We start from the raw sequence: 54,198 nt of genomic DNA, 5'->3' as shown, positions 1-54,198 counted from the left end.
AAAAGGTCACTGATTCCAAACTTTGGTTGCCAGTCTCCAGATGAAGGTCAAAGTTGTGACCGCAAATTTGAGGTACGTCTTAATTTTGTGTTGGGATCATAAGTTTAAACTTCCAATTATGAAGTTTACCAACACATTATGAACTATTATGCTTGTACGAGATGTGTCAACTTTTTAACACGTTTCAGGACAGATTGTAACCTTAAAATCCATGTGATCGTGTATCGCAATAACGTGCTGCAAATTGAATATACATTTAAATGCTTGGTTTCTACTAGGGATATAAAATGTTTGCAATTGTGAAGTTTTTTTCCAAGTTGTATAATGTGATGCATGCATTAATTAGTATGTGTATGTATTAGCATAGTTAAATATCAGTAATCTGGTGATGTAATAGCTGTTAACCATTGTTCTAGTTATATTGGTATTCAAAATATTAATATATTGAAAGACATTGTAATATTGAGGTATTCGGAGGGGTGTAATAAGATGTATACGCCGTTTAACACAAAGTACATTGACAAATACAATTGATATTTGGGTATGTACGCAAGAACCTATTGCATGTTAAATAATTACATAGGTAGTAGATGGCGCTATCGGGTGTCCCAGAATGATTTATACCGTGTTTGAACAAAATATCAAAAATATATTGTCAACAGTGTATCTAATTTTAATAAGTGCAATACAATGTCACACATGTATCCTACTTATTCTGTGACTTTCATGGAAATAGATTGATTCATTTTTGTGTAACATTGCTATTACTGAAAATGGACGAAAACGACATGTGTGTAATTTACAGTGCAAAGGCAACATCCCGGGGGAAACATAACACATGGATCCTTTATTACCATCGTCAAGCCGCACTGTGCAATATATTGGAGAAATCCTACATTCTTTTATAGGAAACACACCAAATTTGGCACTGATGTAGAGTTTACAATGCTAAATAATTCTTGATATGGGATTAAGTGAAACATTTCAATATGACATCAGATATTTAGGTTGAAAAACATACCTTTTATGTGATTTTATCCCAATTTTACCCAAAAATGTTACAGAGGATATAACTTCCTCAAGCATACTCCGCAGTAAATTCTAATCTTCTTCGCCACGTAGCTGTGGGTTTGCCAATATACTGTGGACATAAATGCATGCTGTGACGCTAGGACGAACCTTCTGTATACTTTTATGAAAAATCCATCTCTGCCGGCATTACAAAATGTTGAAACTCACACACCGCAATAATTGGCTTGAAAACTGCAACCAAGGAAAGAATAGTTTAAGGTCACTCAAGCGTAGCAAATCCTTTATTACATACAAGGATTGCTTCGTAACATCATAAATAAACGATAGATATCGACTATTCAGTAGAAGTAAGAACAGGACACAACAAATAAATTTGTGCTGAACGGTTAGTAATTTTACAGATTTTCAAAATAGATTGCTTTGTCAAAACTTGGAATTCACCATTTTTACGCAATCCTCTCTAACTTCTAATAGAAACGTCCGATTGTTAAAATCTAAAAAATCTGAGAAAGCTAAATGTACGTAAAATTTAAAATGCAAAACAATATGACCTATTAAAATGCCGTTTATACCTAAGCAATTTCATCTTTTCCGGTATAAATCATTCTAGGACACCCTGTAAAAATGTATTGTAAAACAGCTTTTCACCTACTTAGTAATGTAAATATATTTCCAATCGCGACGTTATTGGAAGTCGGTGTCTTGTAAACTATGAGTTATTCAGTATTTATTAATTATTAGCAGGATTCAATGTCATTAATGTGGTGTTGAATTGGTAGTTTAATATTGCTTTAATGAATAGATAATATTTGGGTATTTGCATCAAATATCGATGTTGGGTTGTAATATCTTTTTACCATTGTGTTCGTTGGTAGTTATTTGGAAAGAAATCGCAATATTAAGTTTTGAGGGGTATAATGATACGTGAAAATTGGTCAACACAAAATGTATTTAAAAATAACAAAAATGTATCACAAGAACTTGTTGCACACGGAATAATTACAAGGACGCAATATTATAAATGTATTGTAAAACAGCTTTGCAGCCACCTAGTAATATAAAATCATTGCAATTGTTAAGCTCTTTCAAGTTGATCTTTTGTAAATTTTGTAAAAGGTGATCATTCAGATTTAGTATGATTGTATTGGCATTATTTAGTATCAATAACACTGCCTTAGTTGCGAACCAAAATATCTACATTTTGAAAGAAAGCATAATTAAATGTCGTTGAATATATTCGATCAGATTTGTTTAGTAAATAGAACATTTTGCATGTTTGCTTGTCAAAACCAAAGGATTTTTTACTGGCTACAATATTTCGTCCTACTATCAGGTATGACTGATTTGGTCATCTGATCCACTTTTCCCGGTAAACAAGTTTGAGTAGCCAATTTTCATAGCCAATTTCTTCATGGAATTCTTGGAGCAACAGGCCATCGCGACGGCCCATTTAGCGTTTAAGACGACGTTATGTCGACGACGTGCTCGAGATAATTAAAGAGGGTCAAGTCCAAAACCTAACTGCCCATCTGAATTCTGTCGACAAAACAGAGAGCATTAAATTCACTTTTGAAAACGAAAAAATGGTCAAATCCCATTTTTAGATACATTGATTGTCAGAAAACCAGACGGATCTATCAAGCTCTTAGTGTATCGTAAACCAACACACACCGATCAGTATCTTAACTTCAAATCGGAACACCCTATCCACCAAAAAATGGGTGTAATTAGAACACTGTTTGACCGCATGAACTCCGTAGTAAGGGATTGGAAGATAAAATCAAAGAAGAAGAGCGACTGCGTGCATCCTTGAGAAATTGTGGCTACCCGGATTAGGCCATGGACAAAGTAAAAAAATCAATTCATAATAAAATCAAAGATGCTGAAAAAACTGAGATCAAAGAAAAGCATTAAAAAACACAAAGTTGACACATCAATGAAACCCCACCGCACCCTCAGACAACTATACTAGTCCACCCAAACGACAAGCGTAAAAAGAAAAAAAACGACAATTGCATTTATGAAATCGGCTGCAAAAACTGTCATCTCTCCTATGTCGGTGAAACCTCACGGATGTTCGGCACCAGACTTGCTGAACATCAAGCGGCAGTCAAAAAGACCAATGAGAAAAAGTTCACTCGCTCAGAGCGCAGAGCATCGGAAATGGAACAGATCAAATCAGCCATATCAGATCACGTAGCAAGGGCTAACCATGTTATTGATTGGGAGGAATCCAAGAACGTGTTTACCGGGAAAGTGGGTCAAAAGACCAAATCAGTCATACCTGATGAAGTTCTCCGCCGTGTAGGACGAAATATTATAGTGAGTAAAAATTCACTTGGTTTTGACAAACAAAAACATAATATATAAGTCTTGGGAGGGGTATAATGAGACGTGTAATAAGTACATTGAAAATAAGAAAAAAAAATGTAATCACTGATTTCTGTATTGCACATTGAATTACAGCTCACATTCACGTAGTATAATCAAATGTATGCAATTACAAAGTTCTTTGACATTACTTTTTGTATTAATGTGAATTATTGAGCATTTGGTATGTATTTGTCATTATTCAATGTCAATAATCTGGTGTTGTAATAGCAGTTTACCAGTGTTAGTAGTTAAAATATTAATATGAAAGAAATGGTAGCCCTTAAATCTTGGTAAAGGTGGATTGAGATATTTTACCCATTCCCCAAAAAACTCGGAACATGTCAATGTATAATTATTAGCTTTACGTTTGACACGTAATATTTGTTTTGTACCTTAAATTCTATGAAGGTGTTTTTTAGGTGTAAGTGCAATGCAATTCTGAGAATTCAGAGGAAAAAACAGAATTGAATTAGGATTAACATTTAAAATAAACATGCAATAATATTGGGAGCAGCCTATTATTATTAGTCCGAATGGTCATTAGTCCGAACATGGTTAAAATTTGCGTTAGGGTTATGGTACAGGGTTTTGGGCTTTCGGACTAATGACCATTCGGACTGTTAAACCATAATTTTCTTTTTCTGAAAAAAAATCAACTAACGACTCCAAAAGGTAAATTATAGTTTGACTTATATTATTATAATATAATATATATTTTTCAAAGGTACTTATCTCTTATGTCTGCCGGCATGTTGCGGGTTTTGTAGGAATGGGTCACCTCATGTGAACAGAATAGAAAAGACACTACTACTTTAAAAATATGAATTAATCTCTGTGTATGTATTGTCGAATGACTACGGGTGCAACTTAAGCCCATACCATGTTATTAGATTATATACTTGTATTATTGTATCCAAGTGATTTGCGCACATAACAATGTAGTTTAGCACTTTGCTAATGCACCAAGTAGAGCAGGGGTGACCAAACCTTTGTGATCTGTGTGCAATATAGCAAATTTCAAATGTTTTTAATAATGTCTTTATAATCGGCTCATGATTGTAAATTAAGAAAGAATCGCATTGGTTTACGGAACGAGCCAGAACATTGTGAAAATACCCACATGTGACGGACATTGAGAAACGAACAACATTATACATAAAAATAACATTTAGGTGATTATTTTAGGCCTACCGTTTTGTATTTTTTTGGCTGTGTAATAAATGGAAGTTGTCTTGAATTGTGTACGAGGTTCGCATTGGTAGTGACGATGGCCGCGAATCCCGTGTTGGTCACCCTTGAAGTATATTTATTATTTAATATTAAAGGGACACTTCGTGATCAACAGCCTCATCCTCTCAACAACTTACTTTAAAAGTGGAGATTTTATATCATCAGAAACCTAGGACCACATAGTCCTAATACTTGTGTATATACATTTTCTTGCAAATTCGTCCGTTTAACAACGATATTGTGCGATTTTTAAAAGTCTTTCGATTCAACTGAAAATGCGGAAATAAGGTTTTTTGGTGGGTTTTTTTTTTATATCTATTCACTCTTACATAAAGGCTTCAAGTAAATCCAAAAAGGTTGAACCTTAAATAGTTCTACAAAGTACTAAAGAGATTCTGCAAAGGCGATAAAAATCATTTTATATATGAAAACAGTTCTGATAAGACCAGAGAGAACCATTCGGGGGTTCTTTTATTCACTAGAAACCCTTTTCTGTATATAGAACCCCCAGAACATTTTTTTTTCTAAAAGTGTTGAAACATTATTAAAAAAAGAGGTTGGTTAATCACGAAATACCCCTTACACGAAAAATATACCATGCACCAAATGTGTACGCTTAATGATTACCAACAATTTACACTAACTGTAGTATCAATGTACGGAATCTTGTAAAGCAAAAACAAATTTGTTTATTTAAAATGCTTACTTGAGTTTCAAAAATATTTGGAGTCATAATATACGATTTCAAATGTTTATTTTGTTATTCGTTTACAAAAGTGATCAAATAAAATTCGTAATGATGATCAGGAAAGTTTACATTACGTTTGAATCCGAAACACTGAGGTAAAATGGTCAAAAGAAAGAAAAACACACTTATTTACGGGGTTTGTTTATTTTGTTATTGCAATTGCAATAATTAGCCAAAAATGGCTGTTTTCGTACAAAGACGACATTTGACTGGTTCCATTATACGAATATATTTTGATAAAATCATTTTAAAAGAAAACTGTTTAAAGAATATCCTATATTATGAAAATGAGTAGAGTATATTATTAGAGTGTTTCTAAAGTAAGAGGACGCATACAATAAGTTTAAACGCCCGTCAATAAAAAGAAAAAAATGTCCCACAGCTATGTGAAATTGTGTGACAAAAGGTCGACACAAAACAATAGACATATTAAACACGGTGATTATTTATTTTTAGGTATTTAGGACCGGTAATTAGCCGTTGAGACTCACGATAGCGGAAGCGATTTCTAGTGAAGAAAGTTCACCATCGAATCATGATCAACCCGATTATAGTTCTGTGTGGAGTAGTTGGATAAATATATACCGGAAATCTTGAGTTACAATCAAGGAAATATATCGTTATGAATTCGGCAGAGTGACGAATCGAGAATTTTGAGCAAATTGAGTTTTTGTATGCCTGTGATTATGTTTTAGGTTATCTTTTATTTCCACCAAAAATTAAAGGCAGATCTTACTCACCGACGTAGTTATTGAAATTATAGCAAAATATAGGCCAATATTGTTATTTTTGCTTTACAATCCTCGAGTTTTTGCTAAATATTACAGGGATGACTATTTATAACTTATATAGCAAGTTAAGTCTACATAGCCTTAGGACAACCAGTAATTTCTACACAAAAGCCCCAAATCAAGAATGCGTGCTATGGTTTACACGTAGTTGAATGCGTATACGACCTCTCTCTGCGCAGTGGTAGAGACATTGTGGATTGAGCATAAAGCCGAATAGGTGTTAAAACGCGTTTTGAGGAATATATCGATCATTTAAGAACATGCACGTATTGGCAATAATTCGTGTAAATTCATTTCTATAATATAAATTTCAAATGAGTGCTCTTGAATGTTCTAAATTTTTAGAAGGACCAATGGAATGGTACCAATATTTTCAAACGCCGTTTACTCAGAACAGCAGTTTTGCGTATTCGGCACTCTGCGTGTTCATAACGATATAGTTGGCACACTTTGATAATATGTTGGAACTGTACATTCCCGTTAAATTATGTATTTTCCCACTACCACTACCACTTGCCATTCATCAGCTGAAATACCTCATTTTTACGATGTGTACATGTTCATTACCTTCTTTAACGATACCAACTCAAGAAAATTCGATTGTGTGGTTTGTTTGTTTTTTTTTACACCACCGTACGTATAGTCAAGTGGCGGTCACTAGCTAATTCATCTCAATACGCTGGCGAAGTTACGTAATTAATCGGATTAATTACCATAGGAATAGGTGAAAACAATTTTGAATATATCGCGCTGCACTACAAGCAGGTTACACTCATCACATGTGTATGTCTGCAATCATAGATTGAATACAATACTGGTCTTTACAAAGATACTAATCTTACAGGTGCAAGTGATCAGCATGATATCATTCAATGCAGAGGTACCGTGTGAATGTATCAGTGCAGCGCGGTATATTCAAAAAAATGGTTTCATCTATTGCTATGGTAGTTAATCCGATTATTACGTAACTTCGAAAGCGTATACAACCCAGGATCTGTGATGCAAAAAGTGTCCTTGATAGGCCTTTTGTAACTTGAGTTTTCAATTCTATAGAGACATTGAGACACTCGACGTCCAACAATAGAACTTTGCCTGAATGTATTGCAAGGCAACTCATAGCTGAATTAATTGCATCACTGAACTATTAGCGATTGATGTTTAGCTAATGATTGGTTTTAACCTATCGATCGCGGAGCGCTGAGTATAAATCAGCTTATCTTGTGTAGACGATGTACCCCCAATGTTGGGGAGACTGAAGGTCCCAATGAGAAAAGTGCCCTTATCAACATTGGACTGGAGGAGAGGGTGGCGATTTAAATTTAGTATGCCAGAGTGTGCCAACATTGATTTCATTGATTAAAGATGGTTTAATCCTTACCGATTCTGATTTTCACCTGCTCTCTTCATTCGTTGTAATGTCAGTTCGCTCGAGCTCTACTGCGTTTTGTTCTCTTCTTCCTTTAGAGGAATTATGCGTATCTCGTCTCGCCGTGCAAAACATTCATTTTTAAAACTATAATCGACCAAAATGATGCGTCCACTTACTTATGAGATATCATGTTCTCGAATATACATGTACATAGTGTGTTAGAATTGTTTACATTAGGGTTCATTTCTATATTTTCGTAAAGATTCTATTGTGTTACATAAATTGATTTGCATACTCTGTTCTCTAGAAGTCTGTCTTCGGGTTGAAAGTGCTTTTAGACATGTCAATTGAATTACTTAATACAATTGAGGCAAGAAGTAACTTAAATTATAATTAGGCTCAACAAACTATGTAGATAACTTGAAAATGAATGCTGACAAAACTCGTACATGTAATGCTATATAATCAGTTATACAGATTTGAATACGATGAACTAAATTCATTATTGTAACCAATACTAGTGGAATAGATGTTGCATTATTTCCAGATCAAAGTCAAACTTTAAAGACTGTTGTTTACCCTCTATAATTTTAAAAAGATTCTATTCTATGCTACGCAAGGGCAAAGAAGGGTAAGGGATTAGGAGTTTGAAATCCATGCAGATTTATAATAGTACTATTTTATAATGTGATCTTCCAAATTTATTAACGGAAACTCCATAAAATTAAGATATTTCTCAATTTAAAAATAGGTCATGGTTAACAATGATTCAATGGGCTTTGAATTTGTTGCATTGTTATCCAGGTGATGAAACACCTGAGATATGGCTTTGGTTTAAACGTTTTTTGAACAATTTGAGACCACTTTGAGCGAAATCGGAGCATTGTTTGTTTTTCCCCTGTACATAATGATGGAGACCAAAATTTGACATTTGACCTGTTTGCATATTACTCAAGAAATGTACATCGGAGATAGGTCAAACTATACTTTTCTGAATCCTAATAACGAGAGAAATACAATTAGATGTTTTTAATCAATATTCTCCCAATTTTGAAATTTGATGCCTGCAATAGCGGCCATTTTGGAAATATGCAACTTTTTTTGGGACACCCTATAGTTCTCATAATGTAGCGAATTTACCTAAAATGGAGGATTTAGGGAGGCTGAATTTGAGCTTTGTGGGGGACACACTTTTGCACTTTATGCAAAAGTGTTCTGTTATTATCAAATTTATTGGGGTTTGAGGTGATATTTCCGAAACTGCGTCAGCAATTGGCATTCGTCTCAGCTGAAATACACTTTCAATATACCAATTTTAGAAAATGGGAGGGACTTAAATATGTCGCTCTTAAACGTGATACGTACTCAGAAAGTTTGAAGGCCCCCTGTGGTCAAATGTTATAACCTTAAGGTACATTGAACTTACGCTGTTTCTTTGTGTAAGTGTAAAACATTTGGCCCCAAGGGGCCAAGAAAACTTTCTGAGTGCGTACCACCTTTAAGGGGGTACTACACCCCTGGCCAATTTTGTGGCTAATTTTGCATTTTTCTCGAAAATTATAGCGCATTGGTGACAAGTAAAATATGTATATTGTAGGGCAAGGACTACAACTACTGCACTGAAAATTCAGCAACTCAAGGCAAGTAGTTATTGATTTATTGATCAAATAGTGGTTTTCCTCATTTTTGACTGTAACTCCACAACTGTTGTCTGTGCTGAAATAAGATTTTCAGTGCAGTAGTTGTAGTCCTTGCCCCTATAATATACATATCTTACTTGTCATCAATGCGCTATAATTTTTGAGAAAAATGCAAAAATAGGCACAAAATTGTGCAGGGGTGTAGTACCTCCTTAAGAGACATATTTTTAAAGCTCCACCCGCTTTACTGATAGATTACAAGTGCATTTCAGTTCTGACGAAGGCTTATTGGTAAACATTACCTCAACCTCAATACATGTGATAACATAACAATCTTGCCAATTTTGTGAATTTTACCCCCACAAAAGTCAAATTCAGTCTTCTTAAGGGATGGGGTATGAACGGTTGGACAGTGTTAATTGTGGGACATTAGAGCACATCAGACATATCGAATTGCATTCTGAATACGAAGAATGTCCTTCTGATATCAAATAATTTTCATTTTTGAAATTCGCAATGTAATACACATTTTATGGCAAATTAATATTTTTGATATTTAACAGTACTCGAAGTTAACTTTATAAATCTGGTGATTTATACTTAAAATGTATGTAGGTGGGATAAAAAAAAGCCAACGATCAATTATAAATTTGGATATTGAAGATATGGATTTTTTTCCCAAAACACTAGTTGTTAAATCTGACCACCACGGCCACAAAATTCAGCCTTATATGATTTTGGTAATCGGCTCAAAACAAAATAATACTCTTGAATGTTGTTTTTTTTAAGTTATTTAGTTGGAAATATATACTTAAAAGTACAGTGAACACTGGTGATCAGTATTATTTTATTTAACATTTTTAACATTGGCTGAAAATACTCAATAAAATTGAGGCAACAAGGTAATTAATTTCAGCAAATTACTTATGAGTGATAGAACAGAGTATGCAGCTCCATTTGAACACATGAAGAAACTTTACCAAAAACATTGAACCACAACCTAGAGACAAATCCAATGTGCATTCTGTGGTAGTAAAAGTGACGTATTCATTGTGATAACAAAATAGCACATTAAGATAATTTATAAGGATTACAGTCACGTAGCGTCATAGGGACCCGGGGCACGTCCCCCCCCTCCTAGCAAAATTTAGAAAATCCCATAGGAAAATGTCCAAAAAACGGCTTTTGTCTCACCATCATGGTCGGTGCCCCCTATATGCCCCCCATTATGGTCGGTGCCCTACCCCATCCATCACGCTACGCCACTGACAATGAATCTCATTTATTATTAGTGTTATTATTATTATTATTATTATTATTATTATTATTATTATTATTATTATTATTATTATTATTATTATTAAAATTCTAATATTATAGCGAAATCAAACATTTAATAGGATCATTTTGAGATGTACATCTCAACAGGCCAAGGAAAAAAAAATTGCTTACCCTCCAATGGGATTTTTCGAGTGGGTCGGTCGGCTGTATAGGCCTGTAGGCAATGCACATTGGTCATGTGGAAAGATACATCAATATGTGATGCGATCAAGCAAAATCAGTCGGAACTCGGAAATATTGATTTTGAGATATAGCCAAACAAAGGACATATTTCCTTTTGTTTCCTCTTGTTTTGGAAACTCTTTAATTGCTCATATCTTTGGAACTGGATGTTCAATTTCTTGTTATTACCCTATAAGAAACTGAAAATTGAATATTTCCGAGTTCCGACTGATTTTGCTTGATCGCATCACATATATCACTTCAGACCTTCAATACGCAAGATACACCATAAAAATTGATTCAATTATAACGACTGCATACTTACAGTCATAAGACGCCATGTTTATTGGAAACATTGATGCGTGAATGGATAACTATAACTGTTATAGTGAGTTTACAGCAATGATTTTCTTCTCAAGAAAAATTCCAGAGGCCTAGGGAAGTTGAAATAACCTTAATTTTGGACTTTGATTTAACCATGCAAAATATATGGCTTAATCAAGCTTAAAGGTTAGTAACACGATTTACAGCATTATCCCCATTTTACACCATCAAAATTACGATTTTGGCATTGGAAGAATGCACATAAGTTTCTCGAAACCCCAGGCAATATTGAGATGTGAGATGTGTTTAGCTTTAATAGATGATATGCGCCACTGAAATGTCCAGTTGCGCCTTTAATATCCAAACGGCTCTTTGGCAACTAAAAGCTTTTGGGTCATGGTCCCTTCTTGATTGAGTCATAAAATAAATATAAAAATTATTTAATTAATTAATTAACTATTCAGTTAATAAATAAATACATAAATAAATAAATAAATAAATAAATAAATAAATAAATAAATAAATAAATAAATAAATAAATAAATAAATAAATAAATAAATAAATAAATAAATAAATAAATAAATAAATAAATAAATAACAACATTTTACTCATAGTTAGACTATCTTTTGAATAAAGTGCTCAATCCCAAAAGGGAGAGCGTATAAAAATTCAAAGAACAGACCTTCCAGAATAGGTAGTCGTTACTCTGAGTTTCATGCCTAAAAGGCAATCGTCAGACGACACATCTTTTGAATAAAGAGCTAATAAAAGTTGTTATTACGCTCCTGTTTTTGCAGTTGAGCACTTTCTGACTATCTCCGATAGACAGCCTGACTCTGAATAGACTTTGGCTGTGTTGACACCATGGAATATTCTTTCACATTATTAAGAGATGGTAGTCCACCCAAAGCATTTCAAGGTGTCGTCTGACGATTGCCTTTTAGGCATGAAACTCAGAGTAACGACTACCTATTCTGGAATGTCTGTTCTTTGAATTTTTAAATAAATAAATAAATATATATATAATATAAAAATTAGGTATTTATTGCAACCATTGGTTTCACGCACGTTTGCACGGCGATCATCAGGCAAAAATGACCTGTTTATATTGCACGGAAGAGGAATTACTTTGCGCGGTCGCGACGCTCAATATTGCGAGCGTAACTGCGAGAGTCGCGACAACGGCGGAAAAATACGCGCCTACACCAGTTCAGCCGGTGTAGGATCGTGCGGAACTGGTGCTGCACGGAAAAAACTATTTCTTTTTCTTTTTGTGGTCCGTCGATTTTGTTTTGCCTTTGTTATGCCGGCACTTGGAGATAAGTTCGGACCTACGATTGATTATATTGTCCTTGTTCATGTTTATGGCAAATTGTTCTTCTAGGCATAAGTTGCATTGACCACTCTTACGGATACCTGTGTTTGATTTTTTGATCACGTCCTATCTTAATTTATAGTCAATATTAGTTTTCTTCAAGTCCCATATGTATTTAGAAAGTTCAGTTTCCTTTTCATATTTGATGTTCCGGAATGACTTGGTGTGGTTCCGGTATCTGTTTTTGAAGGTTCCACCAGCAAGTCCGATATAAGCTGTCGTTGTGTTGTCGTGGGTCACTGTGGCTTTGTAGACAACTGATTTCATCAGGCAGTTTCCTCGCAGTGGGCATTCTGGTTTGACTCTGCAATTACAGGTCTTATCAGAAATATCCGTTTGATTAGAATTTCTGATAATTTTGTCATTGTGAGCTTTGATTACCGATTTCATGTTTTTCATGCAGCTATAACTGCCTTTAACGGTGTTCTTGTTAAAGATTTTATGCAGTTTGTGCTTTGCCGGAAAGTGTTTAGCGATCAGTGATAAGAATGATCTACCGACATTTGTTTTGACGTTTGAGCTGAATGGTGGGTTAAACCATATTATCTTTCTAGATCGTTTTTTTCTTATTTTGTTCGGTATTGCAGAGTCGTCTTTAGAGAACTTGATCGTCTGGTTGTAACCACAATTATTTAGTGCTTCGTTGTATTTCGGCGCAGCTTTCTTGAAGTGTTCCTCACTTGATGAAAGAGACGATATTCGTTTTTCTACAGTTACTGGTATGTGCTTGATGATTGTTGGGGGGTGGTTTGAATTGGCGTTAACGTACATGGGCTTATCATTCGGCTTTCTGTAAGGTTGGTATGACTTTGTTTCCAGGTTGAATGTTACGTCGAGGTAATCTACGACTTTCAGATTCGTCTCTACTGTGATTTGCAGGCCAAGATCCTTGAAAACTGCGATAAGATTTTTTCTTGCTCTGTCGGCCTGGCTACCTGATGATTTTTTCAGGGTGGCGAGACCAACGTCTCTATACAATCCAATACTGGATGCGTTGATTTTATTCTTTAATTTAGATAATGCATATAGGCCTACAAGTTCGCAAATTTCCGCGCCGTCATAGGCTCCCATAGAAACATCGAATTCTTGTTTGGTTTCTCTTTTTACCCATGTTGCGTTGTTGTTGTTGTCGTACAACAATGTTCTCCTCGCATGCAATATCGTGTCGTATTCGATATCTTTAATTTTAGTGTACTTTTTTCGCCCAGTCGAGACATGTTGATAGTAGGTCTTGGGTGATTGAAGGATAAAAATTCACTATGTCAAATACTAAAAAGGTTAAAGTATCTTTGTCTGGTAGTTTCACGAACCAATCAATCACGTCGGTTGTGTTTGTCCATTGATTGGGTTTTGTCTTTGCTCTGATATCGGCGTTGATGCGGTCGAGCATTTGTTTGCTAACTCTACCAAGTTCAGATTTCGTATGGTTTATAAGTCTTGTTTTGGGATGATTTCTGAAGTTATCTTTGTGGTCTTTAAGAGTCACAAAAGCAGGTTTTCTCACTGTTCTGTCTATTCTATCACTGATGTTGAGTGTGTCGGCTATCCTATCAAATTCCTTGTCTATCTCGTCGTTAACATTTTGTTCGGCAATCTTGTATTTCTGCGTGATACTATTTGTTAGGATTTTCTCGTAATCGTCTGGTTTCATTTGGTAGAGGTTTCTAGTTTTATCTGCGTGGACGATTATTTTGTTTGATTCATTTATCTGCTTTACGTCTTCATTTAGTTTTGTTTGGAATTCATTGTTCACTTGCCTGAATTGCAGCTTATCTACTATGTTCAGCATGTCATTTTCACAGTCCGCCATTTCCGCGATTTGTGGAGGTGTTCGTTTTGATTTAAATCCATAGTTTTCATTCATGTCATCATCGGCTTCGCTTTCACTGTTACTTTCTTCCTCTTCTTTGCTCGCGTTGAGAAAAAAAATGGGCTTTCCATCTCATGCGTCTTATAAGACTCTCGATCTTCTCCAGAAGACATTTCGTATATTCCGTCTTTGAGGGTATAGGGATATTTTTCCCGGAGTAGTTCATCTCAAAAGTTTCCATAGTTCCGTGCAAAATGTTTGGTGCTGATCCTTGATAAATACAGTGCTCAACCATTGGTTTCACGCACGTTTGCACGGCGATCATCAGGCAAAAATGACCTGTTTATATTGCACGGAAGAGGAATTACTTTGCGCGGTTGCAATAAATACCTAATTTTTATATTATTATAAGCTCTGCAATAATGCATCGAGCACTTTTTGCTGCAACTGATATAACTCTTGTGTTATTAAATATATATGTATATATATGAATAAATAAATAAATAAATAAACAAATAAATAAATAAATAAAATAATTAAAATAAAATAAGAGAAAATTATCAATGGCTCGGTTCAAGTCTTTTGTATTGCATAACAATTGAACTTTTTGTAACGGATTTTGTTAATCTAGACTATTTGTAGCAGACTTCATGGACTTGCTTGACAGAGTGCATTGTAGTGCCCGACAACGTGAAACATCACGTGATATATTTGTAATCCCTTCCCACAAAACTCGGTACACATCGATTTTTTTAAAATTAATTTTGATGTCAAATTAAAGCTTAATAGTTTTCTTCAATTTCTGGCGTGCAAGGTCCATCAAGTATATAGTAGCTAGACAGGTAGGTCCCTGCACACATTTGAAATTGCATCAAATGTATTTGTTTTTGTAGCTTGTAAATTGGTTCATGGTTCATTCGATATTTAGTATCAAATACAATTATGCGATCTACGCAGTTGAATTTGTCCAAATTACAGCACTTATTATTTCTTAATACTAAGTAATCCTATATTTCTGGGATAAATTTACCTATTTTTGTAGTTTGCATCATTTAGATGTTTTTATCTTAAAATCAGGTCTGTAGAGATGTTCCAGGTCACAATTTGTAACTACTTTAGATAAGATTCCGAATTTGATTAACATATTTCTATTGTGGACTCAGATATGCATGCCCTTTTTTGTGAAAACAGACTAGTTAGAAATAGCTTTGTTATTTAATTACCAAAGACTTGAACCGGGCCAGTATATATCTTTATTTTCAGAATATATTTGGTGTCAATAAACTAATAAATGCACTGCTGTATTAGATTAGAAATCGGATGTGTGAAGTGTGAAGTCATTGTGTGTATATGATTAATCCCTTTGCTAAATTCATTATTGCAGTTTGGTGCGATTCATTTAAATCCAAATGTCGTTATCTACGTCGGGGAATAATAATTTCCATTAATATTTTGTGGAAATCGAAGATCACCTAAAACAAAGTAAGACGCATGCATTAATTAACTCAATTTGCTCAAAATGCTGCATTAGGCACTCTTTTCGAATTTATAACGAAACGATGTAATTTTCTAACATAATTATAAATTGTTGAGATTTTCCATTTTCAATGGATTGACTCGATCTGTAAGGATGCTGCTTGATTGGTTTTGTATCACCAACACATCATAAAATTTTGTTCTACTTGGGGTATCAAAAAATATATTAGCAAATTTGTTAATCAAATTTGCAATTTGACTTTGTTTACAGCTTATCAACTTAAAGTCATTTTCTATTGAAAGATGAGACAGAACTTTTGATCCAAGTTGGTAAGCACATCAGAATTCGTCGGCTTCGTTCCCTAGTGGCGTAACGTGACTTTTAAAACATAATTGGCAAATATGTTTTTAATTATTTTCTTTTTCATTTTGCTAAGTCTCATCAGCCACAATGTGCTAATTAATATAATCAATAGTTCCTTAAATTTGGCGTATGGTTACAAAGTTAAATTGTGTGTTTCCCATAGCTGCGTATCCATCTTACGCCGCTTTTGATACACATTTAATAATAATAAACAAACTAAGAAAAATAGCAATAAAATGAATTTCCGACCAGTGATCCAAAAAAATTAGCAGTGTGATACCGTGATTACATTTAATTTGATTCGTTTGGTCTTTTCAGACCTGTGGAAAGTTTGGAGAGTACAAAACCATAACTTAGTCAACCTTCCTATCATAGCTGTAACCTAGTCAACTAGCTGTAGTCTAGTCAACTTTCCTATTATAGCTGTAGCCTTTATAGATAATATCGCTAGCCAAAAACGACAAGTCCTTTGGTCCAAGCATGAAGCCTTCATGGTAGGACCAACCACCCTTCATGGTAGGAGCAATCAGTGCTTAGCCAATCACAGCCAATATTTACTTCCGCCAAGCCCTAGCAGCCAATCACATGCTCCCGCGTAGTGCTTGACACTACCATGAAGGATATGCCTTCACACTTGGACCAAGCACTCTTCACACTTGGACCAACATTTTCTTCATGTTTGGATCAAGTATCCTTCATGGTAGGACCAACCGTCCTTCATGGTAGGAGCAAGCTGTGCTTAGCCAATCACAGCCAAGATTTACTTCAGTCAAGCTCTAGCAGCCAATCACACGCTTCAGCGTAGTGCTTGACACTACCATGAAAGATGTGCCTTCACACCTGGACCAAGCATTCTTCACGCTTGGACCAACCATCCTCCATGCTTGGAGCAAGTATATTTGAGAATATGTCGTTTTAGGCTAGCATGGCCAAATACGACAAAACCCTTCGTTTAAGCATGAAGCCTTCGCGCTTGGACCAAGCATCCTTCATGGTTGGAGCATGTATATTGTATAGCACATCAGGCTGACGGTTGAAACTCGCATTTTGCGCCCAAAATTGGTATATTTGTAAAAGGTCAGAGCCTCGCCTATCGGGAGACGCCATCATTAGAGTATGCACGCAAGTATCGTGGAGGTATCAAGCACTACGCTGAAGCGTGTGGTTCGTTGTTATGTTTGGCCTTCAATGAAGTAAACATCAAGCAGTCATTGGCTTGATATTGCTAGCGATTGATCTATTTATTCGCTTGAAGATAGTACGAAGCATCCTTGGCCGAAGCGATTGACTGTGATTGAATATATATGTAAGTATCGCGGCAGTGTCAAGCACTACGCTGAAGCTTGTAATTGGCTGTTAGACCTTCGATGAAGTAAACATACAAAAGTAATTGGCCACATTTGAACAGCAACTTTCATTTATCACTGATTTTGTTACTTATTTTGAAAAAACAAAGAAATTTGAAGCCATTTAGAACTAAAAATTCGAGGTTTCTGTGGCGATGTTTCGGCTCTCACCCAAAGAAAAAAAAAAAAAAAAGGTCATGTTCTCACCCAATGACCCCATATTTTTTACATTTTGCTCTCACCGAATGCCAAAAATCATGCTCTCACCCAATGACCCCATATTTTTACATTTTGCTCTCACCGAATGCCCCTTAGTGCGAAAGTGCCAGCCCTACACCTATATCCATTTCATATTGAAGTGCCCCCCAGGCAGTAGCATGGCGTCGCTCGCCAAAATAGCGATTGACAAAATATAAACTATACACGCTTCATGGTAGGACAAAGGATAAGGTTGCTCCAACCATGAAGGATGCTTGGTTCAAGCGTGAAGGCTCCATGCTTGGGTTTTGTCGTATTTGGCTATGCTAACCAAAAACGACATATCTTCAAGGATGGTTGCTCCAAGCATTAAGGGTGGTTGATCCAAGCGTGAAGACTGCTTGGTTCAAGTTTGTAGACTGCTTGGTCCAAGTGTGAAGGTATATCGTCAGCCTGCTACGCTAAATGCCTAAGTCATTCTTACATGTTTCTCATTTGCAATTTTGATTTTCTATAATATTAATAAACCCATAATTCATCAAATTTCCAGCCGCATTTTTCATTAACTTAAGTTAATGAAAAATGCGGCTGGAAAATTTGACGAATTATGGGTTTATTACTCAGAAAATCAAAATTGCAAATGAGAAACATATAAAAATGACTTAGGTATTTAGCGTAGCAGGCTGACGATATGTGACGTGCCATGTCAAAAGGAGACTTATGGTAAATCGTAAATGGAAAATAGCCAAAAATCTGACCGGTGTGATTTTTTCAAAATTTGGGTTTGTTGCGAATTTGTGATGTTACTAATGTTTAAAAAATTGTCTGATAGTTTCAGACCGGAATATAACTGGCATCTTGTATTTTTTGAGACATTTTTCAAGGTAATTCCTACTCTCAACATTGTCAATAATATTTGTAAAGGCCGATATCTCAATTTCCAATTTTATAATACCATAACTTACGAACTCAATATCTTCGCTTAGGAATGTCCGATTTCATTGGGAAAAACGCCGTTGTGGAGCAAATTATCTCCATATTTAAGATATGTAAAAACATTACAAATTGATAACCTGCCCAAAAGTGTCTCATTTGACATGACACGTCACATATATTTAAATACTATCGTCAAGCTGGTGATTGGTCGATTTAAAATACATACTGGTAAAGTGCCCGCTTCATTTACCTACGTCATCAGCCAAACGGGGGAGAACACGTACGCTTCAAACGGGGGAAGAACACGTACGAGGCTTAACTTTACCCACACAATTTCTTGTTTTGTCAGGAGATATACGCACAAAAAATTGCAACAAGTGTAATAATTATTCTCTTCGAATAGAGATAAACTTGTTTTTGCAATAGACCTGCCCTTTAACATACTTTTCTGAAATGAATGGTGATTAAATGGTTCCTGTTGCAATTAGCCCTGATTTTCCTTTCCTTAATTTGATTGGCCTATAGTTCGTGAGCTAGAACTTTTGAATTTTTACACATATTGCTTACTGTAGCCCATAACATTTGAGCCCGGGGTTACCTTAGTTCTTCAACTAGAAAGCAAAACATTGGTCTTAAGGAAACCTGGCGTAGCCTGGAGGTCATACTTGGTAATATGATGGCACATGACACATACATATAGGGCTAGCATGGTTGGATAAGGGTGACATGGTAGGTCAAAGGGATTTATGATGAATCAAGGGTGTCCTGTTTGATCCCCAGGGTATCATGGGTATCAAATTAAAACTTAAGAGATTCCTGAGGTGTCAGGGTATTGGTGCATGGGTGTTGGGAAGTTAAGGGGTGTCAGGGTTTAGTAAGAGTGTCATGATGGGTTAAGGTATGACAGTGTGGATTAAGGGTAGACTGTGCCATAGTCTCGGTTCGGTTCGGTCTCTGGATAATGGATAAAGATATAAAGAAGTCCTTTACTCCCTCACCAACCCCCCCCTCCCAGTCCACTGAATGGGGGCAACGAGTCTGATTTTATTTATTTATTTATTTATTTACAACATGTTTACAACATGTAGCCCGATTCAGCCGAAGCTGGTCTAACACGGGGCCCTGCAAAATATAATACATAAAAGGAATATAATTATAGAGCATTACAAAGAATATAATTATACAATTTACAACTCATAGCCATTATCAAAAGATACAATCATTCATAAAAATATTATATAACACACTACACATAGCCATATATCATAAGCCAGAAGAATAAAATCTCAAAAAAATACATTTGTACAGTTTGCAATAATTATTAAAACTCACATGCCATTATTAAATGAACATTGATCCATTAAAAACATCATATAAAAGACATAAAAACTCAGTAACATATATATTTCAAGATGTTATTTACATTATACACTATTTAATTAAAACCAGTGAAAATATACATATTTGTAATACCGTTTAAAAGTTTGCACATTTATTGAATTTCTAATATCGTTTTCAATATTGTTCCATAATTTTACACCACTGTAACTGAACGATGATTTAAAACATTCTAAGTCATATCCATTAACTTAAGGTGGCAAAGCCAACTGACCAGCAGCACCCTGTCGTGTGTTAACATTATGAGTTGTACATACATGGTTAAACATTTTTGCAAGATAATGTGGCGCCAGGCCATGAAGAGATTTATAAACCAAGGCATTAGTGCTTTAAAATAATCATTACGAGTGTGAAGTCGTTACCAACCAAGAATTACAAACATGAAATCAGATGAAGTTAAGTTGTTCACGCTCAAAATCACTCTTGCACAGCGTTTTTGAAGAACATTAAGTTTGGAACTGTCATCTTTAAAACGACCATACCATGAGATATTGCAATAGTCAAATATAGGCTGAACAAACGATTTAAAAATAACATTTAATGTAGTAGACTTGTTAAGGGGCGAAAATGGGGCGAACGCTGCATTTTTTAGTACAAAGGTCCCACTTGGCATGAATGTTCCTTGGGGCAAAAGGAAAAGATTCATCCAAAGAGACACTCTGTATCTATGCATAAAACCCCTAATTTGCATAAATTATGCTAATTAGCACCCAAAATATGGTATTTTCTAACTTTTAGCCCATTTCACTTTAAAACATATGTAAACAGTTGAATTTGGATTAATTTAGGATAAAGAATTAATTATAGGGATAATTTTGGGAATATGTGTCCATTCTGACCCCCAAATCCAAGATGGCCGCTGGCCGCCATCTTTAAATATGCGTTTTTACAACTTTTGAACCAATCGAGCTACAGACTTGTGTGGCATATCAATTAATACTAACATGGGGGTGGGAAACTCATTTCTGGCACTGTTTATAAGATAGGAAGTCATTTGAAAAGGGCACAGTGGTTTTTTAAATGTAAATTCCAATGTACCAGTCTTTGACAATATTGTAGATGGTTGAACATCAAACTTATATTTGAATATATAGTTTGGTTCAGTGCGTCACCAACATTTTGGTCGTTGGCAATTGTGGGGATTTTCTATATTTTGCTTTTTTGAAGTCTAGGATTCACTTGTAATGAAAACCAATGTTTACCATTTTTTAAATACCAATATGGCGGCCATTTTGACAATCCAAAATGGCCGGTTAATCTGCACACACGCAGTCATGTTCAGTTCCTAAAAGTGGACCTTTGAACCTGAAATAGTTACTTTTTATTGGACTGTGCAGTCATACTTCTTCTTAGCATGTCCAAGCGCAGGGTCAAATGCGCCCAAGCCAATAGCTGACGCAGTGACGAGCAGAATCGTTGAATTCAGCTAGGTCCTCATGTGTGCAATGTTTCCCCATCTGTGGACAGACCAACAGGTGTTCCATAGTCTGTGAAACCGTTCCACACTCACAGGTAGTGTTTTGTCCTTCTGGTAGGTATCCCCATTTCTGCAAAGCGACCTTGCACCTTCCGACCCCTGATCTTAGTCTGTTGAGACACCGCCACTCAGGCCATGTGGAATCAGCTCCAGGTGGTAGCTGCTCACTGGGTTGTAGTCCCATAGCTGGTGAATTGGGAGATCTCTCTTTCCATAGGGTGAGTCTTTCCGCTTCCTTGGAGACTATCCCAAGAGGATGAACTTTGCTTAGGAAGCTTCCTCTGGATCTAAGGCGTTTGGGTGCAGCAGTCTGGTTGAACATGGGGTGTTCATATCAGTGGTCTGACGCTCACGCTCTTGCATGCTGGTCACTTGTCTGCGTACATCTGGAGGGGCTATAGCAGCTAAGGTGTAGAGACTCTCCGTTGGTGTTGATCGGAGGTATCCAGTGATAAGTCGACAGCATGGGTTGAGTGCTGGGTCCACCTTCTTGGCATGAGTTGATCTTCCCACACTGGGCAGGCATATTCAGCACTAGAGTAGCATAAAGCCAAGGCTGCTGATCTGAGAGTGTCTGACCGGGCTCCTCATCTGGATCCAGTGAGCTTGTTCAAAATTTTGTTTCGTGAACAAACTTTGCTCCTTGTCTTCTCAATGTGGCTCTTGTATGAGAGTGTACGGTCGAGAGTGACTCCCAGATATACGGGTGTTTCACAGTGCTCTAGTGTGGTTCCAGACCAGGTCACCTTCAGTTGACGTTTAGCTTCACGGTTGCGGAGGTGGAAAGCACACACCTGTGTCTTGGATGGGTTGGCACGGAAGTAGTTTTCCTCATAGTGTGGCGTGAGCTCATCCAGGGCTTTGGAGAGTCTCTGTTCCACAACAGTGAAGTCGGTGTGTTGTGCACTGATGCCAAGATCGTCTGCATATATGAAGCGTTGGGTGTCTTCACTTCTCGGTTGATCATTGGTGTATATATAGAACAAGAGAGATGCGAGAACACTGCCTTGGGGTAGTCCGTTCCTGGGTCTTCGCCACCGGCTCTTCTTGTCTCCAAGCTGAACAAAGAACATCCTGTTGTCAAGCATGCATTCGATGAGCTCCGTCAGGTGGATATCTTTGGTTAGAACAAGGATTTTGCTGAGGAGACATTTATGATTGACGGTATCGTAAGCTGCTGAGAGGTCGACGAAAACAACTCCGGTTACCAATCCATCCTCAAATCCATCCTCAATGTGCTGGGTAAGGTTGAAAACTTGGCTTGTTGTTGATTTGTTCTGGGATGAGTTGCTCGTCTACCACGGGTGCCAGTCTGTTGAGCAGGAGGCGTTCGAATAGCTTGTAGGTATGGCTGAGAAGCGATATTGGTCGAAAACTCTTTGGGATGGATGGAGCTTTCCCTGGCTTCAGCAGACCGATGATGTGAGACTTCTTCCAGATCTTAGGGAGTCTGTGGCTGCGACGACAGGTGTTGTAGAGCTGTAAGAGCCATTTCTTTGCCTCTGGACCAAAGTTCTTCAGCTGCTCAGTTGCGATGTTGTCAAGGCCAATTGCTTTCCCTGGTTAGAGTTTGGCGATTCCTGCTTCCAGCTCCTGCATAGTAAAGGGCTTGGTGAAGCCGGGGTCTCCGCTGTATTTCTTGCGGTCTAATTTGGTCTTATGTTTCTTGCCACTTCTTCCATTCAGGAGCAGTTGGTGGGCAACCTGGTTGGGTGTGACTTTGGGCTGCAGTGGGGCTGTTGTAGGGTCACCTTGAATAGCCCAATAATGCATACTCACTGAATAAAGCACAGCTCAAAGGTGGCATATCATATTGTACAACCTAGCCTATGAAAGGACCATTCAATTGTTCAATATTCAGATGTGATGGAATTTTGCATAAGTATCAATATTTCAAGGAAAGGTTTCAGGCGTCTTAAAGCCCAATCTTACAGAAAACCTTTTGAATAATACTATTAACTTGATCATGCCATTTTAAATGATCATCAATAACAACACCTAGGCATTTTGCCTTTCTTACTCTTTCAAGCTGTTTACCATTAACAAATACAGAACAATCTTTCTCATTAACATTCCTTAACTTACTCGCAGTTCCAATCAACATAACATTTGTTTTATCAGTGTGTTCAAAAACAATTTATTAACATTCAACCAATTCATTATTGAATCAAGATCAGAAGACAATTTAGCAGATATATCTTGAGGGTCTTTACCACTGACGGAGAGTAATTGGGGGGCACAAGCCGTTTTAGGCAATTTTTCTATGGTATTTTCTAAAATTTTCAATCGATTGGCGCTACGCCACTGAGAGTGGGTAAAGGGGTGTCAGGGTGGGTAAAAAAATGCCAGGATAGATTATGGGCGCCAGGGTTAGTGAACGGGTATCAGAGTGGGTTAAGAGGTGTCACTGAAGGTTAAGGATGTTATGGTGGGTTACGGGGTTTATCAACTTATCATGCTCGACAAGTGGATATTATGACGTCAATTATGTCGTCATTTATCGTGACAACTGGATATGTGTCGTCAACTATGTCGTCACTTATCGCATCGACTCGAAATTATGTTGTAAATTATCGTGACAAGTGGATATTATGTCGTCATTTATGTCGTCATTTATCGTGACAACTGGATATTATGGTAGCTGTGTACTCTCAGACATGCATGTAGTAAAAATGCAATAACTTTGTAATTATTCGCGCAAGACATATAAAAGTATACATTTTTATAAAGGCAAGACATCAATAAATCTTAATATAAATACAGATTTGGGCTAAAAACAACAATTATTTAAGAAAATCACAAACAAGTGAGTTTTTGGCACTATTTGTTAGGTACATCATAACAAAAAAACACTCTTTCCAAAATATTTTATTTTGTTTTTAGCTCAATCTTGAAACTCCATTCCAAAAACGTTTTTTTTATTTTTTTGATATTGGCCTTATTGTTTGAGATATTGACCATATAAGGCATCAAATTGAACTTTTTAAAATTCACAAACTCCTATTTGCACAAAATGATGCCTAAAATCGGAAATAGACCAAAATATAAAAAAATGAGAAAACCGTTTCTTGAGTCGATCATGCTTTTTACGATGATCATATTTGCTTACCTATAGATGCTATACACTTTCATCGAATCTCACAGGAGAATGCGGCAGTTTTCGTTTTTCTACTTTATATTACGTGAACATCGGGTAATTCCACAGCCCCTTGAGAAGTTTGAGCGAAATTCATTCATAACTTGATATTTAAATCAGGGGAAAGAACTTGAAAAAACCCACATTTTATGAGCTAAAACGGGGCCATTTAACCACTAGGTTTTTGTGAAATCAGTGCTTCCGTGGTGTTTCCATAAGATGCGCCGCGCATGTAGATAGGCGTCGCGTATGCGTAGCGTATCTGTGCGTTAACAAATTACGCGATACGCAACGCGATGTGTAGTTGCGCGCGTGTAGCTTGCTGGTACAACAAAGATTTTCTTTCCTTTTTGATTTCAAACACGAGTGGAATAGTGAAATAAAATCCTTAAAATATTGCAGTTGGAGTTTACAAATCTGGATTTTCATTCCTTGTATTTATAAAAAACATAACAAAGTACAAACATATCAAAAAAATAAATTTCGCGAAAGAAACAATGTCTAGAGTACACAGCCGCGTTATGTCGTCAACTATGTCGTCATTTATCGCATCAAAGTGGAAACGCTTTTCAAAAACATACCACCTTTTTTAGTCAATCGCTGAAACCTAAATGTGACCGTACAGCACGAATGAGCCGTAAATGTCCTCAATTGTATTCTGAGTTACAGTGTAAAATGGGCATGAAGGTCATATCCATAGGTATTTCAATTTGGTGCTACGTGTATCTCATTAAATGAGGTACACGTAGCACCCAATTGAGGTACCTATGAATACGACCTTCATGCCCATTTTACACTGTAACTCAGAATACAATTGAGGACATTTACGGCTCATTCGTGCTGTACGGTCACAAATATGCAATTATTACATACAATAGCTGTAAAAAGAGCGTGAGCATCAATGACTATGAACTTTAGTCACCGAAACAAATGTTTACATTGGTATCAAGTCTTTTCTAATGATAGAATAATTATGCCCTTAATAATGGGTTTCAATTTAACCGTTATTTGTTAAACTGCTATTTTACTTTTTGAGAAATTAATGAATAATTTATCGAAAAACTTTTCGGAAATCACTATTTTTTGGAAGGACCCCTTAAACATACAATGATCACTGTGAAATATTAAAGTTTAAGCAGGTAACAGGCTAATATGTATACCAACACATGTACAAACATATTCTTTTTGTCCAAATAACATAGTTATACATGTTTAAAACCATTACAGCCATTTTGTTTTTTTCATATGGTGTCCATTGTGGTAATAAATTACCAATATTTTTCAAAGAAGGCCCTAATTCTCAGTGTAAAATATATAAATTCATTTGTTGCATGAACAGCATGTAGCAGTAGCATTGTGTCTGTCATTAAGACATTTAGTTGTTTGTCGACATGGTAAGATATATTATCACACCAAATCGACTCAGTAAAAAATGTATGTCAGCATGACAAGATAAATTATCACGCCAAGTCGGCTTAGTAAAAATGGTGATTTCTGCCATAAAGATATTGGGGATATGACGCTGTGTGATAGCGGCAATGTGCGGCATGGCATTGAGACCTCCTCTGCCAAACTAGTTTTCCGTTTTTGACAATTTCATTTTAGGGAAATGGGGCTAGGCGAATTATTGCTTAGGGTGGTGTAACTTCAAACTACTGTAAAGCACGCCATCTCTATATAGACGGCGCTGTCACCCGTTGACCTGTTTACAGGAATAAACCATGTACACATTCAAATTAACTGATGCATGACTCGGATATCGTGAACAACATTGTTACTCGTCTGCTCGATTAACCATGCAAGTACTTTTGTCACTTAGCGTACATAGACACGGCGACAGGTAACGATTACCACCCGAACAAGTAAATACTGGTTTGGTTTTTTACAAATCATGTAACTTTATTGACGTCACTCCACTCCTAGCTCCTTCTTCCACTTTCTCGGAGTTAATATGATATCTTCATTAATTTGTGAATTTGACAAGAACGCTGATATTTGAAACCTGAATATTGAAAATCAAAGTCATTATTAGCAATGTGATTGATTGTGTAAATTGCAAAACACACTGTTTTGGCACTTGACAATTAAGGTTACGGCAATGCGTCGACAGCTTTGATGTCTATGATCAAGAGTCAAGACTGAAAATATGGATAGGTTACCAACACTGCTGCATTGTATTTTGGTGTTTGTTTCTGAAGTTGTAATTTTACCTCACAATGTAAACGCCCGTAAGTATCAAGCTGTATTTGCTTTTTGAAATACAAATGCCTCATCTACCGACTCCGAGTCCAATAATTCATCAACGGTAAGAATCCCATTCGTGCTAGTTTCGTTCGTCTCAAGCAGTGGCGGGTTCATCCATTATGATTCTGTTCTTTGTTTTGAGTAAATATCCTAGATTGCAGCAACATTGTCTTAAATTTAATTCAAGCATCATTTATAGCCGACAGTTTGGGTGCATCACTCAGTCCGACACGCCGCCAGTCCTACATACCAGTAGTCCAACAACACAAAATTCCTATACTTAGGGGTGCGTCACACATCGTCTACACTATGGAAATTATTAGTGTGTATAGGCAGTGAAACGAGCCGGTCTATAATGCACCTGATACACACATATGTACACGTAACACATTGTGTCAATACGGCCCTACTGGCACGGTAGATGCCGTGCTTGGATGGATATTTTGTATTACAGCATACGTATGGTCACGGTGTATCCCGTGGTCAAAATACCACGTTCTTTAGTACAGTAATGGCGCCCTCTGTTGGCGCGGCGCTGTTTTTGTTTGTTTGTTTTTGTTTTTGTTTTTGTTTTTGTTTTTGTTTTTGTTTTTGTTTTTGTTTTTGTTTTTGTTTTTGTTTTTTTTTTTTTGTTTTTTATGTTTTTGTTTTTTTTGGTTTTTTTTGGTTTTTTCAGACCATCCCTGCTTTTTTGATCAAGAAACCAATTTTTTGGATCAATAAATCAGGTTTTTTAATCAAGACACCGGGCTCTTTCCCGAGTAAGTGGCGCACCATTTGAGCTCCAGGGGGAGCAAGGGAGTTTGTTTTATGCAGGAAAACACGGCCTTCAACAGCATAGGCGTAGATCCCGGGGGATGGGAGATAATTCCGCCCCCAATATTTTGCTATTGGGATGGTCCATACAATCATCCCCCAATATTGACGCCTGTATGTGGGTTTCTGACCAATTTAACCTCACATATGGCCAGTTTAGCCACAACGGTGCCAATTTCTGCTAATTTGTTCCAATTTTGTACCATATTTCACCAGTTTAGCTTCAATATGGCAACATTTTCGCGCGATTGGCGCGCATTTTTACAATAAACTTATTCTGTCGCCAAAAGGTGCTGGATTCACTGTACTTAAAGAATTTTTCCAACCCCCATCCCCCTCAATGTAAAAAAAATCTACGCCACTGTTAATCAGCACTTGTTGAGATTAACCACAGAGCAGGGTGGTAAGTCAGTCTTCTCCCCTGCTCAGTCGACAGAATATGTTGTGTCAAAACATACGATTTGCATCTTTCTTTATTGCTTATTTTAGACCCAAAATTAACCCCATTTTGACCCATTTAGTATTAAAATGCCAAATTGCCATATCTCGATAAATCCATTCTGTGAGTAGGTCTGCGGCGAGACGTCCCCTTACTTGGAAATTCCTTTTTTTTCCATCTCGACCTTGAACAACGAGAGTTATAATTTCATCCTTGAATGTAAATCATGAATAATATGAGTGCTCGGGCAGCTACTCTGATGCCTGGAAAAAGCATAAAACTTTTGTACTGGATAAAGATATCGGGACTAAATTACTGGTAACCAAAAGTTGTAAAGGTCTATGCATCATCCTTTACCACGATTTTAGGGCACATATTGTCCTCAATTTGTTTATTTTAGCATTGAATTGATTTTTTTCGCACGCTTCGCGAAAAAATGTGTCCCGGTAATATTTTTAGTAGCAAACCATCTAGCGACGGCCCTGCAATATGAACAAGGACTTTGCTTGCCTAATCATGCAATAAATTAAGGATGACATCATTTAAAGTTGGAAGTAGATGAAAAGTTACAATTGACGACATGTCGTAGGAATCACATAACGATTGTAATAACATCCAAAAACTATGGCGTAAATTGGTTCATATCTCAAAGTAATGATGAATATTGATCATTTTTATTTTAACCGATTTATATGAAACTTCATTTCCTTTGTTACAGAGTGTTTCACTGGACCAGATATCATAAGTCGTGGGGGTGATTTAGGGAGTAGCTTCCCTTATACATTTCTAGTGATCGTTTCTCACCCAGTATTGTGTAATGGTCTGTTAACAACATGGCAGTTTTTTCCAACCGACGGAGATCCTATTACATTTCTAGTTTTACGACCAGACGGAGGCGGCATGTACGAAATCGTCGATTTTACCGTGGTTACTGATGTGGACGTTGGTGTGTCAAATGAATACAATATACCAGAATCGTCTCGCATTGAGGTTGAAGCAGGTGATTTCCTTGGATTATTTGTTTGTGATCCACCTGTACCTGGCATGTGTGGCAGTAAAATATCAACCGGTGGTACTGGTACGCTTGATTTGATAGGATTCGGTGTCTTACCAAATACAGCTGTAGGTGCTACATTTACTCCCGACGATCAAATCCCGGTTACTGTCTCTGTTTCAGCTACAGTAGTGCTAGGTATGGGTATTCTTATAATTTTTAATTACTAAAAGGGTACCAAACTTATAGGGTATCAAAAATAAATACAACTTGAAAAAATTCAAGTTCTGGTGTTTCCCGAATTTAAAAAATATAAATTGTATGTTAAAAATGTCGAATACGTCAATATGTGATACGGCCGACGATATGTAATGTGATCAAGCAAAATCTCTCGGAAGTTGGAAAAGGTGATTTAGAGATATATCCAAACCAAGGAACAATTTCTTTTTTTCTATTGTTTTGGAAACTAGCAGAGATGTTATAGACGGTCGTTTCAAATATTATTTATAAGTTCTTGACTGACGTCATTATCGATTATATTTGTTTGTACCCTTGTTAGAAACTTTAAATTTGTAGAAAGAAGCATTTTCGGTTCTCATTTCAGTTTGTTACATAATCGAAAAACCGAATATCAGGTTTGAAGATACCTTGATCAAATTATACAAAAGAAGTTTTTTACATTTCGCATTGTAATATTCACGAGCAGAGAAGTCGAACAAGTCAACCTACATTTGCAAGCGTGGGTTCGATTTCCAAATTAGCCTGAACTTATTTCAGTGTAAACAAATATAAATCATCGAAATATTTCACTCGGGGTTTTAAAGTATACATTTGAAGCCTAATTGAGTGTCTATTCATATGAATATAGCATACACGGGGACGGGGATCGATTGATGATTGAAACTTTATTACAGTAAAGACTAGTTGACTTTAATATTGCTCGAAGAAATGAGAAGAGAGAGAACTAGATGGCACAGCTGTGTTTGAGCAAACACGAATATCTATGCCCGTGACCCCCTTCCACTGCTCACAACCGCAAACTTGGTGACCATCATGAGGAAGCCCTTGTTAAAAGCTTTAATTGACATAAGTATCATCCTCGTAGTACATAGAATAAAAAAAAAATCCCAATTGGGCGCCATATCCAAAAGTTGGTGACCGCCATGTGGAAGCCCTTACTATAAGCCTTAATTGGTATAAGTATCATCCTCATAGCACCTAAAATAAAAAGGCGTCCAATTGGGCGCCAAATCTAAAGCCATGATGATCGCCATATAACCCCCTTCCAAACCATGACAACCCTTAACCCACCCTTACACCCATTAACACCCATTAACCAACCACACCCCATGTCCCACAATGACAACCTTTTGAGGTGGTGTAATATATCAAAATGCCTTTGTCAAGTGATCAGTTTCCTTGAAACAGGCAGTTATTATTGCAAATACAGGTAGCTGCATATTGCGCTACACTGTGTTAATAGGTCATACCTATTTTGCTTTTACAGCCTTTGAACCTTGACCTCTACCAGAGAATACATCTAGGGTCATGGGCCATCATTGTACCAAGTATGAACCCCGAGGGCGCTATAGTTCTTGAGCTAGAGCTGTTTGAAATTTTACACATACTGATCCCTGTAGCCCACGACCTTTGACCTCTGGGGTCAATGTTACCGCAGGAAATATCCAAGGGTCATGGGCCATCATTGTATCAAGTATGAACCATGAGGGCGATATAGTTCTTGAACTAAAGCTGTTTTAAAAGTTTACACATATTGCTTCATGTAGCCTATGACCTTTAACCACTGGGGTCGTGGCTACCATAGGTAACTTTTAGGGATCATGGGCCATTATTATACTAAGTATGAACCCTGAGGGCGCTATAGTTCTTGAGATAGAGCTGTTTGACATTTTACACATATTGCCCACTGTAGCCCATGACCTTTGACCTCTGAGGTCGGGGTACAACTGGAAACATCAAGGGGTCATGGGCCATCATTGTACCAAGTATGGGCCCAGAGGCTACTTTAGTTCTTGAGCTAGAGGAGTGCAAAGGAAGCTTGAGAAGGAGGAGAACTAGATGGCACAGTTGTGTTTGACCAAACACGAATATCTGATTCACCCTGACCCCCTTAACCCACCATGAAACTCATAATCCATCAAGACACCCCGTAATATGTTTAATTCTTAGGGCTATTAGTATACCGACTAAAAGAATTAAAATAAATAAAATATATTAAAATCAAGGAATGCCCCTTTAATTGCATTTGCTGTGTAAACGTTTGAGGGCGCTCCTCCTTAAATAATGCAATAAACATGTTCCGTGTAAAAAAGGTTTTAAAAGAAAATATCTGATTACCCCTTTAAACCAAAAAGGAGTGTCCCTTTAAGCGGTCAACCCCCTTGCTTTAACATTTGGGGCCCTTCGGCCTATAATATTTGGCTCATGTACATAATTATGTTTGGGTATAATTTTCAAGTGCTATCAGTATTCTCAAGCAGGGCGTTGTAGCTGCTTTATTTACTGAGTAACGTCCGGCCCTATGTTTTAGCGTTTGGGGCCCCGGGCCCATATTATGTGACATATGAGGCTCATATATACATATAACAATAAAATGCTAAAGACCTATTAGTATACCAAATCTGAGCCCTCTTATTTGCTGAGAAACGGCCGGCCCTTTGTTTTAACATTTGGGCCTCTGGGGCCCTTAACCTTGAACATCTTGGGCCGAAATGAAAAATAGGCACATCTATATGTTACGGCCCGTACGTGTGCCACATATGAACCCTAGTCCCCTTGTAGTTTTAGACCATTCCTTGTCAATCTGTTGCCCCATATTTTAACATTTGGGGGCCCTGGGGCCCAAAATATATTACATATGGGGCTCGTGTGTACCTGTACATATAGAATACCCCTGGGGTTATCAGTGTACCAACTCACGGCCCTGTGGCTACTTTATTATATGAGAAATTGCGTGCTTTGTATTTTTACATTTGGGCCCCTGGGGCCCGTGACCTTTGACCTCTGGGGTCAAGCCTACCACAAGAAGTATCTAGGGGCCATGGGCTATCCTTGTACTAAGTTTGGGCCATAGGGCACTTTTAGTTCCTAAGATATATGCTGGAGCAAAGAAAAGTCTTGAGAAGGAGAAGGAGAACTAGATGGCACAGATGTGTTTGAACACGAATATCTATGCCCGTGACCCCCTTCCCCTTGCTCACAAACGAAAATTGGTGACCATCACGTGGAAGCCCTTGTTATAAGCTTTAATTGATTTAAGTAACATCCTCAGAGTACATAGAATAAAAAAGCACCCAATTAGGCGCCAAATCCAAAAGTTGGTGACAACCATATAGAAGCCCTTGTAATAACCTTTAATTGATATAAATATCATCCTCATAGCACCTAAAATAATAAAACGCCCAATTGGGCGGCAAATCCAAAAGTTGGTGACCACCGTGTGGAAGCCCTTGTTATAAGCTTTAATTGATAAAAGTATCATCCTCATAGCACCTTAAATTTTTAAAAGCGCCCAATTGGGCGCCAAATCCAAAAGTTGATGACCGCCATGTGGAAGCCCTTGTTGTAAGGTTTAATTGATATAAGTATCATCCTCATAGCACCTAAAATAAAAAAGCGCCAAAATTGGGCGCCAAATCTAAAAAAATGGTGACGACAATATATCACCCGCTTACAAATCGTGACAACCCTTAACCCACCCTAACACCTTTAACATTAACCAACCACACCCCATGTCCCACAATGACAACCTTTTGAGGTTTTATATGCAATATCAAAATGCCTACACATTCCCTTTTAAGGGAGTTTTTGTCCAGTGATCAGTTTCCTTGATTCAGGCCATTATCATTGCAAATACATGGAGCTAACAAAATGCTACCTATTGCGCTACACTGTGTTAATAGGTCGTACCTATTTTCCTTTTTATTTAAAACCTTTGAAGTTTGACGTGTGGGGTTGCGGCCACAACAGAATACATCTAGGGTCATGGGCCATCATTGTACCAAGTATGAACCTTGAGGACGCTGTAGTTCTTGAGCTAGAGCTGTTTGAAATTTGACACATAATGCCTCATTTAGCCCATGACCTTTGATCTCTGGGTTCGAGGTTACTCCAGGAAATATCAGGGGTCATGGGCCATCATTGTACCAAGTATGAACCCTGAGGGCGCTATAGTTTATGAGCTAGAGGTGTTTCAAATTTTACACATATTGCCCCCTGTAGCCCATGACCTTTGACTTCTGGGGTCGAGATTACCCCAAGAAATGTTTAGGGGTAATGGGCCATCATTATACCAAATATGGGCCCCGATGATACTTCAGTTCTTACGCCAGAGTCATGCAAAGGAACGATGAGGAGGAGGAGAAGAACTATATGGCACAGCTGTGTTTGAGCAAATACGAATATCTATGCCCGTGACTTCCACCCTAACACCCCTTAACCTACCACGACACCCTTAATCCATCCTGACACCCCATAATATGTTTAATGCTAAAATAAAAAGGGATATAAGTATACCGACTAAAATATTAAATTAAAAATCAAGGAATACCCCTTTAATTGCATTTGTTGTGTAAACACTCCTCCTTTAATAATGCAATAAACATGTTCCATGCAAAAAAATGCTAAAAAGAAAATATCTGATTACCTCTTTAATCCCAAAACGGAGTGTCCTTTTAAGCGGTTAACCTCTTATCCCCAGTGTACGTCTTGACGTATATTTGAAGCCTTTATCATTGCAAATACAGGTAGCTACCAAAATACTACCTAATTGCGCTACACTGTGTTAATAGGTCATACCTATTTTGTTTTTTTAAGTATATGAACTTTGACCTCTGGGGTTGCGGCTAGCATAGCATATTTCTTGGGTCATTGACCATCATTGTACCAAGTATGAACCCTGAGGGCGCTATAGTTCTTGGGCTAGAGCTGTTTGAAATTTACACATATTGCCCCCTGTAGCCCATGACCTTTGACCTTTGGGGGTCAAGGGTACCCTAGGATGTTTTTAGGGGTCATGGGCCATTATTGTACCAAGGGCGTTATAGTTCTTGGGCTAGAGCTGCTTGAAATTGTACACATATTGCCCCTGTAGCCCATGACCTTTGACCTTTGGGGGTCAAGGGTACCCTAGGGTGTTTTTAGGGGTCATGGGCCATCATTGTGCCAAGTATGGGCCCGAGGCTATTTTAGTTCGTGAGCTAGAGGAGAGCAAAGAACTGATCTTGAGAAGAAGGAGAAGGCGAAGCAGAAGGAGAAGGAGAAGTCAAAGACTAAACACAACAAATACAATATCTATGCCCCGTTGCACGGGCATAGATAAGGAGAAGACTAAACACAACACATACAATATCTATGCCCCGTTGAACGGGCATAGATAAGGAGAAGAAGGAGAAGGAGAAGACTAAACAGGACAAATACAATATCTATGCCCCTTTGCACGGGCATAGATATAAAAAAAAGAGAGCGGAAAAGGGTGAAAGGGTGTGTGTGGGGGTGGGTGAGGTTTGGGGAGGGAGAGATAGAAACAGATTGGAGAGAGCATTGGAAGTTGAAAGGGAAGGAAGGGGAGAGGCGAGCTCGAGAGTGGAGTGGAATAATGTTTAGGGTAGAGGAGATATCGAAAGTAGGGGAGACGAGGGGGGAGAAGGAGACACTTTGAGAGAGGGGGTTATATAGCTGGGGGAGTGGGGCCTAGGTAAGAGGTATGGGTTGTGATTACCAGGGACAATAAACTAATTCATAATCATATCATCTCCATAATCATGCACCGTTTATGTTTCATACAAACAAACAAAGCCCCTCCCCCTCAATATACGTGCATGATATCTAGGCCTCGGGCCGTAGAACTCGGGGTGTAATTATACGGTGACATGAAGGTAGTCCACCTACAACAGACTTCGTTAAAAGCGTCTCTGAAGTAATATTAAATCAGATTTGATAGAGCATCAACTACTGCACGCGGTGATAGATATCCGATAATAATTATAATTACCCTACAGTGTCCTCCCAGACCAGTTCTGCTCCACTTTTCAATACCCTGATTTTTGGTTTTTGAACAATAGAGAAACTAAAACTCAATATTTGAAACGACCGAGAAACTTAAGTGGCAACTGCTGCCTGTACGTCCATCGTAACCCGGGGGGTTCACGCATTTAAGGTATACGGGGATGTGCCTCGCTAACGGGTCGCCTTTTTGCAAGAAATCCCTAAACAGTTGGTTTCCACGGGATAAGCAGTGGACCATATCACTTTGGGAAAGTCATCATCCGAGATGGCAAAAGGTTTTAAAAGTCTTGAATATAAATGCTGGTTTTGTTTATCTAAAATAAAGGATTTAAAAATAACTTTTCATATAAAATGACAAAACATTTTCTTCGCATAACGTGACATTATATTTTGTTGATTTGAAAACTTTAAAGACCTGTGAATAGTGGAATCTTTTTGCAACCCTTCCCTTCCTAATACCATTTTACTTTGGTCCAACATAATCACGTGTTCCAAACATGATGCTTTCAGAAAAAATTGCACTTTTCAAAATCCTATAATGTAATGTACAAAAACGTTCCCGATATCAACGTGGTCAATTTTTGAATGATATAATTATTGTTTGCTTGTTTTCTTTAATTTTATGTGCCCGATAACTCAGTCACCAATGTAATCATCTCTCAGTATAAAACAATGATACATTGACATGAATTATTTGGACATGACTGGGATTTTCATTGTAGTTTTTATGCAGAAAGGGTTTCAAAAATGAGGAGAAAAAAAGGGTTGTAGTGTGATGTTTGGTTCTTTCGTTGACAAAGAGCGATGAAATTTACTTGTACGTAAACGGTAGACTGAAACAGTGCGCCCTAAAGCGACGACTCTCTTTGATTAAGGCGTACAAGTCAAAGAAGAAGATTGAATTGAATTGGATGCATTAAGGGGGTAATACACCCATTGCATTTTTTTTGCATTTTTTTGCATTTTGTGAAGAAATGAGAAAAAGAAATTGGACAAAGTGGTATGCAAAATGAAGGGGCAAATCTTCTCGTTCAATTGGTGGCATCAGTATCAATGACGCGTACATACTTCTAATGGTATAAGCCAAAAAGTGGTACATCACTGATGTTTTAAATTCACTTCATTTGGAAAGCTTACTATCAACGGATTTCGTTAAAATTTTGGATATGTGTTGCTAACACATTAGGGAAATAATGTTGATGTGTAAAATGGGAATAAGTGGTCCCTGATTTCTTTTATGACTTCATGAACTTGGTGCTCCACAACTATCAAAAAACGAGCCGGTTAAAATGCTTCTATTTTCAATGTTGAGCTATATTTTGTATTTTGAACTTGCGACACTATTTCACTGAAAGCCATAGGTAACAGGTTACCACAACCACACTACAGCAATGTTGAAAAAGATTGTATTTTTTGTCACCTATTCTACCATATTAGGTAGTTTTCCGTAAGCTTCATTTTTGTGATTTTGGTAACTATTTTATATTTATTTGCCCAATCCATCTCAACCCATATATCCAGTAACAGACAACATATCAAAATTGATGCCTCATTATGACATGTATGATATCACAGACTATCACATGTATTCAAAATTGATGCCTGAATTTGACCTGAAGCAATTGACCTATAACCTCACCTTTGATGACCTTATAGCCTTTTTTAATCTCTTTTCCTAACAACACATTATAGAAGATACATACATGGTGTAGTATTAAATTGTCTATGTGGAAGAGATTAGGCGTATTTAATTTATTCAGTGTTATAATCAGTGAGTACATTTCTATAGATAGTATAACAAAGGATTTAATGTATTCTATTCATGTATTCTACTTGGACATGTTCAATAGAATAAATTATGGTTTGTTATGAAACACACATCTCAGTTACTAGGATACAGTAAACAAAAAAATATATAGGGCTAAAATGACTTACTAAAATGGTTTAAAAACACTTTGTATGTAGATATATTTTATAAGTTCATGACATGAGGTGATGAACATATTTATGTACTTTATAAATTTGCAAGAAAAAAAAGAAAAGGGGTACTGATGAAAATCAGGGTATTATTCCCCCTTAAGAGGTGGGATTGTCAGCATCCAGCCTCTTAACTGCAAGCAATCGTTGTTTTGTGCTGAATGATGGTTGCATGGGTAACTGAGGGATCAGAGACAGAAAGGTAACTAGATCTAGCTACAGATCTAAACATAGCCATAGCCGTTAAGCAGAAATGACCCTCAAATGACCTTTGACGAAATGACCCCTAAACTTTGACCTTTAGGGTCATAAATATTTTAACATATTTAGAATGTTGTAAGGATCATTCCCGTTGAATTTGAGCTCGATCAGACTAATTTTAACATTTGACTTTTGACCCCTAAACTGTGACCTTTGGGGTCATAAATATTTTTAACATGTTAAGATTGTCGTAAGAATCATACCTGTTGAATTTGAGCTCGATTGGACCAATTTTCAAATTTGACCTTTGACCCATAAACTTTGACATTTGGGGTTAGAAATATTTTTTCGGGGGGTATTAAGGATCATTTCTGTGCAAGCGGCAGCAACATACTATATATGTTACATGTAGCAGATACGATTTTTTGAAGATTTTTAATTTTAACCGGAAATGACCACTTAATGACCTTTGACCCCAATTATGTGAACACACTATAGACACTGGATATATACAATGTATATGTGCAAGTGACGTTATTGTAGCATGTAACATGTATGAGAAGGAACATTTTGATCATTTCTGTGCAAGCGGCATCAACATACTATGTTACATGTAGCAGATATGAATTTTTGAAGATTTTTAATTTTAACCGGAAATGACCACTTAATGACCTTTGACCCCAATTCTGTGAACACCCTATAGACACTGGATATAGCCGATGCATATGTACAAGTGGCGTCACCGTGGTATGTAATTTGAGGCAAAAGAAGCATTTTGAAGATATTTGGTTATATACCGGAAATGACCCCTCGATGACCTTTGATCCCAAATTTTTGAATACCCTATAGACACTGGATATAGACATTGCATATGTGCAAGTGACGTCATTGTAGCATGTAACATGTATGAGAAGAAGCATTTTGAAATTTGTTGCCAGAAAGAAGAAAGAACGGATAGTATCCCAAGACCTGGGACATCCCAAATAGCTTGTGTAATTTTAGGATGGTATTTCTTTTGAACCCTGTATATGCTATGCGTTTGGTTTGCTTTGTGTATTTTTGCAGCTTGCGAACCAGGTAGCCAGTCATCAGGTTCAGCGTGCACACCGTGTGATCCTGGATCATACCAACCCGAATCAGGAATAGATTTATCGTGCAGTGATTGTGAACCGGGAACATACCAAGCCAATGCTGGTGCCGACTCTTGTGATATTTGTCAACCAGGTACTTACCAGGCCAGTTCTGGCGCTTCTTCATGCGTTTTATGTAAGCCGGGTTATTCGCAACCTTTCGAAGGAATGCGTGAATGTTCACCGTGCGCATCTGGTACATATGCACCTAATTCTGGTTCCCCAGTTTGCTTTCCTTGTGAAGCCGGGACCTTTCAGGAAAACACAGCGTCTACCGAGTGCAAGCCATGCAATGTTGGCTACTATCAAGATTCGAAATTTAGCACTGGATGTATTATATGTGGAGCAGATATGTCAACGCTTACAACAGGATCCAATTCTGATGAGTTGTGTCTGGGTGAGTACTCATATTTTTTAAATTTGAAATGAAGCTGCGGATGGATAATATCAAGCAATGGGCAGACGTCAAGTCAAATGGGATGGCATGAGATTGTGATTAAAGGATTCTGCGTGTCTCCATTGCTATCAAATTACCCTAACAATGGAACAGAGTGGGTATGAGATCACGTGACCCTACTGAATGAGGACAACAGCGTGAAAAGTAATCATATCATGATGATAAAGTACTTTCTGATGTAAGCGCCACGTCATAAGAAATTCAAGCTTGTGTATAATTATGTAAACATAAAGGATTTGAATGGTAAATGGGCTCAAAAATAAAAACAACTGGCAATAATGTCCTCATTTTGCTTGATTGGCTCACATATAACATTAAGATTTACAGATAGTTTTGAACATAGTACTTAGTAGTTGAGAAATTATACTGCCCAAACGCTCATACCAGAGCCCTTAAACTATCGAAACTGAACATATGCTACAGTCTGACCGCTGCCACTGGGCCCTCTCTCCAGAACAAATACTACTATATTATGTGTCTTTGTGATCAAGATCCAGACCGTGACAAGATCAGGTGGTAACAGCATCAGGGCGCTGCTTGCTTATACTGTACTAATAATGACATTCACCCTGCACACTAACGAAGTCAAAATTACAGATATAGATGAGTTGTGATCCTTTCCCACAGAGCCAGGAACATGGCAAATTGTATATACCAAAAATAATTATGACATAAGCTTGAGAATTTGTCTTGTGTTATATTATGTAGACTTTTTAAGCTATTACTGTCAATACACGGCGCTAAGGGGTTACTTAAAGTCATATGGTAATTATTGATTTAATATTCCTGCTTTTTAAATATTCTTGTGCTTTCATGTGTAATATAGATATGACATCCTAAAAAAAATTGAAATTTCACATTTGTTATGGTATGCATCTTTTTGAGGCCTTCATATCTGCCACCATGTTGCGGATATGAAGAATGGGTCATACATTGTGTGCAATTTATTTTTCTCCACAGCGTATTGTCAGTCAGGTGAGAGTTCGTCAACAGGGCTTGCTCCTTGTACTCCATGTGAACCAGGATCGGCTCAGTCTACTCCACGTTCACTTAACTGTGATCCGTGTCAGGCAGGTACATACCAACCGAGTTCTAATCAGGCATCGTGTCTTGAATGTGATCCAGGATCGTACCAACCAAACGTAGGAAGTACTGAGTGCATTCCCTGTCGAAAGGGTTTCTATCAAAGTGCAGGTGCTCAAGTTGGCTGTGATCGCTGTCCATCAGGGACGTCTACGGCAGCAACAGGCTCAGTTTTCTCTGATTGCACAGGTAAACACGTAGTGTGTATATTTATAAAGTATTACGTCTATACAGTTTGTGAATTGTGAAAAATTAATGTGTTTATGTATTAACCCTTCAGTACTACTTTACAGTACTGGTTATAACTGATATACCAATGAACCCCTAATTTGTACACCAACTGGAGTGATACCTTGGGCACTTAAAGTCACAATGTGTGATTTGCTCTACAGCGATGCCCTCATTTTTTTTGTATGACTACTTTTTGCATGATTGTAATGCCCAGTGGTGTACTAAAATACTACGTGAAAAACTAAGCCTGGAGTGCTTTAATTACAGTAAAAGTTAAGTTTTTATATTAAATCCGGAGATTATTCATCTTGTGCATATTGCTATTCGTCTTAGGTCTTGTTTGTACATCCCAGCTGCATGAAGCTCCGCCAATAATCATGATACTAATATGACCGGCGAGCTAATACATGCACGCATTTTAGGCGCTGGAATGAAATGAAACTTTTCTTCAATTTACCTCATTTGTTTGGCTAGAAATTAAAAGGGGACAATATGATCAATAAAAACTAGCATTTAAATAGGAAGCTATTCTTTATGCAAATCATACATGACTGCTTTGATTTATTAGCTTATTAGATTGATTAATCTGACACAAATCAATCAGACTGTCAATATATTAGTGTTAATTTTCTTTACAGTGTGTCAATATACTGATGACAGTAATCAATTAGACAATGACCAAGACGGCCAAGGAGATGCTTGTGATGACGACGACGATAATGATGGTAAATTATATGATTTATGTCTTTAGACGTAAATTGACCAGGTTTAACTTTAACCGACCTACGTAGACTAGGTTTAACTTTAAACCAGACTTAATTACGGAGGTTTCACTTTGTGGAGAGATCACTTTAATTTTGTTTTCTTACCCTTTATTATTCCTAACATACCCATTTAATATTAAGCGCATGTATTTGCCCTTAATCATATTAACAGGATCTACAATAATATGTAATAAGGTATTTAAGTACCAAAAGGTTGAGTCTCTGCATGGCTATTCTTGATAGTTAGTCCAGATTACTGATTCTACACCAGGTTATTGATACTCACTTCTTTAGTGGACACTCAGGTCCGTATGCACACAATAGTTAGACTTGGTCTATACTCTTAATTGCAAATATTTAAAACAAATCCTATGGAGCTATGGAGTGCTGTCCTATGGAGAACGAACTTTTTGATATATTATACAAACCTTATTTTATATTATTATATTATTATAAACCCTGTTGAGGGCAAATACATGTAGCTTGATATTAGATGGATGTTGTTTAAAAGAACCATGTTTATAAGTCAGACAATTTGGCTTCTGACCAATAACAAATTTATAATAGTTCATGTTTGTGTGCAATGTAAGCTTAGTGATCTACATACCTTTGCCTTGATATTTGTTGTTGTTGTACTTTAGGTATTAGTGACGAACCTGACGTGTGCCCGTTTACCCCCGATGCCAACCAAGAAGACCGTGATAGGGATCGAGTCGGTGATGCGTGCGATAATTGCCCAATTGACATAAATACTGACCAAGCCGACGCCGACAATGACAACGTCGGTGATGCATGTGATAATTGTGTAAATGATGGAAATCCAGATCAATCTGATTCAGATGGGGATGGATATGGGGATGCGTGTGATCGTTGTCCCGGCATACGAGGTGAGTAAAGCAATTGTCAGGATTAGATGTAAGACGATTTTGTATGCGAACACGGTATGTAAACAGATGACGTCAGTTAGATGTGATTCCAGAGTGCTGATTGGTTTCAGCAGTCAAATAAACGTTACACGTTCTACTGAATGTAAAATAATGATTTTCTATGGATTTTGTCTATTCTATAACTTGGAAAACATTTATTTCATTTTGTCATGTTCTATTTCTCAGATCATACTCTCATGAATTGCCTTAATAATATTTCATTTACATGTAAAAGGTCAAATGAACATTTCTTGGATGTACAACACTTATGATACAATATATGATATTATATGAGCTAGTTTAGTTGAATTGCATGTACTTCAAAATAAAGGCAGCATGTATATTGACCGTTCCCTTACACTAGTGACACCAGAACAATTAAGACAGTTACTTTGTTACTCCTGATGTAAAATTTCATGTAAATCGGACGAAGAATTAAAAAAAAACTATAGCCATAAAACATGTGTCATTGTGTAATTCCGGGTAGCCTTAGAAACAACCCTGGATAAATGAGCCCCCCCATTCCCCGATCAATGTTGGATTCTGATATGATATTTTTTTCATGTGCACTCAGTAGTATCCAACATTGATTGGTGGGGCAGGGGGAGGTATTGGGGGAGGGTAATGTTTAGACTTGACGCTATAGAAAGCGCCTTTTTATCACTCTAAAAATAACGAAAATATGGCCATTACAAGCTGCACATTTTTATTCCAACCTATTTTGTCTAGCATTGTAGGATCAAATACTCAGGCCACTAACCAAATTTGAATTAACTACACAGGCTATTTTTGTGGATAAGCAGTTTCCAACAGCTCCTTTTAACTTAACATAATAATTGTATTTTGCCCTATACATTATATATACCTGTGTGCTATCTCTTGTGATTTGTTGTTGCTTCGAAGGTAGGTTCATGAAGCTCATATATTTCCAGTACAAAGCACTTACGCATTAGCATTCTTGTATTACACACTAGGCTACATGCCGTAGAATTCCGTCTACAACGAGGGTTTTTTTGACGAAAGAGGCGAAAGTCAAATACCCTCCCAAAAACATGACAATCGTAGATTGGTCTTAATAATTGGTCAATAACACGTGTTTGTACAGGTGCCCGTATCCGTAATATAGTTGTTCAAACTCCAAATAATGTTTTGGGGAGAATATCTGTCTCTCGTCTCTTTCGTCAAATAAACCCTCATTTAGAGGCATTATATGCTTGTAGACGGAATTCTACCGTATTAGATAAATAATAACTTTCCAAAAGGATTGTTCGGTTAAAGCAAACAACAGCCTTGGGTAAAAAAAATGATACTTGCCTTGGGTTTTTGTTGAATTTACCACTTTAAAAAGATAAAAATAATTAAATTGACTCATATTTTTGACTCATCTTTATTAGACGTATTAGACGATCCTGATACTGATAATGATGGTATATGGGACGAATGTGACAACTGTCCGGATAATCCTAACCCGAATCAGGAAGACACGGATGGCGATGGGCTAGGAGATCAATGTGACAATTGCCCATTAAATAAGAACCCTTCGCAGGAGGATGGCGATTTCGATAACGTCGGTGATATATGTGGTAAGATGGTTCACATGTACATGTCAACTGTACATTCTTTAAATTAACTCCTCACAAATGAATAGAATCTATTTAAATTTGACAAGTATTCCAAGGGGGACATAACAGAATCTTTTTTTTTTTCAAAATGAAATGGGCAATCTTGACAAATAATGAGTTTGAGATCTTGTCAATTTGAATAGTTACTTGTAAAAATTAAACAGCAACTATAAAATTATTGGTTCAAAGTGATAATATACCTAATCAAAATGTATATCTGATCAAAACTAATACTAGTCACGGGATCAAAAATGAATTCATATTAAAAAAAGAATAGTACGAAATTATAGTTTATTGTCCTATACAACACAACCATTCACCCCATACCCCACCCCCTATGCATAGATATATCCATTTAACTATCGACCTCGGGTGACCTCAGGTCAATTGACTTCACGTAAACAATTATGTTGAAATAAAAGCTGATTCAAAATTAAGTACGCTCTCGTTTGTACGAAATCTATAACATTCAAAATTTAAAAACATTATACAGTGCAGCGTTTGAAAAATACAACCGAAAGAATATGTGATACCTTTAATCGAGTCGTATTCGAAAGTCGGTAAAAGGAGATCGCATATATTGTATTTTGCCAATAATTCCCAATGTTTGGGTTCTTTTAGATCTATTTTATTACTTCACCAACAAAAGTATTATTTTAGATTCTGAACGTTGTTTGTTTTTAACAATGATTAACAAACACGTTTGTTCTCACTTTATTGATTCATGCAGACATTTGCCCGCCAAATATCTGTCGTAATGGTGGAGTGTGTGTCAGTAACACTGGAAGGAATACTGCAATTTGTCAGTAAGTCTATTGGGCATTTTAATGTTTGATTTACTCATTCCTTTAATATGTGTCATTTTTAATTGATGGCAGCTTTGTACTCAAAATATGGGTTACTATAAATTAAGGATAACCATTGGTTGCATTATGGCTCTCGTCAATCACATTGCGAGTGGATGGCATACTGTAATTCATTACTCGCGTTCGGCGAATCGTGGAAAGCGCTTCATGGGTCAGTATATATAATTTCTTATTATGAATAACGCAAAAAATCACGTCGACTGGTATCATAAAGGTTCAACTATTTACGAATATGTAACAATGTAATCTGATTATGTCAACTGTGCTTTATTATATTATAATTATTACTATTATTAAAACTTGGTTCTTTTTAGATGTTCAGATGGTTTTGGTGGTACTCTATGTAATGACATTGTTCCAGATGATGGTGGTGATGATGATGGCGGCGCCAGACCAGGTAAATAATGACGGATACATTGTGATTTTATTTGTTTAATTTCTTTTTGTTTCATTGATTTTCATTTTTGTCAGTCAAAAGCAGGATGATCCGCTCAAAAACATCATCAACACTTTTTCTTCATCATGGAGATTTTCCCAGTAAACACAACGCTATTGTATCACATTATAAACGTGTTGCAAACGTGTTTGGTTTTGGTGAAATTTTTCATCATTAATGTCCGTGTATACAAATGAAATGAAGGTGTTTTAGAACATTTTTATATAATGAAAATACTGTTCAGTATACTGATTTCATCCAAGCGAACACAAACCTTTAAAAACTACGCGCATGCCGGGAAGTCTCAAATTCAATTTTTACCAAATCTGTAGTTTCCTGGATTAGGTGTATAGTTGCTAACTCTGCACCAATATTTTTTCAGGACTCAGTGACACTTCCATTGCTGTTATCAGCATGTCGTGTGTTATAGTCGTTGTGGTCGGTCTGGCGGCCATATTGGTTTTTCTGCGCATGTTACTTACCGCATCACGTGGGATAAAAACATCTGGTATAAATGCTCCACAAATGTCACCATTCAGTAATACTCCGAGAAGCAGGGCGTATTATTATAACGGACGCGTAAACCTATACCCAGGGATTTAGCCATTAATGCTATAAAGTAAGTATGCTAATCTTTTCCAATTAAAGAGTTTTGGGAAAAGATTTGAGGACATTAAATCTCGATCATTGTACGAAATAAGGGGCTGTGCAATAATGATGAGCCCCCCCCGGGGTTAAAATTTCCAAACGGCTCGCCAAAATGGCTCGCCAAAAATCGCTTGCCCCCCCCTCTCGGCCTGCCAAAAATTCTTTGCCCCCCCCCCCCTTGAACATGCCAAACTTTTTGGATCCCAAATTGCAAACCTTAAATGGTCTAGATGTATATTGCGAGCGCAGCGAGCAGGAAAATTTGCATATTTAAGCGTATCCGTACTGTTTTCCTAAGCCTTTTTAGAGCGTTTTATTTAAAAGGCGCCCCATGAATGCGTGCTAAAAATCGCTTGCCCCCCCTCTCGGATTGCCAAAATTGCTTGCCCCCCCCCCTTTCGGTTCGCCAAAAGTTCCCCCCCTCCAATTTTACCCTCCCACAGGGCTCATAATTATTGCACAGCCCCTAAGGAGTGGTACCATGCAAAATTTGGAAAATATCAAATTACCTTGGGCTATATCGAAAGGTAATGGTTGATAGTAACCAGTATATCTCACCAGCATTGTTTTAAATCGTTCATCAAATACGAACAATGCACACAAAAATAGAAATTGAAATGGGATCAACGTAATACTTGGAGGAGGAAAAGATTCTAATGATTAACTTATGTCTATAAAGTGGAAACTCATTGTGCGGAATTCAGATTTTACTTCTTGTTATCAGGAGTTCGTGTTATCCAATTCTAGTAACATGTGAAATGTATGCGTGGGAATGTAAAACATATACTTCTTGTTATGCGGAACTTCATGTTAAGAGGGTTCGTGTTAACGAGTTACCACTGTAGTATCTTATTTTCTTAATGAATAACACAATGCATCAAATAATTAATAACAAGCAGGTCATATTGAAAAATTCCTCTAAAAGGTTTACATGTAAAATTTGGACAAAATTAATAAATGTATGCATTTTATCCAAATATCCCAACAATACTCCTGGCAAGATTCAAGATAGTATGATGCAACTTTAATGGATATTCAATAGTAATGTGACACATTATTTTTCGTAGTAAATATGAAGTTTCGATTACTTTCAAAGAAAAGGTGTTGTAATATTGACATTTTGAGGTAACAAGTGGTTGCAAATCACAAAACATGAAATATCTGAACTCAAGTCACTCTTTAATTCAAATTACAGCCGGGTGAAGTGAAATGAACAAAGTTTACTTAGAGTATGTTACTTTTTAAGGGATCGGAAAGAGACGTATAAAAAAAGTAAAAAAGACGTATAAACTTGTTCTCTACAATCAAGTTTTCTCACCAATTAAATATCCCAATGAGAGAAACGTTGGTGTGTTGGGTTTAGCTTTACATTAATTTTTATATGTTTATACAAATTGTCAGAATCCGTTTGAAAATCCTTCGTTTTCATCCTTTTTACGCACCATGTTCATAAGACCCGAAACGCGTTCCATGTTATTTATGTTATTCAAATGTGTGCCCCGTATAAAACCACGCCAAGTGGTTGCTTTGTCCTTTTTTGTATTGTGTTACAAATCGATCAAAGAAATAGTGTCACCATTTATGAGAACTAAATGCAGTACTGATTAAATTTTAGAAGCTCGTTTTGGGGAACATTGTGGAGAATCTTACATGACATAAAAGTATTTTTTATATTATCGATTTCTCCACTACGGTTAATTTAGACATCTAACTACCTACATTATTTCTCAACATTCTGGCACTTGCTATTTCATTTTCACTCTAAATTGGAGCTAGTTTTGCAACATAAGAGGTTTTTCGCCATCGGTGCGTCCAAAATTTCAGAGCGATATGCTTGTTTATTCTAACAGCTAATTAGCGGACGCAATTGTAATTATGTAGCCGCTTTGAGATCAGGCAATTGCGTATGTTGATGCTTTCTCCTTTTCCTTTACCCCTTTTCCTTTCGTTTTCCCTTTCCTTCTTTCTTTCTTTCTTTCTTTCTTTCTTTCTTTCATTCTTTCTTTCTTCTGTAGCCGCTTTGAGATCAGGCAATTGCGTATGTTGATGCTTTCTCCTTTTCCTTTACCCCTTTTCCTTTCGTTTTCCCTTTCCTTCTTTCTTTCTTTCTTTCTTTCTTTCTTTCTTTCATTCTTTCTTTCTTCTTTCTTTCTTTCTTTCTTTCTTTCTTTCTTTCTTTCTTTCTTTCTTTCTTTCTTTCTTTCTTTCTTTCTTTCTTTCTTTCTTTCTTTCTTTCTTTCTTTCTCCCTTTCTTTTCTTTCTTTCTTACTTTCTTTCTTTATTAACTTACGCCCGTCTGGAATCAAAGCATTAAAAAACCCATATAATAACCTTCAACACCATTAGAACATTTGTCCCAATAACATCAGAACCCTCAAAGTCACTATGCTCCTTGCTATAAGGGGCTGTAATTTTCTTCGGAATGGATGTGTCATGCATACACTGGGGTTATAGAGGTTTTTATACCAAAAATAGGAGGTTATATAATTATTAAGGGCTGGTGACTCAAAATTTAATTTTCGCGCGCATTCTTTTAACTTACGATTTGAACCAGGTATGTAACAAATTTCTCTGAAACTATTTCTTGTTTATTTGTCTGTTTCTCTGGCTGTTTCTGTTTTAGGTCGCAAGATGCTGTTTTGATGAACTCTGTTATATATTAGACTATTTATTGATAGATGTTGCTTGTGTTTTGCGGACACGTGTCCTAAATAATATGATAACATTTTTATACAATTTTATGTATAGTTGTGTGACATAATTGTGATACCCTTTTGTACATTTTCCATTAAATTGAGTTATTCGTGGTAAAATCGCTGTATATGAAACAATCACTGTGAGGTTTACCCTCTCAAATTTGACTTTTAAAATGTATGCCTATATACTTACCAAACCCGTAATTAAAGACCTGAGCGCAAGAAGACCGTAAGTCCACTTGGCCCCTCAACATGTGTAGGCTACACAAAAGTTGCGTATAGTTTCGTATAGTTTGGTGATGTTTTATACATGTTCAGGGGCCAAAACAAATCTTTCACAACCTTTAATGATGTTTTTAACCTGGAACATGTATTAAACATTATAAAACCCTACTCTCTAAATGTGAAAGAGTGAAAAATCACTCAAAAAGAGTGAAATCTCACTCTTTCAAAGAGCCATCTGAGTGACAACTCTTTTAGCTCACTCTCAAGAAAGAGTGAAAAAATTCACTCCGGAAAAGTGTGAATCAGAAAAGAGCATTTATTTATTTATTTATTCATTTAGGCCTATTTTATATACAAGAATATCACAGCAGTTCATAACAGCTACTATGTGCTTTAAATTGTTGTGAGGCTAGGCCCCAGGTTAGGGTAGGGCCCGGTCTAGGAATATTGAACTGGTCTAAAGCTTAAGCACATACACAATGTGTCGAACTTCAGTGTGGGATGAATGATGAAAAACTATGGATTTAGTGAAGCTAATAGTCAAACTGTTCATTGGTGAGTACACTTAGGTGTAGGACATAACACTTGGCAAATACCATGTTTACGGTCACAGTCTGGAGAAGCGTGATGCGGCATTAACCTACATAAGCTTACATATGCGTACATGTAAACCGGCACTGGGCCGGTAACAAACTGCTCACATATGACTTAAGCTTACTGCCGCCGCGCCGTTGTCTCCAGACCAAGTGTATACTTGCTACGAGTTATGACCTACACATAAATGTAATCACTATTGAGTATGCTGTCTATTTCTTCATCAAATCCGCTTTCTTTTCGCCATTCATTCACACACTACTGTTCGCCATTTTGTTACACAAGTTCAACAAACATCGGCCGATTTTCGGCGCTTCTGATTGGCTGACAGTGAGTGAGATTTTGCGCCACTTTTGAGAGAGTGAGGCTCACTCGAAATCGCGAGTGAAATTATGTGTACTGTTTTCACTCTTTTAGAGCTAAACCCCACTCTTTTAGAGCTAACTTAAATTCACTCTGAAATTCAGAGTGGTTTTTCACTCTTTTACATTTAGAGAGTAAGAAACTATACGTAACTTTAGTATATACATGTTGAAGGGCTTCCTGGGAGAATGGTGTCAAATTGGAATTCAAAAGGGACCACAAATCTGACATTTGTCTTAAATTTGAATTCTTTACCCGAACTAGACATTTTCATGGTTTTTGTTTTGTTTTGATGGTGAAACAACAAGTTTTGGGTGTGAAATGCCCCATGTCTTCCTTGTTACCGCCCCTGCAACTGGTGATGAGTTACTGGTTATACATGGTGTCCACGAAATACTAAGTAACTGTATTGTCGGAAACATTAATTTGTTTGTATTTTGATGCCTGGACAAACCAAACAGTTAATAGTTGACAAGGTTAAGGAATAAAATAGATATCACATAAAAAGAATAAGAAGAATTGTGCGAAAACACTTCATTTTCAACCGTTCACGGAGTCAAATACCAAAGACGCCTCATGTCTAGTGATTGGCACTCCTAATGTAGATCATTGATTGATATTTGAATCCGTGGAAAGGTTTGAAACTCTTATATTTAAAGAAAAGTGTAATCAGTGGTCAAAATTCAAAAAGTACCTGATAGCTGATTTATTCCTCAAGCACATCATTTATTTATGGCTTGCGCATAAAAATTCTTTCAGGGACACCATGTATTGTTGCTCGTTATTTCGTTTATCATGATCAAATACACAATATCGTAGTGTGTGTCTAATATATTGTATAAAATTGTAATTATACTTGTATTTAATTAACTGTAAAACATTATTATATATTATAATGAACAATGCAATATTATTGCCTTCAAATTATAAAGATGCATTTCGTTGCATAACAATTACATTTCATTGCATTCACATAATTTTTGACCGTGTCTATGAGTGCCATGCACTTTAAATTATTATAACTTGTTGTAATTTTCAAACGCAAATGGTAGTAAAAGGTTAGTAAAAGGGTACAACAATAGTATGTATTATGCATGTTACACACATGAGTGAGCGTTTTGCAAACTTAACAAGCCTTACTGGCTGGCAGCATTTAACACCATGGTGGAACCAATTTTACATGTTGCCCCCCCCTTATGACCTTAAGCCCCTCGTGGGAAGCATAGGGGCATAGAAAAAATTGAAACAATTATAGTTTGATCATTTGAGGTGTAATGATGCCAAAATCATTAAATCATTGGTTCCACTATAATGTAAGACAAAATCCTGGTGTTAAAAGAAATTACGGAACCCACCTGGTTTCCTTGGGAGTTATGTATGCCATCACGTGTATTTATTTCTATTTTCATCGATCAATACTTCTTTTTATTAATTGCGAAATACTTTTTCAAAAATAATTATTTTTTTTATAAAAGGATTTTATCAGGATACCTTAATGTTAATAACTATATAGAATAATTGGAATGTGTTTTGTATTAAACACTACATTATTGTAAACATTGGATTAATTTGAATTGTGTTAATGATAATTACGTATCATAGTCTTTATAAGCATAAGATACGTTTAATAGTCATACATTTTCCTTTTATGTCTGTACCAATAAAAGAAAGCGGAATCATTCAGTGCAGACATTTTTTATTGATTTCATATTTCATAAATCAGAACCTGTTGGTCCTAATGTTCGCTGGTTCCAAAAGTTTGCTTGTAACATATTTGTACAAAGAGACATACAAAATAAAGCATATATTTTTAAATAATTCAGAAAATGTTTTCCACTGTTTTTCAGTATTTAAGCACAGACTTTGTAGAATACTTATTGTTTATGGTTTGAATTCAGTCATTCATCCACAAAATAATACAAGACAGGTGAATACAATATACATATTTACAGTAAACTTTTATTGTGTGTGTAAAAATGACAGGAATCTGTTCTCAAAAAAGCTAACGTTTTGCTGTATATAAAACTTGAACCAGTTTTACCTTGAACCTACCATTTGATATCACCAGTACAACAAAACATGTACATGTTCTTTAACCATGAGTGACATATTATTAATAATAAAGTTGACTGAATTTGTTAATACTTTGTATTCAGCTACTGTGAATGCACGAATGAGTTGAACAAGTTCATAGCCAAAGCATAAGCATGAAGAATAAAAAGAAAGAAATGGTTGTTTTATTGTTTAACTGAAGATTTGGTTTAGAAATTTAAAAAAATCCATATATTATCATAATAATAAATAAATAAATATATAAACAAATAAATAAATAAAAATAATAATAATAATAATAATAATAATAATAATAATAATAATAATAATAATAATAATAATAATAAGAATAAGAATAAGAATAAGAAGAATACGACTAAGACTAAGCATAAGAAGAATAAGAATAAGAATAAGAATAAGAATAATAATAAGAAGAAGAAGAAGAAAAGAAGAAGAAGGAGAAGCAAAATAATCATAATACTAATAGTAGTAGTAGTATTAATAGTAGTAGTAGAACAGTAGTAGTAGTAGTAGTAGTAGTAGTAGTAGTAGTAGTAGTAGTAGTAGTAGTAGTAGTAGTAGTAGTAGTAGCAGTAGCAGTAGTAGTGATCTTCATAAACTTTATTGCTCTCAAATATAATGTTATAGCTGAAAAGTAAGTTTGGGAGTAGCACAATAATTGTTTTGGTTTCAGGTACATAAATACATATTTGTACATGAGCACCCTCGCTTTGTTCGGATCCAACATGCCACACCAGGTAAAAAAACACTCCATCCTACCTATACTTACTTTACTTTCAAGCATCGTGGGCAGTGTACGTGTTAAGTCATTGAAAACATGAAAGTTCAAGTATTCGGACGACATGATGGCATTTACTAGCATATTACAACAACAACTCGCAATAATATTATATCATCAACACGTTAACTTTATGTAAGGTAAAAAACAAGCATTATCACTATGGATCACAATGACCTCATCCCAATGGCATAGTTCAACAACCTCAATTAAACAATCATAGAGCAAAATTTGACCTCAAGTTGCTGAGTATGAGTTTGTGTACCCAAATTTTCAAAGGTCATTCAATGAATGTGCAAATGTATTGGGGTTAAAGAACTGTGCCCTGATAGATGGGCATGTTGTGGATCCTAGTGTATGGACAAATCAGCATGTCACCTTTCTAATCCAATCTGAAAGTTAGGTTTAAAGCTGCCAGTTACCAATAATATAATATTTGCATTGCTTCTACACTATTATTATAATCATTATACCTTTGTAGATGTCAATATACTCAGTATACCTCTCAGTATTCCTGCGTCATTTCAACTCTGGGAGGACACATCTCGGACACGGATAATACACCACCTTCCGCCCCCCCCCCACCCTCCCACTTTTCAGGACGGATGAGCACGGTCACCCTCCTTTGCACAGTATTTTTGTAGGACCTGAGAGCACACCAAATTGCATTCTGAATACGTGGAAGATCAATATGAAAAAGTTTCGATTTTTTTAATTCGCCATAATTATATTTTTGATATTTAAGAGTCCTCGAAGTAAATTTACAAATATATATAATGATATGTATTTAAAGTGTATGTAGCTAGGAGGAAAGCCGTCAATCATATGGAAATGTTGACCATTCGTATTGAAGATATACATTTTTCCCAAAATCACCTTAAAATTGGAGGTCTTTTTGGAAAAAAGAATACGAAAGCTTAATTTTCAAAATGACCGACTTTTCCCACCAGCTACATACGCTTTAAGTACAAATATATTTGTTGTAAATTTTACTTTGTTAAATATTTGAAAGAAATTAAAAAATGAATTTTTTTGATAATTTGCCATAAAATTTGTATTATGTCGCGAATTTCACAAATATATCTAAACAATGCGTACTGTTTGTACCAATTGTTTCGCTATTTAAGGTTTTCGGGGACGGGTAGATGGTGACAAGGCGACATCTGCCTCCCCTCTTTATCAAAATAAGTCCAAGTTACAGTATAAACGTTAGAACTGGTATGGTGGCTAATTAACACCGTCTGTGGATACGACTTTCCTATTGCAAACAAATCGATTACAATGTGTGCATTAGACAGTGAACATTGTTGCCATATGAGTTTATTCAACTTGTGTAGTGACCCCAAATAAATTTGTTTTAAACATACAACTCCCTATTTCAGAAAAATACAGCACTAATTTTTTGGGATTAAAAAAATATTATCACGTTCTGCGAAACGTAGTTCAATCCTAATCATTCATTTAGTACAAACTGGAGATAAAAGAAAAAGGTTTACTATTTTATAAATTTCTTGAAAAAGGACCCAAAAACATGTATTTTTAGCATGTTTTTCTGACAATCGAGTCACAGAAACTTGATACAAGTCTAAGCATCCAAAATCTTGAGTATAATGTGGAAATTTTGCTCAAATTTTCACTTTTGTGTAAATTTAAATGATTGGTTATAAGAATGAAACATGTCTTTTCCAAAAATTAGAATGCATAAATTGAAATTAGACTTCGAACAAATCTTTAGACTTGAGACACCCTAAAAATGCATGTTTATGGCCCCTAATTCATAAATTCTGCCCAATAGTGAAATTTAACTTTTATTACCAGTTAGAACTAAATGAATAATTAGGATTAAGCTGTGTTTCATTTGGCAGAAGTTGATAATATTTTTCCCAAAAAATAGTGCTGTATTTTTCTGGAATAGGGAGTAGTAACAGGTTATGATTGTTCGGATTAGAAATTGGATTGTGTGGCCAGCGCGCTAGATGTGAATGAGAGATGGCGCTATTAGCACACAAAAACCAGCAACATGGGGGATAAGACCTGCATACAATATGTACCTTCATTTCTGAATGAAAGGACATTATGT

The 54,198-nt window shown here is 36.5% G+C and overlaps 1 protein-coding gene across 1 annotated transcript; it reads left to right on the top strand.

Moving 5' to 3' along the window:
* Window positions 1-26,363: 26,363 nt before the first annotated feature.
* LOC140169625 (uncharacterized) lies at window positions 26,364-51,505 on the top strand. Its single transcript, XM_072192906.1, has 11 exons — window positions 26,364-26,756; window positions 28,746-29,219; window positions 38,292-38,753; window positions 39,774-40,085; window positions 40,766-40,852; window positions 41,533-41,778; window positions 43,212-43,400; window positions 44,170-44,245; window positions 44,620-44,702; window positions 45,124-45,360; window positions 48,013-51,505. Exons 1-10 carry the CDS (start codon window positions 26,675-26,677, stop codon window positions 45,342-45,344), a joined length of 2,232 nt encoding a protein of 743 aa, XP_072049007.1. The 5' UTR covers window positions 26,364-26,674; the 3' UTR covers window positions 45,345-45,360; window positions 48,013-51,505.
* The last annotated feature ends 2,693 nt before the right edge of the window (window positions 51,506-54,198 follow it).

The sequence above is a fragment of the Amphiura filiformis genome, chromosome 14 (assembly GCF_039555335.1).
Source record: "Amphiura filiformis chromosome 14, Afil_fr2py, whole genome shotgun sequence".
NCBI lineage: Eukaryota > Metazoa > Echinodermata > Ophiuroidea > Amphilepidida > Amphiuridae > Amphiura > Amphiura filiformis.
Note: the sequence above shows the minus strand (reverse complement) of the source record. Positions and strands in the feature narration are given on the sequence as shown.

Coding starts and splice junctions, on each gene's coding strand:
- LOC140169625 (XM_072192906.1), top strand. CDS start 26,675: ATGGATAGGTTACCAACACTGCTGCATTGTATTTTGGTGTTTGTTTCT. Junction 29,220..38,291: donor TTCAGCTACAGTAGTGCTAG/GTATGGGTATTC, acceptor GTATTTTTGCAG/CTTGCGAACCAGGTAGCCAG. Junction 40,853..41,532: donor TGACGACGACGATAATGATG/GTAAATTATATG, acceptor GTTGTACTTTAG/GTATTAGTGACGAACCTGAC.